Here is a 64,160-nt window from a genome sequence, read left to right as displayed (position 1 = left end):
CTTTGCCTTCTTGCAGATTTTAAGGTCGACCGGTGCCTTAAACCTTCTGATTTTGGAGACGTTGCTTCTGCTCAGTTACATCACTTTGCAGATGCAAGCGAGGAGGGTTATGGCACAGTCACTTATCTGCTGTTGCGCAGTACCCAGAATCAAGTGCATTGTGCGTTTATAATGGGTAAAGCAAGAGTGGCTCCATTAAAACAAACTTCCATTCCTCGCATGGAATTGACAGCTGCCTTAGTTGCGAGTAGAATGGATAAGATGTGGAAAAAAGAGCTGCAAATGCATTTGCAGGAGTCGGTATTCTGGACTGATAGTACCTCGGTGTTAAGGTATATCAGCAATGAAACCTCAAGGTTTAAAGTGTTTGTAGCAAACCGGGTGACCGAGATACTTAAAGTGTCCAAACCTTCCCAGTGGAAATATGTTAATACATCATGTAATCCTGCTGATCTAGCCTCCAGGGGGGTTAAGGTGCAAACCTTTTTAAGGGATGATTCTTGGTTGTCAGGGCCAAACTTCCTTGTTGAACCAGAAATTAATTGGCCAGTGAATCTTGATTTTGGAAAGAGCTCCATAAATGATCCAGAGATTAAAACGACTGTTTTAGTCAATGCTGTTGGTACAAACGAATGCAAAGATGGGGTGATGAAGTTCATTACTTATTTTTCTTCGTGGACTCGTCTAAAAAGGATGGTTGCATGGGTTCTTAGATTCAAAGATTTGTTGCAGGAACTTAGTAAAAAGAGGAAACAGCTGGAAGAAAGCTTTGCATCAAGCGTGACTCAAGAAAATCTTGAGGAAAGGCTTAAAAGAGAGTTGCAAACTGTCAAGGACCATGCTGCTAAAGGATTTCTTTCGGTAGAAGAGCTTAACAAGGCAGAGAATGCAGTTCTTTGCTTTTGTCAAAGAAGGAGATATTCAGATGAAATCAGTAGGTTGCAGAGGGGTGACAGGGTGAAGAAGAGTAGTGAGCTCTATAGGCTTAATCCTAAATTTGAGAATGGTGTGTTGAGAGTTGGAGGTAGGCTTAGTAGGGCAGCTATGCCTGAAGATGCAAGGCATCCCACAATTATAGCCAGGGATCTGCATATTACTAACCTAATACTTCAACATGTACATCAGAAAATAGGGCATGGTGGACGTAACCACATGCTGTCCGAATTGCGGCAAAGGTATTGGGTTCCAGGTGCAAGCATTGCCATAAGGAGGATTTTGGCTAAATGCATAGTGTGTCGCAGACTTCATGCAGCATCAGGATATCAGAGGATGGCAGACCTTCCACAAGATCGCATCTCACCCGATGAACCTCCATTTTCTCGGGTTGGAGTGGATTGTTTCGGACCTTTTCAAGTTAAGCGTGGAAGGTGTGAAGTAAAGAGATATGGAATTATCTTTACATGCCTGGCTGTGAGAGCTGTGCATTTGGAGGTATTGTCATCTTTAAGCACAGATTCTTTTATTAATGCGCTTCGTCGATTTATATCAAGGCGAGGTCAGGTATTGGAGATACGATCGGATAATGGTACCAACTTTGTGGGTGGTGAACGCGAGTTGAGAGAGGCAGTGGAAGGATGGAATCAGGCACAGATTCAGGAGATGCTGCTGCAAAAGGGCATTAAATGGATTTTTAATCCTCCTGCTGGTTCCCATCATGGCGGTGTTTGGGAACGTCTCATAAGGTCTGTTAGGAAGGTGTTAAATTCCATTTTGAAAGTGCAGAATTTGGACGAAGAAGGCCTTTGTACAGTTCTTTGTGAGGCAGAGGCTATTGTGAACAGTAGACCAATAACTAAAGCCTCTACTGATCCTAATGATTTGGAGGCCTTGACTCCTAACCATCTGTTGTTGCTTAAGACCAAGCCATTGATACCACCAGGAGTGTTTCAGAAGGGGGACGTGTATGGACGACGTCGATGGAGGCAAGTACAGTACATGTCTGACCTGTTCTGGAAGCGCTGGGTCAAGGAGTACCTGCCCCAGCTTCAAGAGCGTCAGAAGTGGCAGAGAATCGGACGGAACTTCATTCCTGGGGATGTGGTTATCGTTGTCGATGATTCTGCGCCTCGTAACTCTTGGGTGACTGGAAGGATTGTGGAAGCGATTTCTGACAGTAAAGGACTTACGTCGGGTTTGTGTTAAGACAAAGACTGGTTGTTTGGACAGGCCGATCACTAAAGTGTGTCTTCTACAGGAAGCAGAAGAGTCATGAAAATTGACATTTTTTAAATATCTATTTGCATTACGGTATATTTATTTATTTGGAATTGAAATTGTATTTTTGAATGTTTGATAAAAGATTGATTATGTTTATTAGTGTCTCCTACGTGGTAAGTATGCTGTAATTATTGCTCTAAAATAATTAGGGGCCGGTATGTAGGAGCCATATGAGTTGTTTCCGTCTGACTAAATGGGTTGGTTTAAGTGGACTCACTGTATTGGTGCATGGGTGTGGGGCGTGTCTCATGGGTGTGGTATAAGGTGAAGGTGGTTGCACTCACTTGTACACAGCACCTGATGTGATGAGCAGAAGGTAGGGTGAGCACGAGGCAAAACTTTCTGTTGACCGCAACATACCGCAACATACCGCAACATACCGCAACAGAGCGCAACAGAGCACAACTTGAGCGTAACTTGAATGATTTTGTTGTATTTTAACTGGAACTTGATGGTGTTTGTATATCGGAGTACTAATTAATGCCATAAACCAGGTTGTAATTGGACATAATGGTTAGTACAGTTATCGACGAGTTGTAGTTATTTGTTTGTGCAATCTGTGCGTTTGTTTGATATTTAATCCTATGTGCCGATGTGTATATATTGGACGGTTGCATGTGTAAATAAAGAGGCAAATGTTACAGAAGTGTTTTGTGCGTTAATTGTTGCGCGTCATCAGGTGTCCTCATGTTTAGCCTGCCGCGGCCATTGGTTGGAGTAGCCGCAACAAACAAGTATGGTTTGTTTGGAAGGGTTACCAGGAAAAAGCTTATTCTCTCTAAACCAAACATTTTAGCATAGTTTAGGTTTGCAACTTTAAAAAACACAACTTCTGAAACAACGTTTTTTGGACAGATGAGACCAAAGGGGAGATGTCTGACCATAATAATGTACAGTGACCTGTGTCGTGAAATCAAACATGGCATATGAGCACAAACACCTCATACCAAGTGTCAGTGGGGTGATGTAGGGGGTAATGATTTGGGCTTGTTCTGCAGCCACAGGACCTGGGCGCCTTGTAGTCATTGAGTTGACCATGAACTCCTCTGTTTACCAAAGTATTCTCAAGTCAAATGTGACCCCATCTGTCCAACATTTAAAGCCTGGATGAAATTTTGTTGTGAAGCAAGCCAGTGAGAACAGCAGCAAATCTACAACAGAATGGCTGAAAAAGAAAAGAATCAAGGTGTGCAAATTCCAGACCTCAACCTGACTGAAACGCTGTGGCAGACCACTAAGACACCAGTGTATAAATGAATGCATGCAAACCTCAAGGAACAAAGTGTGGGCCAAAATGATGAAGTCACACAGAAACATTACTCATTAGGTATGCTTAATATTTCCCATGACGGGAGAGTCCTGTGAAATTTTCCTTTTCACACAACTAAAAATACAAATAAACATGAATAACAAGCACCTGACAGAAATGCATAAAATAGTGTCCTGGATAAACTGTGATTTTAGAATGGTATTTATCCAACATTAGACGGTATAGTCACTATGTAAAGTAAGCTTGACTGCATAAACTAAAGTGTCATCAACAAATATATTCAATATTAACTAATGAGATGTTATCACAAAATCAAATGGTTTTATGAAGTGTTACAGTGTTACTACATATGGCAATATAGTGATGCCATAGCATCTGATAAAGAAACACAAGAAACTTCAGGGGAACAATGATGTACCTGTGTGCCAGCTCTCATTGTTGAACTCCTGATTGTGTGGGAGGAGTTTGCAGACAAACAGAGATCTCATCTATTACATAGTAGGACAATTCAGTTCACCAGAATATTGTAGTCCACTCCATTTGAAGCTTGAGATGTAATATGGGGATTTTGTGTTTGAATACTTTATTTCTGTTTTGCATTATTATTTTACAACCCTTTAAAATAACACATACCTTAAGTACCTTCATAAAGGTTTTAATTGTTATCATTTTCTGTGGTTTACTGCATGTTTTCAGATTCATTACAAACATTTCACCACCAATTTTTTTTTTTTTTTCTATAAATTGAATGTACTTTTACGTACATTCTCCATTCACATCTTGGATCTGCCCTGTTTTATACTGTTTGCTTGAGTTTGAAGCTGTAACGTAATACAGTAAAAAAAGGGGGGAAATACTGTGACTGGTAATTATGCTCTTTTTCTCTGACACACAATGAATCTTTACAATTTATTTAGAAATAAAATTCAATACAAATGAAGTTATTTTGAAATCAAAACATTATATTCTTTTGTCTCCAGATTATAGCCAACTGATGGCAGCACAAATTGTAATCAGCATTAACCCTGAGAGACCCTCAGCACATAATACAGAGTAAGAACTGACTCTTAAAAAACAAAAAACCAACAACAACAACAAAAAGACGACACTTCCAATATTATTCCATTTGTCTTACACATAGTAGCACATAACAGATATAAAAGCATTGTTTTAAATCAGGCCATGGAGGTCTAAAAAGGTCATCTTTCTCATTGTGCATACATCATACCATCAGTTTGTCAGTGTCCAATGTAATATCACTATAGCAAACATGTGATATGTGCTTTCACCCTACTGAACACTGTTGTGATTTAAAAAAAAAAATGGTGGCAGCAGCTGAGGGTAAAAATCTGATATAGGATTACAACAGTGTATCTGCAGGGGTAGTGTCTACTGTGTCATCTGTCCTATCGTCTGCGGGCTTATCATTATTAGCATTAGTGGCCTGAGTGATACTGTCATTAGCAAATGAATCGCTGTCACTATCAATGGTAATGATAGTGGGTGAACGCTTCTCTGTGCGTTCGCTGCTCTTGTGCCTTTTGCTTTTCTTCTTGTGTTTCTTCTTTTTCTTATGGTGACGCCTGCCCCGCTCATGTGCCTTTTCCTCATTGAGGAGCTCCACACTGAGACTCCTGCTGGTCTTTCTAGACTTCTCTTTGGATTTTTTACGGTGCTTCTCTTTGCTTTTTTTCTTGTGTTTTCTTAATGCAGAGGAGTCACCATCTGCATGGGAGTTAAACGCTGTGGTACTGGAGGGGTCCTCTAAATGTCTTTTTTTGTACTTCCTCTTCCCACCAGGCTTGTCATAATGAGATTTCCTTCTGGCAGAAGGGGAGCGGCTGCTGGAATAAGTCCTGGATCGAGAGCGCCTCCTGTACCGTCTCCGTAAATCCTTGTCGCGGCTACTGGAGCGAGAGCGGAAACCTGAGCATCTGCGGCTGCTGTAATAGTACGAGTGCCTTTGTGTGTAATGGAGCCCGCTATCGTTTCTCTCTTGGCTGTAATGGCTATATGACTGGTAGGTGTAATCACTGTCCCTTTTATATCTGTCACACCTGGAGTAGTCTCTGCCATTTGAATAAGAATAACTTTTTTCAGTGGAATAAGTGCTCACACTGCTGTGGGAGATCACCGGGCTTCTGCTAGAGTGCCTCCGCTCTTTACTTCTTGACCTCCTCCTCCTATAGTGTCTGTCCTTTGATTTGTGCCTCTCCTTAGATCTCTCTTTGCTGTCAAATCTTCTACCCTGACCTTTTCTGTCTGACTTCTTATACGTCTTGCTTGATCTTTCTTTTGAACTTGAGTGGTGACGATCATCTGTGTCTACATTTTCTGATAGTCCAGCCCCACTACGATCACTGCTATGTAGAGTTGCAGGACTGCTACTGGTGAATCGAATGTGTTGAGGCTGAAGAGGCACTTCTTGAGTATCGTCAGCAGACCACTCAGAGTCAGAGGAAAGCTGAACCACCCGAGGAGTCCGATCTGCTGTTGGTTTAACAAAACCCACAATGACACAGTCATCACTGTCAGAGGATACACAGTCTTCATTATTGCGTTTGCCCTGAGTCAGGTCTGTTTGGTTATGAGGACTCATTTGCTGTGGTGACGCAAACTCTTGCGTCTCTTCTTCCAAACTACTGTCAGAGTCTGAGTCCAAGACTGACAGATGCTCTGTCCTGCCCTGCTCTGCTGTCGTAGAATACGACGGCCCAGGTGTCTCATCATCCCACAACGAGAGGCTCAAAGCAGATGTGGAGTCATCTGGGTTGTTCAACCCTGTAGAGTTGTCTTCATCCTCTGAGATAGCGATTATTGATGAGTTGGAGCTGCTGTCTTCATTTGAGGAAGGCGCCGGACAGTCGTAGACAGCGTGCTGATCATATGCCTCCATGTTGAAGGGGGACTTTGCGAAGCTGATGAACTCGTGCATAAAATGCTCTGCGTGACTGTGGAGGTAGTGCCTGAGCTCTTCCTGAATAGCTCCGTCTTCCATGTTATATCGTGTAATGTGTGACATGATGATATGTTGAACCATGTTGCCCAAAGAGCCATGGGTTCCATATAGCACATTCAGCTCTCTTTTCAACCAGGGGATCAGTCTGTGAAGGCAGGCTGGATTTCTTCTGTAAAACTCCGCTGAGGTGTCTCGGGAGCGGCCACCATCCTGAACATTTCGAACCCTCACCCCCCGTCGGTACAGCTCCCGTCTAAAGTTGATAATTTCTTGCTCTCGGACACTGGCCACCGCCCTGCCTTCCCTTGCAGCTCTCCTCTGGGTTGCCAGCCTCATCATCATGCGCCGCATGTAACGGTCTGGCCGCTGTTGGGAAGAATTTGTTGGGCCTTCAGATATTATACCAATGTCAGGAGCCAGAGACATCCTTCCTCTCAACTGTCGATGGGCTGCGGTGAGAGTTGTGCGGTATCTAAACCGCACTCCCTGAAAATAACCAAAAGAGCCATTGTCCACTGGCTGCAGGTCATAAGTCTTGAAGTCTTGCTCTGATTTTATACTGTGATAAATTGAATTAAACTGCTGTTTACACAGCGGACACTCTGCTTTGTTCTTGGACCACTCGAGAATGCAGCGGAAGCAGAACCTGTGCAAGCAGCGGTCAAGGCGGGAAATGTTGCTGAATGTGTCCAAGCAGATGGGGCACTTGGAGTCGGGTGACACCTCTGCAGATTTTGTTTCGGAGGACCTTTTTCTGCCATTTTTTTGGCTCAGTTGCAGGGCGAGCTTGACTGCTGACATGATCTGACATGATAACAAAAACACGTTGAAAATGAAAAATAGTTAAATACATTTACCCAAAAAAGGCATTCATGGAGCTCTAAACTTTACTAGTTTGACTTTATAATAAACACTGTTAGAGGACAAGAATGTAACTTTTATGCACTTGATTACACTGTGACTTATACAGATGTTATTGAGTGGCTCACTTTACATTATACATTGATAACATTTTCTGACACTGTGCGACTTCACTTGGTTTCTGTCAGGTTCAACATTGAAAACATTAAAGTTACAAATATATCTTCACACATATTGTAAACACCTTTTTTCAGCAGCCACAGGTGTTAGCAATGCCACTAATGAAGCTTCTGTTCTAGTCAGGCCAAAGCCTTAATCGATGTGATCAGTAACATCTGTGTTTACCTGCGGTGTTGGGGTAAAAATGGCTGCACTGAAAAAAGTTTTTTCAACATACAATTGTTAGCCACTTACGATGTCCCTAATCTTCACTTTTTCACAATATTGTCATTCATTTACATGTTTTAGAGATACCGTATTTTCACGACCATAAGGCGCACTTAAAAGTCTTAGATTTTCTTCAAAAAGTGCGGCGCGCCCTATAGCGTTGTAAGGAGGACGTAGTAGAGAACACCATGAGAACGTTAAAGGGTGAAGTGTGGGCATTGATCGTATATACCGGGACAATCGCACATACCTGTATAAAAGAACAGGTATGTGCATTATGCAGGACATCGTTGTTTTAACAACCCTGAAAATGGCAAAGAGACACGCTTACGAAGCACAGTTTAAACTGAAGGCCATCAGCTACGCGGAGGAACATGGAAATCGAGCAGCGGCGAGAGAATTTAAGATTAACGAATCGATGGTTCGCAAATGGAGGAAGCTGGAAAACAAGCTCCGGCAGGTCAAGAAAACGCAGCTGAGTTTCCGCGGACATAAGGCGAGGTGGCCCGAGTTGGAGGAAAGACTCGAGCGGTGGATCATCGAGCAAAGAGCGAGCGGGAGAAGCGTTTCGACGGTCACCATTCGGCTAAAAGCAGTTTCACTAGCTGAAGAGATGAACATTGAACATTTCCAAGGAGGTCCGTCTTGGTGCTTTCGTTTTATGAAACGGTGCCATTTTTCCATCCGGACCAGGACTACGGTAGCGCAGCAACTTCCAGCGGATTACCGGTATAAGGAAAAGCTGGCCATCTTCCGCTCCTACTGCAGCAAACACATCGGCGACAAAAACATCCAGCCCAGCCACATCACAAACATGGACGAGGTCCCGCTCACTTTTGACATCCCGGTGAGTCACACTGTGGAGAAGAAGGGGACCAGCACGGTAGCGATACGCACAACGGGGTATGAAAAGTCTTCTTTTACTGTTGTGCTTGGCTGCCATGCTAATGGACAGAAACTGCCGCCTATGGTGATTTTTAAGCGAAAGACTTTGCCTAAAGAGAAGTTTCCAGCAGAAATCATCATTAAGGCAAATGAAAAGGGCTGGATGGATGAGGAAATTATGAAAGAGTGGCTGAGGGAGGTGTATGTAAGGAGACCAGGTGGTTTTTTCCACGCATCACCATCGCTGTTGATCTGTGACTCTATGCGTGCCCATCTCACAGCCGATGTGAAAAAACTTGTGAAGCAAATGAACTGTGAGCTTGCTGTCATTCCGGGAGGCCTGACAAAGGAACTCCAACCGCTGGGCATCGGTGTGAACCGCCCGTTCAAAGTAAGGCTGCGAGCGGCCTGGGAGCGATGGAGACCACAGTTTCACTAAGAGTGGAAGGCAGCGCCGGGCGAGTTACGCCACAATTTGCCAATGGATTGTAGATGCTTGGGCTAACATGTCTGCTGGCACTGTTGTTCGAGCTTTCGCAAAAGCCGGCATCGTTTCCGAGGAGCCGCACGGCACGGAAAGTGACTCTGACGGTGAAGACAGTGAACCTGGCATGTTTGATGGAGATTTAGCGCAGCTGTTCAATTCAGACACAGAGGATGAGGACTTCGATGGGTTTGATTGATGATAAAAATGTGAGTACCAAACTTTGTTTTGCTCCTGCTTTATTTTTAAATACGCACACTTGTATGCTTGTGTGTTGTTGATGATGACGATTACCGGCAATAGAAATGTGAGTAAGGTACCGAATTCAGGTTTGCTCCCGCTTTATTTTTAAATACGCATACGGTACTTGTATGCGCCCTATGGTCCAGTGCGCCTTATGTGTGTGTTAAATACAGTAAGGGCACACATAACTGAGACTGCGCCTTTTAGCACAGTGCGCCTTATGGTCGTGAAAATACGGTAAAAGAGGTGGGGTGTTGTACTGGTCAGCATTATTTGTTTTCTCCTGTTCTATACGGTGTGGGACGGAGAGATTTCGCAGGTCTTTCCTCCCCACTGCTGTCAGACTCCATAATAAAGACTTTAACTGATCAAGCACACACATCCATACATATGCAATAATACTAAGTGCAATAATCCTTTCTGTCATCGTTGTATTTTTACTCAGTTGTATATAGTATTTGTATTCTATTTTTATCTTATTGTATATTTATTTTATTTTATTCTACTGTATATAGTATTTTATTTTATTCTATTCTGTACAGTTGTGTACTGTATTTATTCTTATTGTATTCTAATTTTTGCCTCATAACTTTTGCACTGTCCACTTCCTGCTGTGACAAAACAAATTTCCCACGTGTGGGACTAATAAAGGTTATCTTATCTTATCTTATCTTATCCTCACATTGGCTAAAACGAACATTACAAAACACCACATGCATGTCTTCATTAAATGTAGTACAGAAACACTTAACTGCGGCCTCAATAACAAACTAATTGTGTTTTACATCTGTAATTCAGCTGTAAGTCATCATAGACCAGAACCCCCTACAAAGCAGGTGCTGAAGATTATCCATGTAACTTCAGGGCTAAATCTGGGTTTTCTGTACTATGAAAGCAGTTCACTTCTTTACCAGGGGAACATTGCTATAGTAACTTATACTGCAGACCTAACCAGTTCCAGAGCAAGATCAGAGATCACCTCCTCCTGACCAATCAATTCTCCAGAAAATAGTGTCATTATTTCTGGAGGACTATTCCAATTCAAACTCTGGTGCATGAAAAGTGGTGGGTCTACAATGTTAAAAGCATGTAAAGCATTTGTCTTTCCCTGATGACCATCACTAATAAATAATATAAATATCTCGCTATGGCGAGATACTCCTGTGGGGTCGTGAGGGGAAGAGTACACGATAAGGTTACTGTTTGTCTATTAATGAATTTGACTTAAGATAAGAACACCACCCACACAACTTTTTCTGCTTTATGTTCTGTAATATTCATTTTGTTGCCTATCATACAACATATACACACATGACGATGGCACATCTGTGGCAGGCTCATGTCTGAGCACTGATATACTGGTAGGGCTACATGTTATTATATTATACTAAAACGTTGGTTAAAAAAAACACTACAAACAACAGGAATGGGTGCTTGCTTGAGGATAACATGGCGAGCGATATTGTTAACAGTAATATTATTACAATTAGCCATTCGGAACAACTATTTATGAGCTACATGAGCGATAAAATACATATTACACAGCCCCTAAATGTCTTTCTTGGCCATCGATAATCTCGACAGACATGTCACAGAATAAAATCTATACACCGGAATGCCCCCAATAACCGTTTTCCCACTTTGTTTCTGTTTATCATTTTGTTAGCATAGCAACTACAACACTTGTGTTTCCTTTTGGAGAAGTTGAATAATATCTAGACACTGTAACTTAAAAATCGTCTTTAAGAGCTGTTACATATATAGTAACAAGCCCCTGGGGTATATGAAATGTTACATAAACACCAACGTGACTTAGCAAAACATAGTGTGCTCAAACAGTAGTTTGAGCACACATTGACCAGGTTAGCTCAAGTTAGCAGGCTAGCTACGGACGTTACAAAGCTTGGAACTCCGTGGCTACTCGGGACGTTCGAGAAAAGTTAAGTAATAATTACCTCTGAATCCTTCAGACAGCCACGAATGCGGTGACACCTGATTACTTCTCCCCTTATTGTGGAAACACATTAATTTCTATATGGCCATCAGTCCTGAAGCGGCTGTTGACAGAACTATGAACCCCCTTTTCTTCCATAACAGACCGTGAATTCAATGAGGAACTTCCGCTAACTTCCTTCACAATAAAAGTTCAATTTTCAGGCTTCGGGGGGGATGGGGAAATTAGCGCCCTTCACAATAATATCAAGCGCTATCGTCATATTTACAATTATATTCTTAGTGCCCTTTGCCTGTCAGCAAACCTATGCAAAAACATTTCGGAGAAGGATGACTTTCTTTAAAACTCATGCCATAAGTGCAGTAGATACACTTATGGATTAGATGCACTTATGGCGTGAATTTAGAAATCCTAGGTATCTTATTCTTCTTGAGTTATTGCATTCACATGATTTTCAGAAAACTTCACATGTGATCTTTAAGTTGAGGTCGAGGTTTTAAGTAAATACGCTTTTGGTATAAATTTGAAAATTCCAGGTGACATCTTTGTCACATTATCATGGTCACAAGGTTTTTTTTTAAAGGCATCTTTCAAGTGTTCATCTGCACATGGCCATGTTTGCAAAAATGAACTCTGATCGACTGACTGCACAATTAAAAAAAACAAAAAAAAAAAACAATTCTACTAAAACCGTCCAAAGACATGCAACTTGTGGGAATAGGTTGATTGGATAATCCAAATTGCCACTAGGTGTGAATGTGCAAGTGAATATGAGTGCGAATGGTTGTCTGTCCCTGTGTGTTGACCCTGCAACAGACTGGCGTCCTTTCCAGGGTGTACCCCGCCTCTCGCCCTATGACAGCTGGGATAGGCTCCAGCGCCCCCCTGCGACCCTGAAAAGGATAAGCGGAAGCCAATGGATGGATGGATGGAATTCTACTAAAACACTATCACTAATTTATTCTGTTAAGTCAAGCTCACACTCATAACTTTTGAGTATTTTAATCACATATACAGAATTTTTTACAAGAGAAACTCAAGGAAAAAGCTGAACTATTTCCTCTTCAATGATGGCCGTGGGTCTCTGGGAGATCTGGAACAACTTCACCCGTCTCCAGGATCGTGTCACCCTAAGCACAAAAAAAGTATTAGTTATGGTAAAACAAGGTAACATTCAGTTACATTTATACAAATATATGAAGAATAAATGGGGTATTATGTGAGAAACAAAAAAAAAGTTAACTGTTGGAAGTAATAAATAATAAATGGGTCACACTTACTGGGAACAGCTTGGGTTTCAACTCCACAATGCCATACGGCCTTTGCTGTAGGGAACAATGACACGGAATTTTAATATGCTACCCATTCTGATCGAATCAGTTACATGATCTCCATCTACAAACGAAATTCAAGGTGCAGGGTTCTCTAGTTTGGCCAAGAATAAGTTAATACTGCATGTCTGTAACTTAAAACTCTTTCTTTTAGTTGCCTTGTGAAGTTATTCTCTAAGCTAAGTTGTACACAAGTACAGGATGTCATTTTAGAGTTGTTTTTTTTCGTGGGCGATCGTGGCTCAAGAGTTGGGAGTTCGCCTTGTAATCGGAAGGTTGCCGGTTCAAGCCCCGGCTCCAACAGTCTCGGTCGTTGTGTCCTTGGGCAAGACACTTCACCCGCTGCCTACTGGTGGTGGTCAGAGGGCCCGGTGGCGCCAGTGTCTGGCAGCCTCGCCTCTGTCAGTGCGCCCCAGGGTGGCTGTGGCTACAATGTAGCTTGCCATCACCAGTGTGTGAATGTGTGTGTGAATGGGTGGATGACTGGATATGTAAAGTGCTTTGGGGTCCTTAGGGACTAGTAAAACGCTATATAAATACAGGCCATTTACCATTTCTTCTTTCAAGTTACCTGGGTTGCATACTATCAAACAAATTAAATACAATTTAAAAAAAAAATAGCTATCTTCTTGAACTTCATATTATGGCTCTATCATCCATCTCCTGTATTTAAAGGCTTAGATATAAATAAAAATGATCAAATGTGGAAACTTACAGCAACATGGTATTTCACGTAGTAGTGAACAATCCAAGCGGGTATCAGCAGCCGTGTTAATGTGAAAACTCCACCTCTGTACGCTTTGTAGGTCTGCAAGGACAAACAAATATCAGTAAAGAGAAGAACATACAGAATCATAATGTTTACAGGGACTGAGTTTGTTCTTTTGCTAAAGACGTGGAATATGTGATATACGGTTTAGATAAAGGGCCTAAAGATTTTCAGTGTTCTACAGATTATGAAGACCGCAGCTCCACCCCCAACATCTTATCTCCAATATATCCACTAAGCCACACTCTGCACACGCCCAAACCATCTGAACCTCTCCAAACTGATTAACCTGAGTTGTTTCTATAATTTAATCTGATCTTATCTTGCCCATTCACCTTCACCATCTTTACTTCTAGCATCTTCACCATTACACCCGCTTTCCTCTCATTCACACACACATTTATTCTGTCTTGCTTGACTTTCTTTTCTTTTCTGTGTAAAGTTCTCTGCAGTGTATCAACATTTTCTAAAAGCTAGGGATGCACAGATTTGGATGGCCAGCTCTGTTCTAGGATGCCCTCTGGACCCAGTGGAGGTGGTGAGTGACAGGAGAACGGCGGCTAAGCTGTCATCCCTGATGGACAACATCTCCCACCCCATGCAGCAGACTGTGACAGCACTGAGCAGCTCCTTCAGTGGGGGATTGCGGCACCCACGGTGTGGGACGGAGAGATTTCGCAGGTCTTTCCTCCCCACTGCTGTCAGACTCCATAATAAAGACTTTAACTGATCAAGCACACACATCCATACATATGCAATAATACTAAGTGCAATAATCCTTTCTGTCATCGTTGTATTTTTACTCAGTTGTATATAGTATTTGTATTTGTATTCTATTTTTATCTTATTGTATATTTATTTTATTCTACTGTATATAGTATTTTATTTTATTCTATTCTGTACAGTTGTGTACTGTATTTATTCTTATTGTATTCTAATTTTTGCTTCATAACTTTTGCACTGTCCACTTCCTGCTGTGACAAAACAAATTTCCCACGTGTGGGACTAATAAAGGTTATCTTATCTTATCTTATTTATTCTCCTTTATTCTGCTATGTCTTATGGCCTTCGTCAGGGTCATAACAATGCATAATACACAACATTTTTAATAGCATAGGTATGGATTAGTCACTTTTAAAATGTTGTCTGTAAACTTATTGGTGAGTCAATCAAACCATAATTTTTCTCCAGCATTAAACTATAGTGCATATTTTAAACTAAGTAGGTATTGTTGAAGCAACAGATTTTACTGACACCATGCTTAAAAATTACAATTTGAGCATTAATTTTTTATGTTTGTTTGTTTGTTGTTGCTATTCTGTGGCAAGGAAACAAAGAATCCATTACAAAAAATACATTTTAGAGTATTTTCTGCTTAGTTGAGGCAGTTTAGTTCTTGTATCTACTAAAGATAATCCAAGGAAAACCTTAGATTGTGTCACTGACATAGAACAACATCACAATATAAGCTGTAGTAGATGCGGTCTGTGTGTGTGTGGCATGAAGCCTGCAAAGTAAACGCGGCCAACCACGTTAGCAGTAAACAGCTACCCTGGCCCTTGTCCTTAATGAAACGCTACTAGTAGCAGATAAACCGCTCGGTTTGATTCCAGCTGTAAATGTCATTATTAGCGGTCGTCGGATCAGCTGTGTACGAGAACTCACGTAAACCCTCCACAGGCTCTTGGGCTCCAGAAAACCAGCCCAGAACTTGGCGACAGGGCCAGGCGGTTTAGCTTGTACCACGGGTTCCCTCGGACTGAGCTCCTGGTCCTTCAGCCACTGCCTCCGGAGCTTCGTTATCTGCTCGAAACGGAGCTTTTGGTCTGGTGTGTACCCAGACATCTCTTATTTACTAATATTCAACCTCGAAAGATCTACAATGACACCATGGAGGACACTTCCCTCTGCAGGAAAGTGCACCGACGAAGAAGAAGAGTCGGAAATGGGACACATATCGTTCTGTGGTGTATTATAGCGCGCCACCTGCTGCATGAACTGGTTACTGGAGGACCAATGACAGTAGTGAAACAAAATGTTGCACTCAGCTCTAAGCGGAACAAAAGCGGGCTCACACAATAGCAATATATACCGAAATCAGGAATAGATGATAAATTCACAGTATAAATAAAAAACAAATTTTAAATGTGTGTGGTGGATACTACAAAGACACAGGTGTTTTCTCATGTTTGTTACCTTTGGGTTGGGCCAGCAGAGTCACAGTCTCCAGGAAGAAGTCCCTCAGTCTGGTGGTTCTGCTCTGCAGCCACTTTCCCAAAGGGAGGGAGACAAACGGTGTGTGTGCTGGGTGAGTAGTGTCTTTTAAGCTTCAGGAGGCTCTTTCCAGCATCTGCTTATGTACATGTCTGTAGTTGTTGGGAGGCTGCTGCCAGGAGCCCTTTGAGGATCGTTCTTATCTCCATGATCATCTCCTTTGTTTTCCTGACACTGATGCAGAGACTGTAATCCCTGCACCAGCTCTTCTGTCACATTACATCCTCCTTGCAAATATCTGTGAATAGTTTGATCCAGAAATTGGTTTTGTGGGTGACAAAAGCCTCAAAGTGACCAGAATAGAATGAAAACCTGAATTAATGAGATTTTCATCAATAATTTAAATGTCTGGTACTGTCATGTCTGTGGTTCATCCTGCCCACTAGATGGCAAAATAAAACACAAGACTGACGTGAAGCCTCAGCGGGCCTTTTAAAGGGACAGTGTCTTGATTAGGCTACTCCACAGTTCATGTGAGCATTAAAAAAACAATGATTTCTAAAAGTCTGGTTTGCAAACTGGGATGTGAGTTTGAGCAGAGAGAGCTCAACAACACCACAGCCACGTGAAAAAGAAAGTTATCACAGGACTCTCTGCAGCCCTGTAAATAAAAAACCCAAGTGCACTCTTACTGCTTCCATAGGAATTAAGAGAGTAAAGTAGCAGCCAGGTGCTCCTGATGCAATGCATTCACTGATCATCAGCAAGTGTAACATCTCCATGAAAGCAGAAGCTTTGGCAATTTGTTGGTCTGGGACAAATTCAAGGAGTGTGAAATGATATAATGGGCAACCATACATATCCTACTGCAGGGTGGTCTCATAGTGACGTTTAGTGAACAACTGTAAAAACTGTTCACTGGCTTCATCTTCTCACTGTTTTTCTAGAATTAAATAAGTGTCTTTACTACATTGTAACGGATGCAGCTAATGTTTGTTTTAGCTGACTGTTTAAATTAGAACACCAGCAGGCAAGAATAGGCACGATGGGAATCTAAATACAAGTATTTCATGAGTACTTTTATGAAAACTGTAGGTTCCTCGTTAAATATATATATATATTTTAAAGGTTCAAAATTCGGGACTAGCCATCAGGTCTTTGTATCACACAGCAGTCTCCAATGCGTGAAAAGAGAAATGTTTGTGAGAGCTTTTACTTTAAAACGACAACCGGAAGTGGCTTTACAGTAAAACGGTCCGACCTACGACTCGGAGCTGGCTGACCGGGTTCATATGATACTATGAATATAACTAGCTAACATCAGTTAGTTTGTTGGCTTTAGGCTCAACAAACAACTAATATTTATTAGCCTAGCATTAAAGTAGCAGCAACTACAGGTAAGCTTGCTTATACTATTTCCGGAATGTTTCACATTTCGGTTAGTGGCCATTTAACGGAACGGGAGGCTACCGAAACTTGAAGTGAGGTATTATTGCTGTAAACCTCCTGTCAAACTCTGAACTCAGTTAACATTAAGCTGTGAAATAACCGGTCTTTTACTTAAGCTCAGTATAACATTTAGAGGTAAATCACTTGAATTATGTGGTTAATTAAGTGGTTTCTGGAAGCTAACTTGATAGCTCTTAGCTGTCCAGCAAACCAACGGTAACGATAACCAGCCAACCATATGTCAAGGTGACGTGCGTATATTACGTAAGGACTTACGTCATGTTGAGCTATGAAAATGTGAAAAGTCAATAAAAGATAACAAATGGTGGTTTCAAAAATGTTTTATTGGTGCTGTAATTGGGAAAAAAATGGATATTTGGGGGACCCATTGAAGTCTATACAACAAAATCGAAAAACATAAAGTCACCGGCCACTTTATTAGATACACCTGTTCACATTGTTTTAGCTAATCGACTGATCACATCGCAGCAGCTCGGTGCATTTAGGCCGGCAGGTATGCTCCAGATGACCTGCTGGAGTTTAAGGTGATTTCAATGTGGCGTTGTTGTTGGTACCAGGCGGACTGCTCTAAGCATTCAGAAACTGCTGATCTACTGGGATTTTCCTGCACAGCCATCTCTAGGGTTTATAGAGAATAAGCCCAAAAAAAGAGAGAAAATATCCAGTGAGCTGGTTGCAGGTCTGAATGATTGTCAGAGAACATTCAACTGATGGGAAGGCAATAGCAGCTCAAATGAACACTGGTTACAATCATGATATGCGAAAGAGCCAACACTACATCAAGCTCTGAAGCAGCAGAACAAGCTGTTACTCCTATCACCTGAGAACAGGAAACTGAGGCCACAATTCACACATGCTTCCTGAAATTGGACAATAGAAGCTTGTAAAAATGCTGCCTGGTCTGATTAGTCTCTATTTCTGAGACATTAAGATGGTAGGATCAGAGGTTTTGTGTAAATGACATGAAAGCGTGGATCCATCCTGCTTTTTATTAATGGTGCAGACTGTTGAAGTTGTAATAGTGTTTGAGATACTTTCTTGGCACACTTTGGGCCCCTTATTACCAACTGACCATCGTTTACATGCCACAGCCTATCTGACTATTGGTGCTGACCATGTCCATCCCACCCAGCAGTAAAATACTCTTTATTCAGCATTTTTATCCGCGTAACCTTTTTACTCATTGTTCCCTTCACTTTTGCAGGATCACCACAGACTGTGGATGGAGTCAGCACCAAACTTTTCACTGATTTGTATAATCACAGCGAGGGACCTCAGGGTTTGGGATTCACACCGTCCTGCACACCATCAAAAAAAAATGGTCAAGTATTTCTGTAGCAGCACCGACATCAGGAGTACATGGGACCATGTTGTCTCTGCTTTCTGGCAGAGGTACCCAAACCCATTCAGGTACTCCAGCATTCTCATAATCAGTATTTTATCAAAGGTGCTCATTAGAAAACACTAGCAGCATGCCTTCAGATGTCAGTCCTCCTTCAGCCGTCACATGGAGAGCCATAAAATTTGCTACTAAAAATTAAGGTGCCAAAAAAACGAGTCCTTTTTGACTTTGGGATTACCATTGCTGGCTTTTACTTTTAGTGAACATTTGAATGCTGTGTGATATCTTTTAAATGCTTTCTATTTCCCCTGATCTCCTCACTAGTTGGAAAGTAGGAATTACATTAACTTTGCTGAACTGTGGTTTAGAAAATGTAAATAATTATGTAGTGCAATGTTTTAGTGTATTGTTTAATCATTCTTCAAAACTAGGCAGTCGTGCAGGTGATGCCTGTATATTGTTTCAATTTTGGAGGCTCGCAAGCAAAAATACGCTTGTCAGTCTTGAGTGAGATTGAGAACTGAGACAGTGTATCAGAGAAGCAAAACTAAGTTTGGCTGATCGAGGTGGGCAGGTGGTTTATGTGCTTCTTGTTTTTTTTATGCCTGACTTAGACGACATCAGAATATTTTACTTGCATATATTTTTCTTCTTTCTTTTGGTGTATATTATGATGGTGCACTCTTTGAACGTACACTAGAAACAGATGAGAAGCCTCACAGTAACCCTGTAGGTGATGTGGCTGTGTGTTTTTGTGTCACCCAGCACCCATGTTCTCACGGAGGACGTCGTGTACCGGGAGGTAACAGCAGACCACCGGCTCCTCTCCAGACGGCTTCTAATGAAGACCAATCGATTGCCTCGCTGGGCGGAGCGGCTCTTCCCCGCCGGCATGTCTCGCTCTGTGTACATCATCGAGGACTCCATCGTGGACCCAGTGAACAAGAGCCTGACCACCTACACCTGGAACCTCAACCACACAACTCTCATGGTGAGGCTTTGTGTTGTTGTTGTTTTTTTCCTGCCGTCTACTTGTTGAGCTGTTTCAGAGAGATTCTAATCAACACGCAGCCAGTTTCCTGTGTTATGCCTTTTTCCTGATGGGTTTTAATCATCATTGCCTTTGTGATCTTGTGTGGTGGAGAGAAATTAAAATTTTCACTTGACTCTGCTTGTTTTTCTGCTGAAGTTGCTGTGAAAGTAGGTATGTGTTGTTTGTGTTTTGTTTTTTTACATGTGAAACTGTGTAGGACTTCTGTCAAAGCTGTCATCTTGCTGCCATGATATAAGGAAAGTAATGTGGTCTGACATCACATCACTGTTGTGGTTACAGGTGTTGTAGATTACTGTGGGTTGCCAGAGTCTGGCACAGACAATAACAGGAATAAAGAAATCAGTTCACACAAGGACAGAGGTCCTTATTTCGCACACGCATTTATACACACAACTAAATGTTATATTTTTATGATCTTTTCTTAAAACTTTAATGAAAACTGCACTACGTTACAACATACTTGATGATGCTTGTGTTTTTAATTTGCTGCAGTCTGAAACATGATGGCTTCATGGGAAAATATGGAAAACATTTTGAGACATGGTAGTTCTGTGCAGTTGTTGAGACAAAAACAGTTCTTCAAATCCTTCAAAGGCTTTTGCAGAAAGAAAGATCGTCTTTAGTGAAGTTACGTCTCCAGAAATCTTGTTGCCAAGACCACGAGTTACTTAAAATCCTGAAATGATGACTTCCATAGTAAATCTGTTGAGTTGCATCTTAGTTTATTATAACCTGCTGTCACTTTTCTTTCCCAATCAAGTCTGTTGAGGAGCGTTGTGTTTTCCAAGGCTCAGTGGAGCATCCAGCGACCACACAGCTGAAACGTGAGGCGTGGATATCCTCGAGCATTTATGGCTTCTCCAAACCCATTCAGGTACAGACAGACCCCAGCCAAAACCACTGTATATAAATGTGCCTGAGACCTGCATTCACTCTCATTGCCAGCAGAGGGCAACTCATGTAGCTGCAAGCAGACCTCTGTGAGGAAACAATCAGACTTCTTATTTGATTTAGGAGCTCAAAGTAAGCACTATCCTCCTACATTTTTGGACTTGGTTGCTAAATTCAAATCATGATGTTCCTTTTTAAAAGAAGTTATGATCCCGTGTTTAGTAAACTAAACAGAATAAAGATTTATTGTGCCGTTTTCTTAGTTTCTTAGTAAGATCAACTGTTTGCGCTAACCATCTATAAATGTCTAACGTGCTAAATCTGCAAATTCAAAAAAAATAATCCACAAACCACACAGCGATGTCATGGTTGCTTCTCCCAACTTTTATATACAGTCTGTACTCTGGCTTTCCTTTGTGTGATAGACACAAGACGGTAAATGAATTCTTTTCTTTCAGTAAGAGCCCATCTGCCCTTTAGGTAAGTTAGATGTCAGTCAGCACAGGAATGATATGAGTACTCTTAGAAGCATTTATTCGTCTGCTTTCATCTACTCTACGGCGGTTCAGATAGAATAGATGCAATTCTTTTCATTCTAGAGGCCGATGTCCTGAATTTTCAGATCTTTACTTTAGCGCTCATGCTAAAATAAAGTAGTGGGAGAAGTGAAATTACAGCAAAAAAACAAAACAAAAAATAAGTCTACTAAATTGGAATCATTAAATATGGAAGATGCCAGGCTTGTTTGGATATCCCCAGAGACTTGCAGTGACAAGACGGTGTTGTTTCCCAGACAATCTCCCCTGTGTAAAGCCATTTCCTGTTCTGTCTTCTCACAGGAGTTTGGTTTGGCTCGCTTCAAGAGCAACCAGGTGAAGGCCATGAAGGGGCTGGAATACGCGCTGTCCAACCTGCAGGGTATGTACACTTCATGTGTGTTCCAGCTGAAACAGGGCAGAGAGCAGGAGGAAAAGCAGAGGAAAACAAAACAGCTTATTTTTAACTGTTGCCATTTCTGGAAGGGGGGAAAACTTAAACAGGAAATGGAGCTTTCTTTTCGCCCCAGAAACACAGGACTGCTGTCATAACAACCTGAAGGGGCTCACCCCTGCCACTCTGGACTCAACACTAAACTTCCCAGCATCCTGAAAATACATAATTGACAAATAGCCTGAAGAAATCTTACTCCTCCACGTGCCATGTGATAAAAGGCGGGGGGATGTGAAACCATGACAGCTACAGTCACAAATGGCACAATTTCCTAATTTAGGTTTGGACAGAAATAATTTAGGTAGTCAGTGTTGCATAAAGAGAGTTTAACAGAGTAAATCATAATGAGGGATGTATGAAGAGATGTATTAAAGAAACAACAACACTTAGAGATGAACCATCTGCAGATGAGTCACTTTTTCTAGTGTTGATTTATCAGTTTCTCATATTGGGTAGGGTTTAGTTTAAAATAATAGGACACCAGCTAAACCTGAAAATGTTCACATTTGAGGGATTTTTTTTAAAAGTACTGTAAGTCTGCGCACTACGAATAACCTCAAATAATTTGTACATTAAGTGTGGAAAGTCAAATTTAACCCCAAAGAATAAGATATTTACATTGTTCCAAACTGTGTGTTGTGCTGATGCAGCGTACGTGTGTCTTGATTGTGTGATTCCGTCCTGTTGCCACTTTTGTTGATGCCACTACAGGAATCGGCATCAGGCTGAGCGTCATGGTAAGTGTGTTAGGACTGAGGCATCCATCTGCCATCCCAGGCGTTGCCTGGGGGTTGTCACATGTTGCTGCACAGAGTAGACAGCGTAGCTGAGGCAGTAACTTTTTACCCTGTTTGAGCAACAGTGATCTAAATAGTAGTTTAGAGTATAGAAGTAGATGTGTTGTTTAGTTGATTCTGATGTGATTCTTATTTTAAAACGAATTAAATACGGTTGTGATGTTTTGAGTCATCATCAACCACTGAAGGAATTTCATCAAATTTGGCACAAACCTTCATGTAGAGAAGATCACACTCACTGGACTCTTTGTTAGGCAGGCCTGTTCAGATGCTTGTTAATGCAAATATCTAATCAGCCAATCACGTGGAAGCAGCTGGGTGCCATTTAGGTATTTAGACCCAGTCAAGATAACCTGCTTAAATTCAAGCTGTGCATCATTATGAGGAGGAATTTAAGTGACTTTACATGTGCCGTGGTTGAGGGTGCCAGATGGGCCGGTCTGGGTATTTCAGTAACTGCTGATCTGCTGAGATTTTCGCAACCATTTCTACGTTTACAGAGAATGAAAAGGAGAAAATGTCCAGTGAGCTGCAGTTTTGCCTTGTTGGAGCCATAGGATCTGATAGGAAGGCGACAGTAACTCAAATTGTCACTCATTAGAATAGAATAGAATAGAATAGAATAGAATAGAATAGAATAGCCTTTATTGTCATTGTACAGGGTTAGGGGTTATGTACAACGAAATTGGAGTGCCACTCCCTTGGTGCAAGTTTCAATAATAAATATAAATGTAAAATATAAAAAGTACAAAAAAACAATCGTAAGTACTCAAACAATAGTATGTACAATATATACAGCATAGCAGCATTAATATAATGACAGTATGAATAGCAGCATAATATAATGACAGTGACGGTATGGAATAGGTTCAATTGTTTTTGTGCTTATTTACTACGGTGATAGCTCTGGGAAAGAAGCTATCCCTGAATCTGTTTGTCCTGGTTTTATGTGACCTGTACCGTCGGCCTGACGGTAATAGTTCAAACAGTTGGTTGCTGGGGTGAGAGTGGTCCTTGATGATATTGCCAGCTCTGCTGAGGTACCGAGAGTTTGCAGTGACCTCCAGGCTGGGCAGAGAGCAGCCAGTGATCTTCTGGGCTGTGTTGATGACCCTCTGCAGTACTTTCCTGTTCGCAGCTGAGCACCCTGCATACCATGTTGTTATGCCATTACAACCAGAGAAGGCACAAGACCATCTTTGAATGTACAACCTTGAAGCAGATAGATTACAGCAGCAGAAGACCACAGCAGGTGCAATCTGTCAGCTAAGAACAGGAAACTCAGGCTACAATTTACACAAGCTCACCAAAATTGGACAATTGAATTTGATGTAAACAACACAATGTATCCTTTGGGTCACTTCATACCAACTGTATAAGCTTACACTTCTTCTACATGTTTGGAAGAGAAGTGTAAGCTTGGGGCAGAGGGAAGGTTTTTCAGCCTTATCTTCCCATATGGAAAAGAAATAGTAAAAACTTATATGATTTACTCATGAAAGTGGCCACTTTCTCATTACTTTCATATTTTTTTTTTTAGTAAGTATCCAAAACATACAAGTTTCATACAAGACAGATACAAACTTTATAAGATTTATATATATCTTTTCCATATGGATTAAGCAAGAATCAATGTGAGCAGAGCGTTTATGAGAGCATTTTTAAGCACTGTTGCTCAGTCTTTGTTTGTACACGCACACCTTCAAAATAACAGCCCAGAGGCATTACCGAAACGGCTACAGAGTGGCAAAACTCACTTTTAGAAGGATTTCAGCATATGTTGTATTCTGGTGGTAAACACAATGATGAATTCGATTTTCTTAGTCAAAAAGGTTTGTCCTTACCTCGTTCATTTGTTAGGGAAATTGTCAGTGTAAAGGAGAAATCTATGGTTATGTGTTAGTTTGCTATTTAAGAGCACATACAGAGAGATGGACTGATGAGGGTGTGTTCAGAGGTCGTCAGGTCCTGAGATGTCTAAATGTAAACAGCCGTATTTGTTTCATAACATAATGAATGAAAATCACCTGAAATGCCACAGCACAGAAACAGACCGGAAGGTTATTTCCCACCCGTGTTTGTAGTCTGCAAGGACTCTTTAACGTTCAGGCAGTGTGGGTAAACCCAGACGACGGGAATGCTGAAATATTTCTGACATTTTGATCGCACACAGGGGTGGATTTTTTTTTTTTATTAACATGGTTTCAGCAATGCTGGCAGCTAGATAAATAAGTTAAAAATTTATTAATTAATTTAAAAAAAATGAACTAATGAAATGAAAATAAATAACTTTAAAAAATACAAAATAGTCAAAGGCGCTTGCAAAGAAAAGCGTCTGGACTTCTTTAAGTTGCTTGAAGACGTTTCACCTCTCATCCGAGAAGCTTCTTCAGTTCTAAGGTCAAATGGTGGAGAGTCCCAGAAATAAACCTAGTGGGAGTGACCCCCCACAGAGGGACAAAAGGACCCCCTGATGATCCTCTAATCGCCTGAGCAAAGGTGGGAAACTGGGCGTGGGTCCCAATCAGCCAGAGTTTCGGGTGTGTTCATTGTGAAACCTGGCCCCACCTTATCATGCGAATTCCTGAGGTCAGATGGCCCAGGATGTGAGTGGGCATTAAGGCGTCTGGGAAGGGATCTCAAAACTGGATTATAGATGGCAGAGAGTTGGTGTCGTAAACCCCCGCCTCTGTTCAAAGATGGTCGCTCACAGTGGACATAGATGGCTTCTTTCACTCCTCTTTCAAACCATCTGTCCTCTCTGTCCAAAATGTGAACATTGGCATCCTCGAAAGAGTGTCCTTTATCCTTAAGATGCAGATGGACTGCTGAGTCTTGTCCTGTGGAGGTGGCTCCTCTGTGTTGTGCCATGCGCTTGTGAAGTGGCTGTTTGGTCTCTCCAATGTAGAGGTCTGAGCATTCCTTTGCTGACTTTAAGAACGCCCATTTAGGATAGCCGCACGTTTTGAGTGCTTCCTTTACATGTGTGTGTTCCTTCTTTTTTCCTTCAGGCTTAGAGGGAACATGTTCTGCCCGGTGGTGTAGGGTCCTGATTACTCCAAGTTTGTGTTCCAAAGGGTGATGGGAGTCAAAGAGGAGGTACTGGTCCGTGTGTGTGGGCTTCCGGTAAACTTCGATGTTGAGTTTGCCGTTCTCTTCAATGTGCACAGGAAAGGCAGACAGTTGTGTTTTGTGTCTTCCCTGGTGAACTTGATGTTTTTATCCACAGCGTTAATGTGCGCAGTGAAGGATTCCACTTCTTGTGTCTTGATTTTGACCCAGGTGTCGTCCACATATCTGTACCAGTGGCTGGGTACTCTTCCTTTGAAAGAGCCAAGAGCCTTCCTTTGCACTTCCTCCATGTAAAGGTTGGCTACAATAGGTGACACGGGGGAGCCCATGGCACAGCCATGTTTTTGTCTGTAAAAGCCTTCGTTGTACTTGAAATATGTAGTGGTGAGGCAGAGGTCTAACAGTGTGCAGATCTGATCGGGTGTGAAGTTGGTCCTGTCCTCCAAGGAGCTGTCTTCTTGTAATCGTTTTCTGACAGTCTCCACGGCCTCCGTGGTGGGTATGCAAGTGAAGAGAGAGACTACATCAAAGGACACCATGGTTTCATCTGGATCCAGGGTAAGTTTCTGGACCTTGTCGGTGAAGTCGGTGGAGTTCTTGATGTGGTGTGGGGTGTTCCCCACGAGAGGAGCAAGGATGGTAGCAAGGTGTTTAGCAATGTTATAAGTGGCTGAGTTTATGCTACTGACTATGGGTCTGAGTGGGACAGCTTCCTTGTGGATTTTAGGAAGTCCATAGATGCAGGGTATGGCATCCCCTGGGTAAAGGCGGTGATATGTAAGGCGGTCAATAATTTTGTCCTTTTCAAAGTCTTGAAGGCAAGCTATAACTTTCTTTTTGTAGCTGCTTGTGGGGTCTCGCTTTAAGGCTTCGTAGGTATTGTTGTCACTGAGGAGAGTAGTGATCTTTGTATGGTAATCTGTAGTGTTTAGGACCACGGTGCATCTTCCCTTATCAGCTGGTAAAACAGTGATGTTGTGGTCTTTGCTCAGGGAAGCGACGGCCTTCTTTTCCTGTATTGTGAGGTTGGATGGAGGGACTTTGGCACTGGAGAGCGTGGCTGAGACTTTCATCCTGATTTGCTCTGCTTCTGTCTGTGATAATTTATTAATCCGTATGGCAGATTCTGTGGCTGTGATGAGGTCCACTATGGGCAACTGTTGTGGAGAAATGGCAAAATTGAGTCCTTTGGCTAATACTTTCTTTTCAGGTTCAGTGAGAATCCTGTCTGAAAAGTTCTTAACCCATTTCTCCTGACTGGCATCAGGTGTGTTTTCTTCTCTGGGTTGTGTAGGTTCAGGATGAACTTTGACTCCCATCACCCTTTGGAACACAAACTTGGAGTAATTAGGACCCTACACCACTGGGCAGAACATGTTCCCTCTAAGCCTGAAGGGAAAAAGAAGGAACACACACATGTAAAGGAAGCACTCAAAACGTGCGGCTATCCTAAATGGGTGTTCTTAAAGTCAGCAAAGAGGCACAGAAAAGAAGACCAGACACCAGCGAGGGAGGATAAGAAGGACAGACGCAACAACATTGTCATCCCCTATGTAGCCGGTGTATCAGAGAAACTCAGGAGAGTTTTCTCCAAGCATGACATCCCAGTGTATTTCAGACCCAGCAACACGCTCAGACAGAAACTGGTTCACCCGAAAGACAAAACGCCAAAACACAAACTTAACAATGTGGTGTATGCTGTACAGTGCAGCGAGGAATGCTCAGACCTCTACATTGGAGAGACCAAACAGCCACTTCACAAGCGCATGGCACAACACAGAAGAGCCACCTCCACAGGACAAGACTCAGCAGTCCATCTGCATCTTAAGGATAAAGGTCACTCTTTCGAGGATGCCAATGTTCACATTTTGGACAGAGAGGACAGATGGTTTGAAAGAGGAGTGAAAGAAGCCATCTATGTCCACTGTGAGCGACCATCTTTGAACAGAGGCGGGGGTTTACGACACCAACTCTCTGCCATCTATAATCCAGTTTTGAGACGCCTTAACGCCCACTCACATCCTGGGCCATCTGACTTCAGGAATTCGCATGATAAGGTGGGGCCAGGTTTCACAATGAACACACCCGAAACTCTGGCTGATTGGGACCCACGCCCAGTTTCCCACCTTGGCTCAGGCGATTAGAGGATCATCAGGGGGTCCTTTTGTCCCTCTGTGGGGGGTCACTCCCACTAGGTTTATTTCTGGGACTCTCCACCATTTGACCTTAGAACTGAAGAAGCTTCTCGGATGAGAGGTGAAACGTCTTCAAGCAACTTAAAGAAGTCCAGACGCTTTTCTTTGCAAGCGCCTTTGACTACGATGACCTGGATGACTGAGAACCTTCACAGACAAAATACAAAATAATACTTTTTTTTTTTTTTTTTTTTTTTCCGCCTGTCCCATTTGGCTCTTTAGCCATCAGAATTGTTGTCTGAAGGATTTACCTTACCTATTGGATCATCATGGCCTTGCCATATTGGTCCATTTGATTGACCTTTATTATAATTATGCATTTATTTGATTTGATCCAAGATACAATCTTGGGATACAAAACATGTTTTCTTAGACAGTTGGCATGCGAGTATCTGAAAGTACCACACGTCTCCAGAAGTTCATATCTTTGCTGATATGAATTTCACTATAGTTTGCTGATTGGATTTTTTTTCTTTTTAATATTGCTTACTACATTTAAATCCAATAAGCAATTTTTGCTTTGTTTAAAAAATGCTGCCTTGAAAAAACGTGAGAGACTTTTGTTTTTGACCGTAAGGAGTCCCTCCCCGCTGTTATTGTCAGCGTTCAGACACACAAAGAGCCCTTTCCCTTTGACAGCGCTAACGCACACTCGCACTTCATATCTACGTCTCGGTTTAAAAAAATAAAAGTGCAGAATTGAAGGAAATGTATCTCCTTATCATCTCGTGTTTGAGTGGGGGGGGATCACTGTCTTTTTGTGACTCAGGTTGTTGTTCTCACACGAGGTTGTGGGGTTCATAGTCAGGGCAGACACAAATAGACTGTGCAGCCCCTGGCGCTAAATCCAGTATGAGGCTGTTCCTGACAGCATACAGATGAGGAGAGTGCAGACTTATTCAGTGAAGCCTTTTTAGAAAGGTCCTTGTTGATATGTATTTATTTTTTGTATGTGTCACCTTACCTTTCCTTACCTTTAATGACTGTTAGAGGAAAGTCACAATTGTGATCATTAGGTCTGACTTAGTAACAGCGCTGAACTGAGTGAGCACTATCTGGTAAAAGTTAACAAGTGCACGGAGAGGAGCTCACTTTATCTTCACTGTAGTAAAAGTATTCTCTTTGATTTTTGAAGGCGTGTGTTTCTGTGTGCTTGTTTCCTGTGGGTGGCTCCGAAAACAACAACAAGAACAAAAAAAGGCAGCACACTTCTCAAGCTACTAAATCATGAAAGTCACGAGAAAATCGGCCACAGAAGTGTCAGTGAGCATCCTGATCTCAGCAAGGATCTCGCAGTGTTGCTGATGCCTGTCGTCCTCGTTCTCTCCCGCCTCACCCTCGCTCTCTTCCCACAGGAGAGGCGCCCCAGCGGCTGCTCAGGGACACAGTGAAGGACGCGTCAGAAAAGGCCAAAGAAGCAGCCAAGACGCTGGCTTCAGCTGCTGCCGTCCCACAGAAACCCCGGCAGTTTATCTGAAAGCACTGTGTGTTTGTGTGTCTGTGTGTGTGTGTGTGTGTGTGTGTGTGTGGACTCGGCATGATTGCCTTTGATCATCTCGATCATCTTGAAGTTTTGCTGTATGCTCGCTGTTTACGATTTCTCTTAATAAGAAACAGTCTGACTCCTCTGTCGGGTTACCTCTGCTGACAAATCTGCTGTCAAAGACGATTATAAACATCGTTATTATCAGCACATATGCTTTCTTCTCATTGGCTCTTTCAAGTTTATTATATTTATTAACATATCATTTATTATTGAGCTCCAGCTAAAAGCTCAAATTAGACCAAATCACGATCACGTGACTTTGTAATTTTAATTTAACTTCATCGGTTAGTTATCAGAGCTGTAGTTGAATGCTTAACTGTACTTAAATGCTTTACGGTTCATTTTTTCAGGTTTGACACTGCAATAAACTGCAGAGAATATCTGTTACAGGTGTCAGCACACAGCGTCTGCTGTAATATCGTTCTTATGTTTGGAAAGCATATATGTTTCTGCCAGCAGGTCTGTACTGATGCATGGATAATCACAAGAAAAAAATTAAGCTAATTTAAAGCTTTAGTAAAATCTTCTTTACTGTTGAAGTTTATTTTATTGTAAACCAGGGGTGTCAAACTCTGTGTTGTGGCAGCATAGAGAGTAATTTTATCTTAAGTTGGTCGGACCAGTGAAACTACAGTACTGCCTAATAAAGTCTTAAAAACACACTGCCAGTTGTTTGCCCTTTAGATTCAGCGTAAAGAAGTTTAACTACGCGCTTAAACGATGATGTGTTATGAACATGAAGTGCAATTTTAAATATATCTGTTGTTCTGCATTATGAAAAACAAGGACGGCTGTTTGGCTTTCACGTTAAGGAATAATAGCATAAATTAACAGAAAAAGGGTCTTTTTGTTCTGTAATATAACAGAATTTTTTTTTCTGGATGAAATGAAATGAATAAATAAGAGATCTTTACTGTTAATTTTATAGAATAATTTTATTATTTTTGTTTAGGTGTATTATGCTATGCTGTGCGTGATGTTTTTGTCAGTAATAATAAAATAATAAAACTGACAAATGCAGTGAAATGTCAAAAATGTAAGTTTTTCTTCTTTGCAATATTCTAAACCCATCTGCTGGGCCGGATTGGACACTTTTGGTGGGCCGGTTCTGGCCCTCGGGCTGTATGTTTGACACCCCTGTTGTAAACTGTTTTCAACAACTGCATTCCCTTCAGGATGGAATCGACTGGATTTGTTTTTTTCGCTCCAACATTTTATTTATCATTAAAAATTATTCATGTGATGTATTTTTAAGAAGTCTTTAGGGTTTTGTGCTGTAAGATGTCCATAAATCTCTCTGGACTTTCAGTTTAATAGCTAGACATGTTTTGAAGCTCGTCAGTGTTAAGCTGAGATTTAATAAAAGTTTGACGAGTTATTTGTCGAATTAATTGCGCCTGTTTGTTGACGCCGTCACCCAATGTCTCTTCGCTGTCACGCTGACAAAAGATGAACTCTGAACTTTAAACATCCCCCCCAATATTCCAGTTTCACAGCTGCGTAAACCAAACAGGAAACCCCGAAACTTTTCAACGTCTTTACCTACATTTTCTTTCAGCTTTGTTCAGCTGTAGGTCGTCAGTTTTTAATCTGCTACCTTCCCCCGAAAAGCACTGATGACACCAGCACACACGGCTTTCTGTATAAAACATTTTAATTATATTACAATGAGAGAATACACAATACCTTAAAGTGTTTGCTAAAGCATAGCCAGCACCAGGTACTCGTGTACGCACGCTCACACGCACAAAAAAAAAATGGAACTTATACATCTTCTGAATTACACATCTGCTTAAAAGCAACATATTCACAGGTCTCTGGCACAGAACTCCCCCCTCAGCCCAAACAAACCCCCTCATCATCTCCCCCTCAACTAAATCCAAGCCAGTTCAGCCTCTAGCTTCTATGTGGGTACAAAGAAAAAAAGGAACCATAACGTTGTAGGACAAAACAATTAAGGAGAAAATACAAAATAAAAGGCTGAAGTGCAGAAAGCAGGAAGCTGACCTAAAGCCTACAGGTAGTTAAAGCTATCGTATTAATCATTAAAAAGATTCAAAAGTGACTCTTTATTTGGCAGGAATAAGATTTCATGGAAGTCATTCTGTGGGTTTGTAGAAGCACCTTTAAAGCAGCAGCAGGCTAAGGGACAGAAAGACGTGTTTCTCACTTCATCTGTGTGCACGTGAGCTGCAGACGCCCCCCATACTCCGTCATGCCCACCACCCTCTTTCTTCTCCGCCTGCTGACACCCACCCAAAAAACAAACTTTTGTGCTCTTAGAAATCTCTGTGCAACAGCAGCATGAAAGCAATAACATCAAATCTTTTCTTGTGTACTTGTTATGACTTTGTTTTGTTTTTTAAAATAAAATCCCACTTTGATGTTGATGAACATTCCCACCCCAGCACAACCCCACTCTCCTCTGTGTCTCTGTGTCTTGCCGTTAACCGTTTGCTTCTTCTGTCACGAGAAGGGAAGTGGAACAAGATGGGGAACTTCGTTGTTTTTTTTTTTTTAAAGTTAGGGCAACTGATTCAACAGTGTTCATTAAGTGGTACAATCTCTTTAAAGAACCCTCCCACCCCCCAAGGCACATCATTAAAAGATTTTCCCATAAACACGATCCATCCAACATTCAAGCAAAATGTCTGCATGTCCAATCAGCTGCTCATACACTACACTGAGTGAAAATATATGTATGTGTTTTTAAAATCTCTAATCTCATATCTATCCCCCCCCCACCCCCACCCCCACCCCCCACCCCCACCGCCTCATCGTCCCGCTCCCTCCCTCTTTTTGTCTTCTGCTTCTTTTTATGTCAATTATCGCTGTGGGAGGTTCTGTGCGAGAGAATATGCCATTTAGTAATGGTTTACTCAGTTGTTCATTTGACTGACAAACTGAAAAAAGGACATTTTTTGCTACAAACAGTCATGTACAAAGTCTTTGACATGAATGTAAACTCGATGATTAAAAAAACCCCAAAACAAACAGCTGTTTTTTCCTCATCTCTTTTCCCCTCCTGCAGAATATGGAGAGAGTGCAGATAGGAGGTAAAAATTAAAAAATATATATAAGAGTTGGTCACCAAAAAAAAACAAAAAACAATGCACCACAGAGTCAAGAGCAAAAACCACCTGCTTGTCTTTAAAAACCCTGCGCCCCACCCGCCCCACCCTCCCTCAGAAAGCACAAGATGGTAATATTGCTGTGTCTCAAGAGGTCCCCTGATCGATGGGTAACACTTTGTTTGGGACGCACCACCGGGAGCTCGGAGGATAACACCGTTAAGCTGCCATTGATTGGATTATTCTGTTTTTTTATCGCTCCTCTCCCAGTGGCTCCCACCGAACAAACAAGTCAACATACAACAATAATAAAATGACAAAAAAATCAAAATAAAGATAAACACGCTTCAAGCCCAGAAGTTTTTAACCCCTTCGGTGACCATTTGGGGCGACTGGAAGCTGCCATGGGAGTTCACCAGTGTGTGTGTGTGTGTGTGTGTTTGTTTTTTATCTCCATGACAGAGGCGGCGCTGGCAGACGGGCGGGCAGCGAGAGGGCGGAGGAGTGCCTGGACAGGGTGTAGTACAACAGCGGCTTCAGTAGGAACTGAGATAAAGGGGGAGGTGGGGGGGATAATTTTTACTCATTTATGAGGTCTTCTCTCTTCACGCGGCCCTCACGCATGGAAGTGTCTCACGTTGAAATTTAAAAAAGGCCCCGCCAGAGGAGGAGGAGGGAGGGATGCAAGCGAGAGGGGGAGAGGACAGGGGGGAGCGTGACCTGAGTAAGGGCCAAAGAGGAGGAGGAGGAGGGAGGTCGAAGGCTCACCAAGGCACAGAATGACAGCAGGAGAGTCACCCAAAGGGAGAGGGGCCAGTCTATCAGCTCCCCTGCTCCCACTCTCCCTTCATCAAGCCTGGCCTCCTGTCTGTCTGGCTGTCACTCATATTTTTATATATATTTATATATATATATTTTTTTATATATAGATAAGATAGATATACTCACTCTTTTTTGTCTTTTCATTACAAGAGAACATTTAGGAAAATATAATACAAAATTTAATACAAGAAATATAGACTACACTGGCTAAACTCACTTTCAGTGACGAGTAGATTCTGTATGCAAGTATTTTTCTTTTTCATTCGAGTCTTTTGTAGTTCTTTTCTTTTTTTTTTTGGGTGGGGTCAGATCCGTCTCAATGGCCTGCCCCTTTTTGTGTCTGTGTGTTTTTTTTTCTTTTTCTTTTTAAAGTGCCAAGCTCTAAAGGACTGCCAGAGACCGGGGCTAAGGATTATTAAACGGTCAGAGAGCGACAGAAGCGCCTCGTTCGTCAACAGTGACTAATGTGCATAAGTTACAGACGGGTTAGAGAACAAGGTTCACCTACATCGGTGTTCAGCCGTGCCCGAAGCTTCGCAAATAAGCCACAGATCAGCCGAGGGGATAAGGAAAGTGATTAGTTTGCTAGGTTAGATAAAAACGAGTGCCTCTAAAATGAACAAATCACTACAAGCTTGCCCTCCCTCCCCTCCCGGGTGTTTACAGCTTTGACTTGTTAATCGATTTAAACAAATATTTAAAATACCACCGACTTCTGACCGAGAAGGCGACAAGAGCTGCAGAGAAATGCGAGATCTGGGTAGATGGTGACGCGCTCACAGAGAAGCATCCGTTAGTGAAGGAGATGCAGGTCTGTTAATGGTGAGCAACAAATCCCCATCTAGAAATAAAAAAAGAAAAATAGAAAAAAAAAAGTCTCCCATAGAACCTCATGGTCTGCCAGAATCGATTAAACACTCAGAGGAAGCACCTGCCTCATGTATTTATTGCTACATCAATTAGCTACTGAGAAGGAAACAAGATTTGAGTCAAATGTAAGGAGTAGAGTTTTAGTTTTGAGGAAACTCCTTTTTTTTTCTCATTGTTTGACATAGTAGTCCATCCACACCATAGGGTGGTATAGTGTAGTGGTCAGTAGTGTGGAGTAGTGGTTAGGCAACCCAACCAGAGGGGAGACACGAGGGTTTCTACAGTATCTGTACATCTATTTACATTCTTCCTGCTCTGCTGCAGCTCTCGAACCTTCTCAGGTGGTCTGTGGACACATTTTCAGCATGTGTGCAGAGTTGAGTCAGTAAGAAGTTTGGACATTTAAGGGCAAGCTTAATTCACCGTTTTGTGGAGAGTTCGATGTGGTGGATAAACTTCTCGCAAGTGCACAGTGACTGTGAAGGTATCAGAGTCGTGCTTTGTTTGTTCGATGCGCACGAAAAGTGAAGCAAAATGCTTCCCATACTGGGTACGCTCGGGCGGTGGCAGCGGTTTGAGAACATCCTGCCACCGCCTCCAAATGAGAAACTCTAAAGGTTTCGTCATTTTTCACCAATCAGATGTTTCAAGGAAAGGACAGGACACCTCCTGCACAATCCTGTTGTGTAAAAGGGAAGAATCTGTATGATGAAAATGACTACCGAGGTTCCCAATGTTGCATATACTGCAGAACAAACCAAACTGCTTCATCTGTTATATCACAAACTGTGTGTGGTATTACTGCCACCTGATAATAACTCTCTCCTTTTACTTTTCTCGAACCAATTAACAGGTCAAAGCTGCGCACCTGACCACAGAACCCAGATTAAAAACTACAAGCTCTGCTCTGCGCTGTTTGGGTGGTAAAAAGGGCAGGTGTGTAAGGAGGGGGCGGGGTCAGGCAGGATACAGTATGGTGAGGTAGGATCAGTGGTCAGAGAAGGGAGGAAAAGTCAGCAAGTCTTAAGTGTGGACAGAATAGGCTCGGGGGTACTGCCATCGTGGTCTTGTGTAGGTGGTGTAGGTAGTGGGCGGCGTAGGTGAACACAAAAGGGGGAGAGTGGGAGGGAGGGGGATGAGGTGAGGGAAGCGTGGATGGGTGAGGAAGCTGGTCGACAGATGGATGTCCGCCATGGGTCTAACAGTGGTGTGGCTGCAGTCTGTGGGAATGTGTGCCCGTGTAGCTGTTGTCACTGGAGCTGCTCTGGAGGCTGTACTGGTCCTCCTCCTCGCCGTCGCTGATGCTGTCCACGCTGTCTGCCTCAACAGGCGTGAACTCCATGCCCTCGATGTCCACCTCTGTACACAAGAAGGAAAAAAATACACAATGTTTTGGGGGGTGTTAGTGTTGCTAGAAACTGATCAAGAGAGAAGAAACTGTTTATTTCCACACAACCAGTACGTGGGCATATTTATTAGGAAGCCTGCTGTGCCTGGAGATTAAACCCAGATTTAGGCAGCCATTACCTCCGCACAAACAGCCAGATCTTTGTGCCCCAGCAGATAATCCCTTACAATGACAAACAACTGCATGTGTGTTACCTCGTTCAGGAATATCAAACATACCTCAACAGTTCAAACTAAGCACTACAGAGACATCTGAGGCACAAAGAACCGGCTCATGGAGAGCGTTTACAGTGTACTCTAATAATACGGCGCGCAATCCATGTCTAAGTGCAATCCAGAAAGGTGTGATTGGCTCTTTAAGGACAGCCTACCTTGCTCTGAGTCGGTGGAGATGGTGGAGCCCATGCTATCGGTGCGAATGCGCTCCACAGATCCGGACACGGAGAGCTGCTCCAGGCGGCGTTTGAGGTAGCGGTGCTCTCTCTGAAGCTGCTCCTTCACATTTAAAGCCTTCCTGTCCTGCTCTTCCAGCTTCTGCACACAAAGCACACACAAAAATGCCGAAAAATTAACGACCATGCTCACCGGATTGGACCACCTCCCCGTTTTTGCTCTGCCTTTAAAGTATGCAACTGAAGTGAAGACCTCTAGTATACATATTTTCTTCCTTAGCATACTTAAGACTGGTTTAAAGGTGTCTGTTCTGCAGACATGGATTTTTTTCATCTGCAACCTCAGTCCATGCCTGTGCAGGGTTCTAGTAATTGCCTTCTCTTTACTGCACACCACATAATACACATGGTTAAACCCACAATCCAGACCAAAAAAGCTTCCTCTGCAGTAAAAGACAACACTTCTTCCTAGTGTGACGACCACAGTATTTTCCTATTGTATCACTGCTGCAGGGTGAAGTATTACTTTAGCTGAAACATGAATATTAGTTCTTGTTTTTGATCTCATCAAGTTAACAAAAAAAATGAAACCAGATTTATCTTCTATCTGCTTTAAATCAGATCTCTGTCAAAGTTACAACACGACCTTGAATTTCAACATTTTATTGGGGAAGTAGCCAAATGACTGTGTGAGGTTCACGGGTTTGAAACTAAAAATAAACTTGAACTCAAAGTCAAATTTTGACTCAGAGTGGGGTTCGATTTTTTTTTTTGTGCCCTTATTTGTATATGAAGGTTTTCAGTGGTGAATCAAAGCGAACTCGCGTAAGAAGAAACGGTCGCAATGCCGAGAATTAGCGCAGGTCGTCTGAGCAGAGAGGACATGCTTAGTAAACAGGAAATGAAGGGTTAAAACTCGCTACGTCTGGATTTTCCACCAACCACACTGTTGCTGCTTGTAAACAGCAAGATCAGTGCGGCGTGTCCTAAAGTCTACTTATGGTTGGTCTTCTACAGCACGGGTAGAAGCACTGCTGCTACTTTTTTTAAGCTCCGCTCACTAGTTGCTGCTGCAGAGCATTTTTTAGCACGTCACTTGGTGTCTGTGAAGTGAAACAGTTTAATGAACCATGGAGGAAAAGTTGGCAAAGCCAAATATTAAATACACAATCTAAACATCAGCCACAAAGTCTCCCACATATTTTACTTTGAAGGCTCTGTGTTAAGATTTTTTTTTTCTTCTTCTTTTTTGTTTGATTTTTATTTTCATTGAGCACCGATCCATCCTGATTGAACAATTAGAAAACAACGACACACTTAAAGTGCAGAAAAAAATTTCTTAGAGGAAACAGGAGAAGTAGAGCATGAAGCTGGTACAGAGAAGATTTTTAGATTACTCTGTTTGCTTAGTCTAGAGGTTCTCATGCTTCTTCTGGTATGACCCCATTTCCAAAAGCAAAAAAAAAAAAAGAAAAAGTTAAGTCCTCTCACTTGGATCTAATTTTTAATTTAATTTTTCTTCTCTTGGGTGTTCACACCCATGCACAGTGGCTCGGTGCCCCTCCAGGGGGGTCCTCCCCACAGAGGAGCGTCAATAGTTTATTCAGAAAATAAAATATAAGGAAAAAATTCACTCATCATACTGCGAAAGAGTATTAGGGCCGCATTGTGTTATTTTAAGAGTACCCTCTACAAAATGCCTTGTGAGTTAATGAAATTACACTCGAATCAGTTTTAGTAACAAGGAAATGATTTCTCTTTTGGCACTTAAACACAGTGTGGTGACAAATATAAGAATGTTGAACAGATGGTGCAGAAAGCTGCTTCTGGTCAGAAAGAAAAAGCCTCAAAAAATTTCAAAGAGCTGGTCGGATTCATGCAAAATGAAATAGCTGACAATGGACAGATGAGAGGATGCCGATGGTTACACCCTCGTGCGGTACGGAGGGGATGGATATGCTGTGTCACAACACACAATAAGACAGCTGATGTTTGATGTTGTTTCACTAACTCATGTACACAAGGCGTTTTACAGAGCAGCCCTGGCAGTTTGTTTGACTTGAAACGACAACTTCAATCTCCACTTTTTGACAATAATCTTAAAAAGAACAACATATTTTTCTTAAAGTGGCCCTAACACTCCATCAGATAAATGCTTGGTGAAAACATTAAAATGTATGCGTCGCTTAAATCCAGCATGCGATGTGCCACGTGAACACTTGAATGATTCATAAGGTTTGTGCATTTTAGTACCTTGATGTGCATCTTGGCCCTTTTTAGCAAGCTCAGAGTGGTGTGTCTCGTGCTGTCTGGACCCAAAGGCACCAGCTTCTTCAACTGCTCCAAGTAGAGCCGTAGTTTGGCACGTCTGCAAGCACACAAGCAAACACAGAAGTGAGTCAGCACACATCCACCGGCAGAAAGTGAGAAAGAACCTCCACAAAACCTCATGCACACACAAAAATCGGTGTGTGCATGAGAAGCACACACCGATTTTTCTTTTTTCCTTTTTACATGTCCTGCTCTCGCGAGCGAATGTTGCGCGATCGTGGCCTGACGCTCTTTTGCACGCTTGGTTTCACTTTGACTCTGGGCTTGACCGTGAGACATTTTCAAAGGGTTGAGGGGTTCAGAGGATCTGTGGTTAGTCATGTTCAAAGCTCCTCATCCACAACAAAGCGCAGGCTGTGCTGTACTTGTGCAAAATTGACACAGATAGTCTTACATTTACTGTCACTGCTGTGCGTAATGATCTGAGACGAGCTACGTCAAACAGTGATTAGTGAACTAATCAAGAGTTCACGAGCAACTGCAAATATTATAATAAAAATAGTGAGATATACTGTGTTAATGATTAGATTGTTAGAAATCCAGCCACGGTTTATCCATCTTCTTCTTGTAAGCTAACATGTGACACACACACACACACTTTTGGGATTTTCATGTATGCACTTTTCATTTATGAGGTGATTATTCATTCCCCAAACCTGCTCACAATTTTCTGAACACATGTGCACACACTCACTAGCGTATGGGCAGAGTGCCAGTGTGCTACACGCTGACCTAAATATCACTGTGCATAGTATAGTAGTCCCCATACTTTCCAGCACAGCTGTCTGACCGACATTTTCCAAACCTCGTGTGCGCAAAATGGCAAACCCACCGTACGCTAAAACCGAGAAAACGTGCAAAAGAAGAGAAAAAAATTAGTCACCAATCAAAATGGCAGCTGTGATAAGGTCGCAGAGCGAAACTGTGAACCCTGCATCCCTGCCAAAGCCCTGCAGGCCAACAACCCTGCCCTGGATCCTCGAGTAAACAGCGTCATTTGGATGTTTATATGAGAGACAGTGAAGACAGAGTTACATTTTTTATGGATACTGTATGTTATTTAAGAGAAGATCCTATCAGCAAGATCCCCTCTCTGACTTTGCTCCATTCAGACTTGTTCAAAAAGGCCTTTGAATCCTCCATTAGTCAAGCTAGTCCATGAACTGTTTCATTCTTCTGAGCTAGCCTTCCCTCCACCACCACCACTACTGCCTTTCTCCTGTTCCTTTGAGGAACTCTGACTATATGGTAAACAAACTCCAACAACACAAGGTCTCCACCAGCCATTGCCGCAGCTTAGATAAACCTAATCAGAGAAATGAGGCTCTCTTTGAGTCCACGGTTAGTGTGCAATCATACACAATCTTTACACACTCTGTGTTTTTTTTCTCCCCAGCTCTTTTTCAGGAAGGGCGTCACCTTCATTTTTATGCAAAATGAGACCATCTCAGTAGCCACGTCTGTTTCACTTAGACCTCGACCAGAGACATCTTGTGGGCAATAAATCTGACCAGTCTCACTTCATGCACAGTATCGATTTTGATGGATTTGATTGCACAATTATTAAGAAAATAATCTTAAAAACAGAAAGATATGGCTTTAATAAACAACGTGTCATCTCTCTACAGGTGCACGTAGGTGTGTGAAAGGGTCATGTGAAAGTGCTCTCAGTCTTTTATTACCTCCTCTCCCAGGAGGCAAGTCCGCCTAACCCCCCATCCGCTGAACCCCTTCAACTCTCTGCTCCACCCTGCCAACACTAACACACCCTCATCCCACTGGAAAACAAGTGTCTTCTGAGGACAGGGGTGGGGGCCACCTCCAGCTTACCCCATTCGAGCCACATGAAGCGCTTGGTCTGCAGCCAGGGGAAGCAGGCAGGGAGGAGCAGGAGTTCTGCAGCGGGGTCCGAGTATGTGGATGACTTTCTCTCTGGTTTGAAAAAAGGACCCTTTCAGTGCAGTGTGCTCAGCTGCACTAGGCAGCGCTCCATACGCATCATCCAAAGGGTAACTTGAGCCAATGGGCAACCATCTTGCACTTCACCCTGCCCCCACTGCTCTCTCATAGCGAAAAACAAAAAACAAAAACAAGGCGTTTCCCTGAATACTCTGCCCAACTACCCACCTCAAGAAAACTCTTTTTCCGTGTTTTTTCACCAGTGTTATTCACCTTAGGCCCTTCATGTATCCTGGCCTCATATTTTACCTGCCACGCAGAAGAGAGAAGTGTGCCCTGGTGCCCTTTGACCACATAAGAAACAAATGAGCAAAGAGTTAAACGCACAAACTCGCCACCAAAGGGAGAAGACCACACCCATGTTTTCTGCAGCTGCAAAAAAGATAAAAAAATAAAGTGAAATGCTGCCGGGACCAAAATGAAAATATTATTTTGCTAGGGTTGGCTGATTCGCCAAATATGTGGGCTAACAGCTTCTTGGAAAGGGTCTTACATGTAACATTTTTTCGCTTTGTTATGCCGGATTAGTTGCCTTCCCCCAGGATGGGGGACAGAATCGGCTCGGGAAAGACTCAAATATAGCCCACTGGACAGGTTTAGAAAACCTCAAGGAGGCCCCTCCCCTTTTGCCATCCAAGTGTCAGAACACTTTTAATATATACCCAACTTTAATAGCTAAAAATGAGTAAGAAGAATTTGCAGGCCAGAGACAAAATATTTGTTTCCAGAAGCTCTCTGGCTTACAAAGGTTGTGCTTTCAAAATTTGAGTCGGTCTTGGTTCAGTCCACACCTGCTATCAAGCAATAATGGGTCAGTCTTTAAGAAGCTTTGGTTTTTATTTTTTCTGCATTCATATGCAATGACTGGTGGAGACCGGTGTCTGTCGGCTGCACCTAAAAAGTTCGTCGTTGCCCCCCTGTGAAGAATTCTTCTCAAATGTGATCTCTGCGGTTAAAGAAAAAAACGTATCTTAGCAGATCTTCAGTTCATGAAACTGGTGAACAAAAACCCACTTGTTCACTATTTCAGATGAGAAGATTGATACTGCTCTGATATCTGAATACTAACTATGAAGGTGAAACCAGCATATGGTTAGCCTAGCATTACACAAAGGTTAAAATGAGGGGAAACACCTAGCTTTTCCCACACCATCCCCACTAGTTAACCTTACAGTAACAAAAGTGTGCACTCTGCCCCGGCCGAGAAGAATCAGGCGCTTAGCTGCATATAATTAAGAGAATTAAACCTGGCACGTGTGTCCCTGAAAGCTCCCTCGCATTAGCAGCAGCAGCAGGGGTTCTCCCGCCACGAGAAATTTTTCTTCAGGAGCACACAGCTGATTCGGAGCGGGGTTTAGGACCCCCTCTCACACAGGTTTGTTATTACTTAAAAAAGCCCCGGTCACGCAGTTTTATCAGATTGCCTAAAACCGCTGTGCAAAGCATTGCACGAGGTGAACGCATATGCTATGTTAATGATGGGAAGCAGACTGCCCCCATCACCGGGCCACATGGTTGTGAATCACTGCAAATTTTCCAATTTGTCTGGTATGAAAATAGGATAGCCTTTGATTTGGGGTTGAGGCAGATTTTGTTTGAAAGGATTGGAGCTTCGTTATACAACAATATCAATATTTGCAAGAGGTCTCCTTTTGTTTGTTTGTTTATAAAAGTTTGCAAATAAAAACTGCTAAAAATGCTAAATCAGACTGCCCCATACTCCTGCCTGCAGTTGAGGATTTAATAGTGAATCTGGTTGATCAACTTGTTTTCTGCCCAGAAATCACCACCTGACTGTTCTCATGTGCTGCCACCACGGGATGATTGTGTCTGATCTCTGGCCTTCCCTCCCCCTCCATCTTTTTTCTCCATCAGCAGCTCAGAGCCAAAACAAAGCACAGACTACGCCGGGGAGGTGAAAAAAAAAAAAGGAACTTTTGCTCAGAAAGCTGCACACTGCTGAAACTGGAACAAGCCAAACCGCTGACTTGCGCTCCAAGGTTGTCGGGTACAGATCAGGCCATTCTCACAGACCTCCTCACACTCTGGGCCTTGGAAGGAAAACAATATATCTTGTTTTCCAGCTCAAGTGCATCTGTGGCAGGCTGGGTGTGCACGTTAGGGGTATTGATGTATTGTGCACCAGAGGAAAAAGGTTGCAGTGACCATTTGTGCAGTGTTTTCGCACACACACACTTTCCTGGTGGACACAGTGTCCCTCAGGAGGCTCCATCGGCACACAAAGGGCCTGAGAAGGCGAGCTAGTGCAAACAACAGACCTTCACCCCTCGCTCACTGTACTGTTTAATGAGCTCACTGCAGCCCAGCACATTCCTCCACCCATATGCACAGGGCTGAGTGGATTGTCTGGCACAGGGCCAGGCCTACTAAACAGAGGTCAAAGGTCATCAGAAGCCATGATACAATGCTAGCTCTCAGTGCTAGAGCTGCCCCAGTACCCAGAAGCAGAAAATGCAACAACTATGCCTGTTTGTTTATTTTCCTTTTGAGCTGAGCCCACAAGACATCAAGATGAAGAAGAGTTTCTGATCAGCTCAGCTTTAAGCAGGCACAGAACTGCAGTCATTCAATCTCAAGACGCATATGAGAGGATACAAAAACTGTGTTCTTGAGGAATTGTTATTCTTATAGTTTTATTCGTTATTCTTACAGCAAAGCTTAAAAAACAAGGCTAAGACCATGTATTTTACCATAGCTGTACATGCACATGCTTGTGGACTTCCTACTGATATTTTGTACTTGTCCACTTCAGGTTTTACCTCCAAATAACCTGCAGTAGTTAGTTTGGGTTATCGTGTGATTACATTTGTTTTTAAATAAGTTTCTTTAACCTGAAGGTTTGCTTTAAACCCATGTGACTCTCTGACTGCTTGTTTGATTATATGACATAACCGCAGACTGCATATAAAAGATGGACACAGGCACCGTGATGTCATACATTCAAGTCACATTTTAAAGCCACTTTTAACCTTTTGGTTGTTTGTGTTTTTTCCCCCAGATCCAGAAGTGCTAAGTATCACACAGACTCTGAAACCCGGTAGTAAGTACAATTAACCACAGCAGAGCTTGTTATTAGTCAGAAAACAGCACCATAAACACGGTCGAGAGCGAATTTGCAGCCAAGCATGAACAGCCTAGTCACCATAAACTTGACATTGAAAACGACCACGCCCCCTTTTATTGCATAAAAAATGTACTACCTGTACAGTTACCATCCATGCAGCCATAGAAACCAAAACTATTTTTTGTTGTTAGCTATAAACATGGCAATTTCTGCTACAGGTTTATATCAGGCTGAATATATCTTCAGGAGTGAGAGAGCAGGGAAGTTGAGACCCTGCCCAGTGGCCTGCCGACAGAAACACAAGACACACCCAGCCTTTATTAGTCTCACTGTCACCCTGCAGGTCAGCCCCGTAAGCGTTCCCATTTAACAGCGATCTCACGGAAAACAAGACGGCAGAAAAATAAGACACGCTCATGTGAAACTGACAGAGTGGTTCACCACGCTGCCCACGCCAGTGAGAAGAAAGGCACGCACCGAGGCGCAGGGAGACACAAGAAGTCTTTATCTCGCTCATATGAAATGTCAGTCGTCTGGGACGAGTTATGTTTGTTTTCTCGGGGACGCCACACCCACACGCCCACTGTGTGCAGTGACAACTCTGTAAGGTGAGACAGACGGATACAAGTCCCCCATAAACACATTCTCCTGACGGCAGGAACATGGAGCTCGCTCTCACATGACTCTGCTCTCACACGCGAGGAGCAAACAGAAACCTGAAAACACACACACGATTGCAGCAAAGCAGGCAGAGGGAGGTTACTTCACTTATCGGTGAATTACTCTAAAGGAAAAGCTCAGCATGCTTTTCTGGTGATTAAACAACAGGAAAGAGTAGAAGCAGTGTGTTGCTCACTCACTGTAGTACAATTTCCACAAAACAAACTGGAATTTCCACGGGGCATGCTTGGGAATGCCAAGTAATTAGATTCATTTGATTGTTTTCGTGTACTCAAACAATCCCCCCTGTGCGAGCGAGGATCATTACAAAATCCCTTTCTCAGCACAGCCAGCTTACTGCGGTGTTAACAGAGAAACAGATGTCAAACAGATTTTAAAGGGGAGAGCGTGCGAGCGAAACAGAGATGGCGGAGGCTTAAAAATAGAGGAAGGTTTTTTCTCTGCACATCCCATTTCAATGCCAACGTCAGATGACAGACCTGGACATTAATTGCCTTTCCCTGCGTGCCATGAAAAGTACATCTCGCAAATCTTGGGACAGACTAGCAGAGACAAGTTCAGCAAGCACCATAAACACGTTCCCCTGACATGGGGCGCTCTGGTTTTATAATGGTCCTTGTCAATGATTAACATGCAGGAATCTAGTGGCATGAGAGAGGATTCCTGGCTCCATGTTGACTGTAAAAGTTGGAGTTGTTTACATCTGAAGGAGGGTTTTAGAGCAGTGGGGTGGGGTCCTGCATGAAGGTCTGGGCCTGCCTACGAAAAAATCCAGAGGGGTCAGGAAAAGAGGAAAGAAGAGATTTCCACTACCTTCCACTTTTACGTTGTTTCTCCAAGTAGCTGATTTAGAGCTCGCTTACCAAAAGGTTTAAAACTACTGCTGGACAAAAGTGCAAAACCAGAATGCCTGCAGCTGTAATCTTGCCTATCAGTGCATAATCATACAAACATTCACTTGGGGCTCACTTGTGCCAAAAAAGCAGACAGCGCTGAATGCGAAGCATTCTAGTAATACTCGGCCTGCTAGTTCTGTGACCCCACCTGCCATCCATCTTCAAACTTTCCCCATAAGCCGCTTCTCTTATTTAACTCTGCATTCCAGTGTATGTGTGTATGCTCCGCTGACCTGAATTTCAGGGTGCCTGGCTGACACACATAACAGCCACGTCCTACACTGCCTCAAGTTCCTCCCTTCAGCAACACTCAAGAATGTCTTTGTCTCCTCCTTCTCCACCTCCTCCTCAGCCATGGCCGAACCATGAATGGTTCAGTCATCGCACTTCTGTGTCTAGTTGCGTCTTTCTTTAATTGCTCTCTTTTTCCTATCCTGGAAACCCCAAAGCTATTCACACACCTTGTTAAAGTGCATCCTACACTGCTGTTTTTTTATGAGCACCGACTGTTTTGTGCCAACGAGCCGAGTTTACTGCGGAGAACACAGTAACACCTGAGCTGGAACGAGAACATTCTTTTGTAAATGTAGGTCTGCGGTGGCCTGAAATATTTGCATTACGTGTAAAGATACCCCCCGCGCCTCACCCACCCGCCAGAGCAGATCGTCCACGGGCTTTACAAAAAAACGGGTTTGATGAACTTCTTAAAGCTGGGTGACCTCAGGGTGGAGAAAATTCCACATGGGAGCACTGCTGCTGACGTCCAGCTGTGGCCTGTTTGTTACCCTTTAGTCACACACAGCTCAGCTACAAACCCAGACTGTCCCATGCCTGGATAAGTAAACACACACACACACGTTTGGACAAACCTTTTCTTTTACACGCCAACATGGCCACATGTATTAGGACAAAGCATCAGCTAACCCAAACTTTACTCTCTTTACCTATGTTCTTCCAGGTAACGACGCAAACTAATAAGGACTACGTTTGTTACATTTTGATTGTAAGTTGACAGATATATAAGATTTTTTTTAAGTTGAGTCATCCAACAGGATTTAGTGCCATAAGACAAAAATCCACTATGGAATTTTTAATCCAAGACAGAACTAGACCTCCTACGCCTTGTTTAGGCTCTAAAAAGTCAAATGTTGCCACTGGCTTATTTTTAGCGTACACACATACGTCTGAGGAGTAGTCCCCAGCAGTTGTGTATTCCTTTACCTCTAAGCTGACTGTTGAAGCTGGGAGTGGCGTAACTCCCAAGTTGATTGCGTTTCAGCATTCGTAGTAGCGGTCGGAAAAGCGAGGAAAAACTGGATTTGTTTTTGCTCATACATAAAGTAGAGCCATTCATGCATCTCAAGCGACATAATGCAATCCCTGTTTTTTTAAAAACACTGCTGTAGCACGTTGGTGGACAGAGCCCCGTCACTGCTCAGTGCATGCTTTTTTGAGCGTGTCGCAAACACTTAACAGTGCGTTTGTGACACTTGCAGACAGTTTACATTTTTACTACTGTTTACATGCTCTGTCGACATCTTGGATTGTGATGTCATTGGTGGGGCTTTTCTGACTTTCCCAGTTGACAATTCCAACTTGGAAGTCGTGATTTCTGATTTCCCACTTCAAATGGAGCGCACCATTAGATCAGAGAGAGAACTGCAGGATGAGGCCTGTCAAAGTTCAAACTAAGCCTCTTCTCCCCCTCCAGTCTTTGCTTGTCTAGATTTTATTTTTATTCCCACTGCATCTTTAACTCAACCCAGATTGTTCTGTTTCGTCTGCAGACAGTTTTTTTGTGTGTGTGTTTTTTTACACTTTTCAGTTTTATGTCACTTTAAAAATGTCACCTTGAATTTTTTACACAATTTTAAAATCAAAACCATCAACTACAATAATGGAAAAATAATTTCCGGCCTTTAAACTATTCCAGATAATAAAAGAAAAACTTAGTTATCCATATAGTCGACTATATGTAGTTGACTCTTTCAGCACTGGCTGATTCAATCTCATGACAAATAACAACATCCTTGCTCTACAGGTTCTGTAATTAGACATCATTAACTACAATGATTCCTCCATGATGCCAACAAAAAGGGGAATTTAACTGGCATTGTGACAGCAGGGAACTAAAGTGCACATGCAGTCACATGTGAGGACGTCACACCAAAACCAAAACTGGAAGGAAAAAATGAAAACTTTCCAAACTTTAATTACGTAGCAGCCCCTGAGAGGCAAACATGACATTTAACTTCAAAATAAAAAATAAGCAAAACAAGCAGGATATACAGCAGCCCTTAAAAGCAGCGTTGCACATTTACAGGATAAACATAGGTATAAAATCGAAGACACGACAAGGATTTATACCTCAAAACAGGAGAAATGGGAACAGATGAGTTTTGTCACTAAGAAAAAAAGAGTGAGAAGGAAGAGAGCCCTGCCCCTCCTTCTCTTCCTCGCTGCCTCAAGTTTCTGCTGACTCAGGGGCTTTTAGTAGGGCCGAAAAGGAGAGCGAGAATAAGGAGAAGGAAGAGGGAAAAAAAGACAGATAACAGAAAAGACAGATGTGGACTCTGGAAAGTGGGGGTGGGGCAAAGAAAAGATGTCAAGGAGGTGAAGTAACAGGGCCGTGGATGGGCATCCCTCCCACCAGCACGCTGCCGTAACTCAAAGAGGTGCTGCCCGGCCGGCATAGACACACATAAGTGTGCTTCACTCGAGGAAAAAAGGACCTGCTCACTGCCAAAAAAAAGTGATTCATTCACAGCTGGGAGTAGAAGAAACATGGAGAGTAAATTTAATTAGAGAGAAGACTAGACCATGACAAATGGAGGGCTTGCTCCCGTGTCCATGAAGTGCATGTAAATTTAAAGCAGAGTTCAATGGGTGCTCCACAGTTGCTGCACATTGTCTGCAGTGTGATACAGAGCGTAGTGTAAGAGGATACTGTTTGTCGAAATCAGCCTGCAAACTCGTGAGCTTCGCTACGATCTCGAAAAACTGAAACCAAGAGCACCTGAGAGCCAAAATGGGTGGGGATAAAAATAGAACTCTAAATATTTCTCTTTTCTTTTTCGATCGAGGCAGGCATGGCAAACATACCAGACAGCTTAGATTATGCAGACTGGACTTGGGCTTCCTGTAAACAGGTGATATGTGGGAAAGTAAAACATCTAGTTTCGTAATTTCTTGGCGTTGCTTGAAAAGGAAACTTGAGCTGTCATAAGCGTGATCAAAAGCGGTTAAAGTCAGAAATGGGAAGGAAGCAATGCTCGTGGAGAACAAACACACTGCACTTAAGTTTCACATAGACTCTGAGCTGATGCTCTGCAGGTCTGACGAGGGAAGGAAAAAAAAAACAAAAAGCAGCACAGTCATTCAAGAGATGGTCTATAGAGAGCTGTCACAGCTAAAAATCAGGCTGCAGCAGATAAGTGTCAGGACAGCCGACTCTGTGGGACTCCACATCCACGAAGCAGCTGACTGACTCTGATAGTGGGACACAAATATATGCAGGGTGTCTCCGGAGCAGCTGCCAGAGACACCTAGCATGCACGAGGTCAGCGAACGGTACCCAGAGAGCCAAAAAGTTCCAACTTAATCAGCTTCATATAACAGCAGCAATGAATAGTTGATTAATCATTTAGCTGATTATTCAGCAAATGTACCGATTAGCCACACCGTTTCAGTCTTGGCTGCATGTGGAAAGTTTGGTATCTTTGTTGACAAACAGTTCTAAAAAATAATTTTAAAGTAATCAATAAATAAATAAAAAACAATAAAAAAGTAATAACCAAACAAAAAAAATCTTAAAAGATGAAAACCACCTTCCAAACTTGTTTGACATCAGGTCTTTCCCAATTTCAATCAACATTTTCCAGTTTTATCTCCTTTATTTTAACATCTGTTGTTAATGAAACAAAATAATTTCATATTTTTTTGTCAACTGCTCAAAGTTAAAAACTGCATACTAAAGTGTTCCCTTATTTAATAAAATCTGGTTAGAGGACATTCTCATGCAAGAAAACGTGATTTTGGTACTATTACATGCGATGCCTTTCGGCCTCTAAGGAGACGTTCATCCGCCACCTTATCTACCTCGTGAATGTATAGTACAAGGATTGCTCTGTGCAGCAGCGGGGGAAACAAAAACAACACACGAAGAAACAAAGACAGTGAGTCAGGGCTCAAACAGCAGCCACCTCCCTGGAGTCGCGTCCAAGGGCGTGTGGGAGGTACAGATTTCTGAGGCGATACTGCAGATCAAACAGGGCTGATGCTTTAAGCAGATACCCCTGAACTGGTCATACATTCATTAAACTGGTTGAACAGGACACCTAAAGACTTTTGGTTTTCTTATGAATCAGAAGTTAAAAATTCTTTTGTTGAGCATGTCTGTTAAAGCTCTTCTCTTTATATCTTTAAGCTACAAATCAAATGTGAGAAGCTCGTCAGAAAGGTTCATTGCAAGTTTCATATACTAGGTAATCTGACTCTGAGGCCAGCAGCTGAATATTCAAGGCTTCATATATCTAGGATAAGGCGTCTTAGTCCATCTGTCGGTGTGGAAGAGGAAGTCTTAAAAATTCAAAAATAAATTTGCGCATGAACAATGTAAAATGCTAAATCTTCATTGGATGATAGCTACTGGTTATCAGATATAGACTTTCCGTGTGACTACAACAAAAGCCTGATCACGATTGATAACGTGGTCAAGTGGCATGCCAGATTCTTGATAGTCATACGCAAATGTCCGTTTACAAGTTTGAGGAAAACATTCTTCAAGTTGCTCATTTTGTGCCGCCATTAGCTTTAAAAAGAAAATCAAAAGGTACTTGAGCAAAAATTGCCTCATTTTAGAAGCTCAGAAGTCTCTTTTTTTGTCAGTTATAAAAAACTATTAGTAGTTTCAATGTTGCGTATTAGTCACACGACGGTCGCTAGTACAACAGACATGGCTGTGCCAAAAGGCAGAGTCTGAGCCTTGTTAACACCTGTATAGTGGCTGACCATGTAATTTGTGGCCACGCTTTCAGACGGGGGTTTGACTCAGGGTGGACCACGTGGCAAAACCTTGTGACCATGCAGCCCTGTCATTTCAAATAAGAGGGTGGAGATGTTTCCACACAAACGGGCATGGTGAATGCAAAAACAGGAAAAAACACAAGGCATGAAATTATACAGAATAACTCCTCGCTTGTCACAGGTGATGATGCAATGTGACGGCGTGTTTGAACGCAACTTTATTCTTCAAAGGGCTTCTTCTTCTTTTCCTTCCATCATGGAATCAGTGACATGTCTGTCATGAAAACTCCACTTTTTCAGAAACTCGTGGCTGCGGTGATGACAAAGGAAGTGAGTAAACCCTTTACTGGCACCCACTTTTGTCAGTTTGACTGGACGTCACAGGCGCTTGGTAACCAGCCACACCCATCGTCGGACATGAGGTAACTCCTGTGTCTCAACACCTGCAGTGTAATCAGCCGGGGCCTTCCTGTGCCTCGCAGGTCAGGGAGGAATATGTCCGGGCTTGTTTTTCCCTCTGCCACGCACATCCATTACTCACTCCCGGCCATGTGACTGGCCTTCATCGTGGGTGACAGCATGTGTCATGCTCGCTCACACACGCAAACACTCACACACCCTTTTCAGCCACTGCTCACATGCTGATAGTCACATCAGCTGTTTTCTTATTCCTGTCTGCAAGGCAATTTTTAAAGAATCTACTCTGAAGCAGCAAGGCCTTTTTGATATCAAAGAGACGTTTGCTTCCTGACAAGAAACTCTAAAGCTGTGAAGTAAAAAAACACAAACCCCACACACACAAGCAAACCATGAGCTGCGATTCTGTGCCTCCAGGAAGGAGAAAAAGCCCAATTTCAGTGCTGAATGATAGGTGAAGTCCAGATTTACTGCTTTTCTTTTCAAAGTGTCAGTCTGGGCAGGATTATAACCCAAGATTCTTCCTTACAAGGACACGAGTTTCATCCGTGAAACGGAGACAGCGTGAAGGTGCTCTTTGAAATCAGGTTATTATCTGTTTTTCAGGCACAAGAATTAACAGATTAAATCTTTGGCTCTTTGAAGACGACCTCTGATCTGATCTGTCGTACTAGTGTTTCTGATTTGGAGAAAATACCTGAAAGCCCCCATGAAGCTCTTCAATTACTACCTACAGTGGGGCAAAAAAGTATTTAGTCAGCCACCGATTGTGCAAGTTCACCCACTTAAAATGATGACAGAGGTCAGTAATTTGCACCAGAGGTACACTTCAACTGTGAGAGACAGAATGTGAAGAAAAAATCCATGAATTCACATGGTAGGATTTGTAAAGAATTTATCCGTAAATTAGGGTGGCAAATAAGTATTTGGTCACCTCAAACATGGAAAATCTCTGGCTCTCACAGACCTGTAACGTCTTCTGTAAGACGCTTTTCTGTCCCCCACTCGTTACCTGTATGAATGGCACCTGTTTGAACTCATCATCTGTATAAAAGACACCTGTCCACAGCCTCAAACAGTCAGACTCCAAACTCCGCCATGGCCAAGACCAAAGAGCTCTCGAAGAACACCAGGAACAGGATTGTAGACCTGCACCAGACTGGGAAGAGTGAATCTACAATAGGCAAGCAGCTTGGTGTGAAAAAATCAACTGTGGGAGCAATCATCAGAAAATGGAAGACATACAAGACCACTGATAATCTCCCACGATCTGGGGCTCCACGCAAGATCTCATCCCGTGGGGTCAAAATGATCATGAGAACGGTGAGCAAAGATCCCAGAACCACACGGGGGGACCTGGTGAATGACCTGCAGAGAGCTGGGACCAAAGTAACAAAGGTCACCATCAGTAACACACTACAACGGCAGGGAATCAAATCCCGCAGTGCCAGACGTGTTCCGCTGCTGAAGCCAGTGCATGTCCAGGCCCGTCTGAAGTTTGCCAGAGAGCACATGGATGATACAGCAGAGGATTGGGAGAATGTCATGTGGTCAGATGAAACCAAAGTAGAACTTTTTGGTATAAACTCAACTCGTCGTGTTTGGAGGACGAAGAATACCGAGTTGCATCCCAAGAACACCATACCTACTGTGAAGCATGGGGGTGGAAACATCATGCTATGGAGCTGTTTTTCTGCCAAGGGGACAGGACGACTGATCCGTGTTAAGGACAGAATGAATGGGGCCATGTATCGTGAGATTTTAAGCCAAAACCTCCTTCCATCAGTGAGAACTTTGAAGATGAAACGAGGCTGGGTCTTCCAACATGACAATGATCCAAAACACACCGCCCGGGCAACAAAGGAGTGGCTCCGTAAGAAGCATTTGAAAGTCCTGGAGTGGCCTAGCCAGTCTCCAGACCTCAACCCCGTAGAAAATCTGTGGCGGGAGTTGAAAGTCCGTGTTGCTCGGCGACAGCCCCAAAACATCACTGCTCTCGAGAAGATCTGCATGGAGGAATGGGCCAAAATACCAGCTGCTGTGTGTGCAAACCTGGTAAAGACCTATAGTAAACGTTTGACCTCTGTTATTGCCAACAAAGGTTATGTTACAAAGTATTGAGTTGTATTTTTGTTATTGACCAAATACTTATTTGCCACCCTGATTTACGAATAAATTCTTTACAAATCCTACCATGTGAATTCATGGATTTTTTCTTCACATTCTGTCTCTCACAGTTGACGTGTACCTCTGGTGCAAATTACTGACCTCTGTCATCATTTTGGGGGGGGAACTTGCACAGTCGGTGGCTGACTAAATACTTTTTTGCCCCACTGTATGTCAGGAACTAAAAGACACACGCACTCAACACACAATCAAACACGGGCAAGATCGAGGGGGGTCAGATGTCATCTTACCTGTGTTTCTCCAGCTCATTGTGCGATGATCTGAAATGACAAAGATGACTGTCAGGGCAGGAATACTACACTACTACTACTAAAATACTACAAAAAAATCATCTGACATGACATCAGATTCTGTATAATAGTGAGAGGCTTAGTTAGTACACGTTTTGATCAGAGAGCAAGGCAGATGAAAGCAATTTGGGCAAATATGTTAAGTAACAGATCTGAGAAACAATCAGAAAAATGTGTGTCAAGAGATCAAAGAGAAGCCTAGATTCATCTCTATGTTCTTGCTCTTCTGCCTTCCGGTGGCTGTAGGCCTTAAGCATTTGAATGCTGCTGTACTATAAGAAATAAATGCAGTATTTTAATGCTTAAAACAGGACAAATTTGTTGTCTATGGATACCAGTCAGGTGGATCAAGGGCACAGACATGCAAAGACTGGGAAATGTATGATAAACGACTTCTAAAATCTTTTCCCATTTCTGTGGGACATCTGTCAGAGAGCACGCACACGAGGGCAAAAATGGCCCTGAGAGAGAGAGCTGTATCTGTGACACAGCCTGCCTGCCCCCCTCTACACATATACAAACAGCATCCACGCACCACTGCCCCCGCCGCGGCTGCTCAGCGTGGACACGGGATGAAAACACTCTCAGACGTCTGGAGGCCCGGACGCCACAGAATTCATCAGTGTGTGGGCTATTCCGAGGAGAACCCCTATTATGACACGCAGCCAGAAGCGGCGAGGGCACTGCGGTCCATCTGAAACAGGCCCTCTGTTCATGAGACCGTCATGGATACCACGGCAATAAAAACAAAAACAGCAACAACAAAAGGGACAGACTGACAACAAGCCTTTTCACATTTTCCACTGTTTGAGGCGCCCTTGTGCTCGCGAAGCACTGGTTCCCACAGCTGTGTGCCACAACGCCGTCCTGCGCACCAAAACGGGTTACAGCTGACCGTGCGACTGCTATAATGTGGCGTCTGCACAAAATCATCCCGAAAGACAACACAGGATGTTGGGCGGCTGATCTTAGAAGCCGACAAAGAGCCATCGTGGAGGAAGTTGTGCTATTCAAACCTGCACAAATCAGGGAAATGTCCCAGTCAAAGCACAGGGCACGACCAGGAAATCATTCCGAGGAAGAGAATGTTCACAGACCTGTAACTACAGCAGGTTAGCCCACACCTTTACATGTTATGTAAAACCACAGGATGGCATGAGGAGGACTTTTACATGTCATAAAATCATCCTCTAACAATCAGAGGCATTTAAAATAAGCCTTTTATCACTTTTTTATGAGCTACAAATGGCCAAAAGGCAAGCTGGGAGGACTCAAAAAGTTTTCCTACATTCAAATCAAGGAATTAGAGGAGGAAAACGAAGTCAGCTGACCTAAATTTTCACATATGGTGTGACAGAGCGATGAAGCAGGGTAATATGGGGCGATCGTGGCTCAAGAGTTGGGAGTTCGCCTTGTAATCGGAAGGTTGCCGGTTCGAGCCCCGGCTTGGACAGTCTCAGTCGTTGTGTCCTTGGGCAAGACACTTCACCCGTTGCCTACTGGTGGTGGTCAGAGGGCCCGGTGGCGCCAGTGTCCGGCAGCCTCGCCTCTGTCAGTGCGCCCCAGGGTGGCTGTGGCTACATTGTAGCTTGCCATCACCAGTGTGTGTGTGAATGGGTGGATGACAGGTTGTGTAAAGCGCTTTGGGGTCCTTAGGGACTAGAAAAGCGCTATACAAATACAGGCCATTTACAGGCCATAACAGCCTTTAAGTAAACGCTTTAACACACATTATCCGTGTTAGGTTGCAGATGTAACATTAAACATTACTGCTTTGTTCTGATTTTATAACTAGGAGCCTGCATCAGCTCCTGTCTACACTTAAAGAAAAAAAAAAGAAGCTGAGGGCGAGTGTAAAAAGGGAAACGGCGTAACGGGGGTGGGGGATGTGCCCCAAGCTCTGTATGGAAACGCAGGCCTGGCTGCATGAAGCCCAGCGAGTGGTCTGGTGTTTGTCATATATGCTTGCGTAGATGCCCGCCTTATTCAGGCGCCGCACCCACCTGCCACATCCACACCACACCCCTTCACTCGATCACACGGGTGTACACAAAATATAATGCACGTTAACTTGTGGATTAGAGGAATGTGGAAGGTGCTGCTTTCACATTTCTGCCAAACGAGTGCAAGTATCACTTTCATATCAGAACACCCACACGTTGTAAACAGGAGTGGAAGTTAACAGAGACAATGGGAATGGAGCCACACTAAAAGTCTGATACCCATGTCAGAAATGCGTGCAAAAACACTTTTGTTATTTTGTTTATTTAATGCTGTTTTATTCATTTCTGTGCCAGTTAAATCAAGTATCATCTGCAATTATTTGAAGCCTTTTCGCTCTTCATCTTAAGGGGTTTATCTACAGAGCTATCTTTTCAGCAGTCACCTGACACAAAACTGGCGTGACACGGAGGACAAAAAACAGCAACTGGCGTCAGCAATCGCCACCTTATTTGCTGATTCCGATGCTCTGTGTCACCCTTCGTAATGACACTACTTTCTAGCGTACATCTACGTGTACTGTCGTAACCATCAGACTCACTGCCGAGCCATTTCCACACTTTGCTTCCCTAAACTATTATTAGCCAATGCTTTTTTCCCTTCTTTTTTTATCTTTCACTTTATTAAATCAGATCGTAATGTGTTAATCTTCTAAGGAACGGAACTAGATTGACACAATCATTTCAACAATAGCCTGTTTACTGTAAATGAGACCGAAGGGCAACCAAATTTGCATGTAGCCTAGAAAGCAAGTTTCTCCATGCCTGGTGGGGATGGGGAAAAAAAGCTGAACACTAAATGGATCCAGCCTCTGAAATGTGAGGATTTCCTGCTTTTCTTTGTCACATGGCCTACTTTTAGTTGAAAGTTTGGATGGTTTTATTTTTGCTTTTAGAAAGCAAACATAAGCCTGCACGGGTGTTTTAACTTCATAGGTCACACATTACACAGCCACACATTAATTGCCATGATTGTTTTTAAATGACCTTTAATCTGCCAATGGCACTGGTCTGAGAAGAAGAAGCAGACAAACCGAAACTGAAAGCTATGCCGTGCACTTATGTAATATATTTCGCTTTAACTTCTTACACAGCTGCACAATAAAGGGGTTAAACTCGGTGGGAGCAACTCAATCCTCCAGACAACACGAGTAATGAACTCTGGGTGTGCTGGGCTGAGGTTCCCTTTCCTTTCCAAATATCAATTTACTTCCATCAGAAGCACGAAAGCTTAAACGCAACAACCACATAAAAAAAAGACAAACACATACACACATTTGTTTAAAAGCTTCACACAGTTCCAGAGGTTGGATGCAACTGTGTGAGACAAGGTGCAGAAACGAAAGGTTACGGGCGTATGCGGTGTTTTCTCTCCTCTCAGAGATAGGTGTGAGTGAAACAGAACAGTGAGAGCAGCAGGCTTGACAGTGTACGCGTGGCACTGTTTACTGGAGAGCCCAAAACAGAGAGCCCAGCCCAGGCAGCAGACAGGAGAGTGAGACAGCGTGTGTGTGTGAGAGAGAGAGAGTGAGTGTGTGTTTTTATAAGCTGGCATGAAGTCAGAAATAAAGCTGGGGGGAAGGGAGAAAGGATTATATTTACCTATTATTCTGAGTTTTTTTGGAAATTGGCGAGGCTTTCGTTTTCTTTCGGGAAAACTCGGCGCTGTACGGTAAAACCGAGGCATACCCGTGCTCTGCTTCTGTAAACACAGAAAGCAAAATGAGTGTTACATTTAAGCTTGGTCTGCAAGGACGGCAAAGCAAATAAACAAAAACAATTACAATCATCCTAATAATAATAGATGACAGTGAGTCATTTTGGAGAAATAGTTGAGACGTGAAATATCAACCGGGGACTCAATTAAAGAGGAACAACACGTAATAAATCATTAATAAGATCGATTAAAGTGCAGTCTTTTTTCTTTCTTTTTTAGCACCGAGGTCTATATTATGATATAGCCACCGCTGCATAACGATTTCTGTCCTATATTTTCAATGTCAGGCTTGTTTACTCATTTTCTTACATCCAAATCCAAAGGAAAAACACTCGATTGCAACAACACACATTCGGAAATGATACTAACATATTTTATAAAAAATGACACACTATAAATTAAACATTTACACCTATCACTGTCTAGCATACAGACTCCCAGAGTGCAGCTTGCACCCATCGCCTGGTCTATGTCCCATTGTCTGTAAAGTGACATCATACCTGCACTATGGCAGTGCACGTCAAAACGTAACAAATTATTTAAAAAAAATGAAGTTAGTTGCCGTCCCAATCCCCATTTACGACATAATTACTGGCTTAGAAATGCTGACAACTTGTCTGTTTAGCTTGAAATACCTCTGTCTCTTCTTTCCAAGTACTCTGCAGCTTCCAGCAGAATTAACAAGGAATTAAGCTCCATCTTGTTGTTGTCTCGTTATTTAAAAAAATAGAAATTACTTAGTCATAAAGTCATAAAATGAATGGAATGAAAACGTTAAAAAATGTTTCAGAGCGGTATGTATGCGCGGCTACGTTCACTTCTGAGTCTTTGGTGACTCCAAACTACATATCAACAGCAGCTAACTAAAACTCACTGAAATGACTGATGGAAGCGCTGGCCAATAGGAAAACCGTATAGGCAAACGTTTGGCATTCGTCTCAACCAATAATTCGGCGGAAACTATAAGATCCGACTCTATTGGCTGAGCGCAGTTAAAGCGAGCAGGGACATGCCCTAGCAACAAGCCTGAGCTGTCCGCCTTCTCAGTACATGATAGGGTTGAGGCGGGAAAATAGCCCTCTGATTGGCTGGAAGGAAGTCTTGGGCGTGTGCTACGGTTGAACTTGGGATGTTGTTTTGGTTGCCAAATTTAATGACTTCTCAAAAAGTATGCTTTTGGTCTTGGACTTTAGCGTAAACTGCCCCCTCCGGCCTGTTAGTCAACAAGGTCTATTTTTTTGTCTTCCGTTAAATATACGTCAGCAATTTCACGTATGCGTGTGTGACATGAGAAAAATTTTCAGTATTCGTGTTCATTTCCTGCCCAAGTCATTGTGAAAGTCTTTTATGAGTCTGCAGAAAGTATGCAGGCTTTACTGGTGCAAAAGATATGAGATGAACTACTTTTCTTGTCTGGTATTTTGAGGAAAATAAAGATAGTTCCTTTGAAATTCTCTCAACTCGTTTTTACAAAGCAGTTTTAAAAAAGCAAAGCATCCACCTTGAGGTTTAAAAAAAGTCTCTGGTTTTGTCCAGTCCAAGTCCTAATAAACCCAAGTCCTCAAAATAAAATAACATAAAATAAAACTCACCTAATTTAGTGCCGTTAAAATACCCCCCCCCCCCTTTTTTTTTTTTTTCTAAAACTTTAAGGTCATGATTCATCACTCAGCATATTTCAAATCGTGTGACTCCAATTTTTCTAGTTTTATCTCTGATAGCAGCTTTTTCTGTCTGCAACACCTTTAATTTCATCTGCAAAAGTGCATCAGAAGCGAAGCCCAATGTTTATTAATTTTCAGCTGTGTAGGCTTGCAGCTGAACTTTGGGTGTTGCAATTGCTGGAGCAATAAGGGGGATGCCTGCAGATGCTTCGCATGGCTGGCAGTTTATGTTTCTAGCAGTCAGATATTAGATTGTTGGGAGTGCTTTCTGAAGAAATACCATTGAGGGGGAAGTGACTTTCAGTGTGGATGATGAGGAAAAGGTACTTGTTGTACTTTATTGATACTATGTGTTTCACAGGGTCTTTGTGGTGCTTAAACTGCAGGCAGTATATCATGAATTGCAAGATTTAATACAATACACATTAAGTCTGTGACAGTCAGCAAGTTTACAAGTGCGATGTGCAAAGAAAAAAAAAAAGACTACAGCTAAAATGTGTGAAGCTGTGTACGGGTGCCACAAGCAGCCAAACCAACTCAAATTGAAATATATGTAATATCTACCATCTTTATAAAAACACACAGAAAACAGGCTAAATCTTGAATATCATCTTTATAAGCATTATATTAACCGTACTGTCACTGCTATCAGCTGGAGAATTTTCAGTCCACTTAAAACTGTGCACGTTGTTCAGGATGCGGGTGATTTTAGATCGTTTGACATTTTGAAAAAAAAAATTGGTTTCAGAATTTGGCTCAGTCATCTCAAGCCATGCAGAAACCACAGTCAGGTGCGAATCAAGTTGTATATGAATTGATGGACATCCAAAGCTTTTATTTCCTGTGTTTTGCATGACTTAATATTGAGTGTCAGCTTGAACTCTTGTTTTCGCTTAATAATGCTCCAAAATAAACAAATGCATTGAGAAATGTAATAGACAGGATTGCACGAATGCTTTCCATGCTTTGTTTTTCCTTTTAATACACATTTATGAGGCATGCCTACTTGTCAGTAAACAGATTTCTCCTCCCATGCACACAGATCAGAAAAAAGGAATTATTTGCTTTTTTTTTTATCTGCGTTTCCTTTGAATTTAGACAATACCAAGGAGGACTGAGAATATGTGTGCTCGAAGAGCACAGTAAACAGAGACGAAATTAGCCTTGCGGCATTTGGGTACAGTCATAGTGAGAATATAACCCATCACACATAGAATGCAAGTGTTTCACATCTGCTCAGTTGCTGCATTTTCTCCGGCCAGGCCTGATGCTGCGTTTGGACTACATCTCATGACTATTCCTTGGGTAATTACAGAGACGTTAGGCAACTTGAACGCTTCTTATCATGGGCCCACATGTACATTTGATGCACTGTGCCACTGAAACCTGCATAATCTTGTAGCTGGTTTCTGATCGCAGAAGGCCACAGGCTTATGGAGACACAGTGGGTGTGTTTGCCTCCTCTGGGTTTTGTTGTATGAGCATTTGTTTGACCTCAGAGGGAGGTCAGCACTATAAAACAAATGCCTACAAGTAAACTGACCTTGATCCTGCAAAGATCCTTTATGCAAGCATGCATTCATCATCTTGTGCATGTTATCACTTCTGTTTCCTCTCTTAGTCGAGTGCTCTTAAGTAGAAAGATGTGGCTTTTGGGCTGCTGTAATTATTCAGTGGCATAGTTTGACAACCCATTCGGTTCCAGTGGAAAATTCAGCCAAAACATGTTTCACAAAGAAGTTAGCATGGTTGGCAGAATATAAAATGTGTGCTTAGAATTTTAAATTATTTTAGTTTAAAAATAATACCGGAAACACTTGTCATGTAGACATCTGCAGAGTATTTTTACAGACATAAACTAGACATTAAAAAGAAATGCAGCGTGGCCAAATCAGACACCAGGCTCACACATTTTATACACCTGAACCTAAATTTCAAAAGTGGTGACTGGTCAACCTCTCAAGCGTTCATTACAGTGCAGAAGTCCAACAATCCCTTTGCATCATATGAGAGGAAATAGCCTTTGTCCCTCCTGCTGCATACGCCTATTTATAGACTTATCATCTGCATGCTCTATGATCACAGCGGCCCAGGCCTTGCATTGCTCATTGCTTCAGGCCTGTCATACAAATGACAATTCTCTCCACTTGCTCTTTCTTTCCAACCCCCTCATCCATCATTCCATCATAGTCAAATGCCTCAACGCTATAGCCCCATCTGGCCTCAGACCAATGGCATTTGTGCTGCAAATTAATAGCACTGAACTGTGAATAAGAGCATTATGACTATTTGTGAAATTTAGGTCATAAAGTCAACTGAGGAAGAGACTTTATTTTTGGCCTTTTTAATAGTGGTTGCTTTAAACTAATGTTGGGGGGGGGGTTTAATTACTGAATGTTGTTAATGTAAGAATATGATCAGAAACTGTATATGCCAGTATTTTGTTTTGTTTTTTTAATCAAACTATGAGCTTCTTCATTTTGGGCTTTGAAGTTGTTTCTCTTCTCCTTGTTTGCTGGAGTATTATTTTTACTAGTACAGAACTGATTGGCTTGGTTGTGCTGTTATGAAACTGATATACTTAATTTTCTCAGCGTGAATAAGATGAACAAATAAACATATGAAAACTGGGGAAAATAGGGGTGCTAAAAATTGCCCATTTTAACCTGTTGCTAGGCCTGCACAATTAAACTTTAGTGGATATAAATGAGATGCTACTCTCATGAACTGAAAACTGACATAATGCTTTTATAAGGTGTCACAGGTGCATAAATGCTAAAAACAGGTATTTGCAAGTCGCTAAGTTTTTTCTAGGTTACATTGTCACAACATAATGTCTGATATAGATAAGAACCCTCAGAAGCCTGAGGATATATCTGTGTGCCTAGTTTGGTAGCTCAGCTCACAATCATCTAGGAGGAGTTCATGGGCAAAGAAACAAACACAGGCATTTTGTGTACTATAGTAAGATAATTATGCGACACCAAGACCCAAATCTGCAGAAACCTTCCACATACAGTTATCAAAAACCAAAAGCGAAGGCTTAACTGTGATGACAAGAAATCAAAGAAGGTGAAGATTCAGTGAAATGAAAATGCAAGGTTTCATTTTTAATCAACATTTTCCATTTTTAGTCACCAGTGACAAACAAAATATCGAAAACACTTTTTTTAAGCAACCAGCATCAAAGTGATAATCCCCTAATCACAGCGATGTTCACAGGAAACAGCCTAAAACGCCTCCATTAAGTGACTGAATTTGGGGTTACTGCTTTTTTTTTCTTTTACATGACACTTCTAAGCTAGTCTCACAACACTTACAGTTGTGCCCATGAGTCATAAAGATGTTTTCAATAATTAATAATCTGAAGCAGCGGAGGCAGCAAACAGCAAAGACGTGGCAAGAAATGACAAGACATGTCAATTTTATTTACTTGGTTATCATTTGATCTTTAATTATAAATATGTTCCAGGACGGTGTTATTTCAGTAAATACATATATGTCTAATTTAATGCCCAAAAAGTTTTAGCTCAAATGAGGTGGGGGGTTGGTAATAAAACACCTCTATCTTAGCTTTACCAGCCCTGCAGCAAGGCTGCAGTGTACTCATGGGGCTTCAGTGCGATTGTAAATCAGGAACGCTAATGAGCGACAAGGGGAGAGGGATTTGCAGACTTAGGGAGTTGTTTATCTTGTTGACACTGATTGTTTACGGGCTACCTTCCTTCCGTCTCATCCCTCCACCCATCTTCCCCAACATCCTCTGGGCCAACGTTCCTCAGTGTGGTCTGCGTTCTGCCATTTTTGCACCACGAAGTAAAACTCAAGCCGTAAAGACGATTTCAAGAGTGCACAGAGTTAAAGCTGATATCTAAAAATTCAGTGTTCGTGCTCATGCATGTAGGTGATTTCTTTTTTCACTATGAGCAAGCTCTGATTGGTCTCGAGCAACACCTCATATTCACATGACTGAAAAAGTACTAACGCCTCATGTGACTTCACACTTGCTATTGAAAATTAACCACTCGGTATTAGCGTGATGCAGCGCACCACAGGTTTTGTGTAGTAGACGCTGACACAAACAGTCTTAGTCATTGAAATTACATGTTCCTTCGTCTATCCCGATGCATTTTCCTGTGTGTCATAGGTGTTGATGCAGTAAAGAAATACCAATGAATTAACTGTCTGGAAATGTTCCTGAGGGCGAGGTGGGGTGTGTCCACAACAGGCAATAAGTCTGTCCAACTACTGTACTGCAAGCCACACATCAGATTGCATCATGTAATATTATTTACTTATTTATTGTAAATGGCCTGTATTTGTATAGCGCTTCACTAGTCCCTAAGGACCCCAAAGCGGTTTACACATCCAGTCATCCACACACACGTGATGGCAAGCTACATTGTAGCCACAGCCACCCTGGGGTGCACTGACAGAGGCGAGGCTGCTGGACACTGGCGCCACCGGGCCCTCTGACCACCACCAGTAGGCAAAGGGTGAAGTGTCTTGCCCAAGGACACAACGACCAAGACTGTCCAAACCAGGGCTCGAACCGGCAACCTTCCGATTACAAGGCGAACTCCCAACTCTTGAGCCACGATCGCCACCACAATATTGTATTTATCAGTGTTTAATTAGAACTGTTAAAAAGTGCTAAAAAAAAAAGGTGAAAATAAGTTTTCTATTTTAACATTTTACTGTAAAGGCAAACAAATGCTTATGAGAAGGTGCGCTGAGAAATGTTGCATCACATTGTTTTGCTTTTAAAAGGAAGGACGCTGTCATGGTGAAGCTTGCAGTTTGTCGCACAACAAAACCTCTGAGCTCGAGTCTCATCTCGGCCCCGACTAAAAGCCTTTGATGTTGGCAGGCTTCAAACCATCAGATGTCTTTCTTTCAGTCAGACTCTCTCAGATGTGTCGGGCAGTCCCAGACACAAAATGCCACTACTCGTCACTCCCTTTATTTCTGTTCAAAGTGGTGTGTTGGTTTTGCCTTTTGTCTCTCAGCCCTCTCTCCAGGTCGAGACAAGGTCACGTGACTCAGCTCCTATCACCGTGAAGTTGTTTGACGTCCTCCCAGGTCATATTCTGTGTGTGGGTGCAATCTACATGCTCTATACTATTAATCGGCCACACCGCTCTTCTGTAAATGGGATCTACTGTGTATCCATTCTTTTCGTTATCTAACTGAATTTCTTTAAGACATTTCCCTTCCACAATCATGCAACATTTGTGGTGAGTGATCTCTTCTTACCAAGCGTTTCTGATGACTTGAGAAGGTCATCATTTTTTTCTGTTTTGTAAGGTCAGTATTCGCTTTGGCAGCACTGCAGTCCGAGCGCACAGTGAATGTGCTAGGTGTCACGTCTCTTTGAACAACGTCTGTGCTAATCTCAGCATGAGACTGATATGATGTACACATGCTCACAGATTGGATACCTTCAGGGCCTATATGGCTTAAAAACATGTTCTTAACAGATGATGAAACAGCTTTGGAACTTCTGAAGTGATTTGTGCCTTGGTCCTTTAAAAAAAAAAAAAGGGGGTGGATTTTATTATTTTGGAGGTGACTGCTCTTTAGGTCCTCTGTTAGTGATTTTGTTGAATGCACTGGGTTTATTTGTGCACACTGAGGCTACAAAAAATAATTTTTTTCCTCCCATGTCCCTTCATACAGCATGCCCAGCTTTCTCCATCTGTGCAGCTCCTCCCACAGAGCTGACGGCTGTCCACACAACGAGAGGCTGAAAGGTGACAAACTGTTCGGCTATCCTTTGCTGTTCCAAATCTTGTGGTCCAACCCCTTTTCTTGTGGAACTAGCGGTGGACTCTGGACAATATTCTGTGTCTGGCTCTTCTCATTTGGACTCCCTCCCAGTTCCTGGGTTCCTCTGCCTACCTTGCATGTGGTAGAGCGACTGTCACATCCTCCTTCCCCTCCTGGGCACTGTGCTGTCCTGACAGCACCATGTTGCTGTGGCATATGTCCTCCATGCGTCCTCCACGATCTCATGCAGTGTTAAAACCTGAGTGCGTGGCACTGCTGCATTCATAATATGCCATGTAGGATGTAAATCATTATAGATTTTCTGCTTGATTCACTTTTATTAAATATTTATGTTCATGCTGGAGTGGTTTAGTAGTGGGGGGGGGGGGGGGGGGGGGGGGGTGTCCCACCAGGCGGAAACACAGACAACAGCACGACCCATACAGCTACAGAAAGTCAAGGAAGCCTGGAGGGGGGCAGGCCTAAATAAAACAACCATATCGGTGACCATGGCAACTGGCGAACTTAAGCTAATTCATACACTCAAACAGCGGGCTCCAACAGCAAACATCCTCCCTATAAATATGCAAACCAGGCCGATCTTCTCCTGTGGGTGGGCAGCATAGACATATGGTGACAGACCACC

General features: G+C 42.6%; 4 protein-coding genes across 8 annotated transcripts; 1 reads left to right on the top strand and 3 right to left on the bottom strand.

Moving 5' to 3' along the window:
* Positions 1-4,205: 4,205 nt before the first annotated feature.
* Positions 4,206-11,935, bottom strand: toporsa (topoisomerase I binding, arginine/serine-rich a). The gene is made up of 2 exons (XM_026171199.1): positions 11,262-11,935; positions 4,206-7,250 (listed from the first exon to the last, which is right to left on the bottom strand). The coding sequence occupies exon 2, from the start codon at positions 7,245-7,247 to the stop codon at positions 4,848-4,850; it is 2,400 nt and encodes a 799-aa protein (XP_026026984.1). The 5' UTR covers positions 7,248-7,250; positions 11,262-11,935; the 3' UTR covers positions 4,206-4,847.
* A 311-nt stretch (positions 11,936-12,246) lies between these two features.
* On the bottom strand, positions 12,247-15,314 carry ndufb6 (NADH:ubiquinone oxidoreductase subunit B). The gene is made up of 4 exons (XM_026171198.1): positions 15,026-15,314; positions 13,307-13,399; positions 12,541-12,585; positions 12,247-12,390 (listed from the first exon to the last, which is right to left on the bottom strand). Exons 1-4 carry the CDS (start codon positions 15,203-15,205, stop codon positions 12,325-12,327), a joined length of 384 nt encoding a protein of 127 aa, XP_026026983.1. The 5' UTR covers positions 15,206-15,314; the 3' UTR covers positions 12,247-12,324.
* Positions 15,315-15,530: 216 nt separating this feature from the next.
* On the top strand, positions 15,531-29,593 carry LOC113024276 (PRELI domain-containing protein 1, mitochondrial-like). 5 transcript variants are annotated; one of them, XM_026171192.1, is made up of 6 exons: positions 15,531-15,668; positions 18,249-18,454; positions 19,152-19,377; positions 20,201-20,314; positions 21,171-21,249; positions 28,741-29,593. In XM_026171192.1, the coding sequence occupies exons 1-6, from the start codon at positions 15,546-15,548 to the stop codon at positions 28,860-28,862; spliced, it is 870 nt and encodes a 289-aa protein (XP_026026977.1). In that variant the 5' UTR covers positions 15,531-15,545; the 3' UTR covers positions 28,863-29,593. The 5 variants fall into 5 exon arrangements, with proteins under 5 accessions (XP_026026977.1, XP_026026978.1, XP_026026979.1 ...); XM_026171193.1 differs by lacking the exon at positions 15,531-15,668 and adding an exon at positions 16,595-16,665; XM_026171194.1 differs by lacking the exon at positions 15,531-15,668 and adding an exon at positions 16,765-16,971.
* Positions 29,594-33,110: 3,517 nt separating this feature from the next.
* Positions 33,111-56,964, bottom strand: mxd4 (MAX dimerization protein 4). The gene is made up of 6 exons (XM_026171190.1): positions 56,717-56,964; positions 55,967-56,066; positions 52,305-52,334; positions 37,747-37,861; positions 35,473-35,635; positions 33,111-35,053 (listed from the first exon to the last, which is right to left on the bottom strand). The coding sequence occupies exons 1-6, from the start codon at positions 56,778-56,780 to the stop codon at positions 34,893-34,895; spliced, it is 633 nt and encodes a 210-aa protein (XP_026026975.1). The 5' UTR covers positions 56,781-56,964; the 3' UTR covers positions 33,111-34,892.
* Between the last annotated feature and the right edge of the window lie 7,196 nt (positions 56,965-64,160).

This window comes from Astatotilapia calliptera, chromosome 6 (genome assembly GCF_900246225.1).
Source record: "Astatotilapia calliptera chromosome 6, fAstCal1.2, whole genome shotgun sequence".
Classification (NCBI taxonomy): domain Eukaryota; kingdom Metazoa; phylum Chordata; class Actinopteri; order Cichliformes; family Cichlidae; genus Astatotilapia; species Astatotilapia calliptera.
The sequence above is the reverse complement of the archived record's forward strand: the minus strand, read 5'-3'. Positions and strand labels throughout refer to the sequence as shown.

Bases quoted from the DNA above. Each gene is read 5' to 3' on its own strand.
- toporsa (XM_026171199.1), bottom strand. From the start codon at position 7,247: ATGTCAGCAGTCAAGCTCGCCCTGCAACTGAGCCAAAAAAATGGCAGA.
- ndufb6 (XM_026171198.1), bottom strand. From the start codon at position 15,205: ATGTCTGGGTACACACCAGACCAAAAGCTCCGTTTCGAGCAGATAACG. The intron at 12,586-13,306 runs GTAAGTTTCCAC...TGTTCCCTACAG, and splicing joins ACGTGAAATACCATGTTGCT to CAAAGGCCGTATGGCATTGT. The intron at 12,391-12,540 runs GTAAGTGTGACC...TTTTGTGCTTAG, and splicing joins TGAAACCCAAGCTGTTCCCA to GGTGACACGATCCTGGAGAC.
- LOC113024276 (XM_026171192.1), top strand. From the start codon at position 15,546: ATGTTTGTTACCTTTGGGTTGGGCCAGCAGAGTCACAGTCTCCAGGAA. The intron at 15,669-18,248 runs GTGAGTAGTGTC...TCACTTTTGCAG, and splicing joins ACAAACGGTGTGTGTGCTGG to GATCACCACAGACTGTGGAT. The intron at 20,315-21,170 runs GTACAGACAGAC...GTCTTCTCACAG, and splicing joins GCTTCTCCAAACCCATTCAG to GAGTTTGGTTTGGCTCGCTT.
- mxd4 (XM_026171190.1), bottom strand. From the start codon at position 56,780: ATGGAGCTTAATTCCTTGTTAATTCTGCTGGAAGCTGCAGAGTACTTG. The intron at 37,862-52,304 runs GTAAGATGACAT...GTGTGCTTGCAG, and splicing joins AATGAGCTGGAGAAACACAG to ACGTGCCAAACTACGGCTCT. The intron at 35,054-35,472 runs GTAGGCTGTCCT...TCTTGTGTACAG, and splicing joins CTCCACCGACTCAGAGCAAG to AGGTGGACATCGAGGGCATG.